The sequence below is a fragment of the Leptodactylus fuscus genome, chromosome 6 (assembly GCF_031893055.1).
Source record: "Leptodactylus fuscus isolate aLepFus1 chromosome 6, aLepFus1.hap2, whole genome shotgun sequence".
Taxonomy (NCBI): domain Eukaryota; kingdom Metazoa; phylum Chordata; class Amphibia; order Anura; family Leptodactylidae; genus Leptodactylus; species Leptodactylus fuscus.
In genome coordinates, this window is record NC_134270.1 from 116,703,501 (window position 1) to 116,772,301 (window position 68,801).

A 68,801-nucleotide genomic window follows, 5' to 3' on the forward strand; every position below is an offset into this window, starting at 1 on the left:
AGAAGAGAAATAGTGTAGCTATATGCTACGAGAAGAGTGCACTTTAAAGAAATGGACTTTTTTTTACAGGGAGAAGAGAAGCAGTGTAGTTATATGCTACAAGAAGAACGAACCATCAAGGAGTGGACTTTTTGTTACAGGGAGAAGAGAAATAGTGCAGCTATATGCTACCAGAAGAATGCATCTCCAATGGATAAAAATAGAATCGTGGTGCACTACACACCAGTTGAACTCTACAGCGATATACGTAGAATTCGGTGTACCTCACATCTGTTCATGCAAGATGCTTTATAAGTAAACTAGTTCATCTAAGATCAACACCTACAAAGGTGAGTTCCTTTTCTCTCATGTGTAACCTTAATTGTTCAATTGTTCTATGCCGTTGTCCATCATAGGGGAGGACATTTGTTCACTTATGCAGAACTGAACCTGGTATGTCTGCTTTTAGAGTCTGATGCCTTTTCTCTGGCATTTTCTCCTTAGGCCAGAAAATAAAGACATGATGCTTCTTCATTTCTTGGCCAAAGGATGACCTTATGCCACAGAAAAACTGCATTGCATTTTTTGCGTTTTAGTTTGTCAAACTTTCTGGACCATCAGATTCTTTGCTATTATTTATTTGTAGTAGATGATAGGAAATATTGTGTGCAACTGCGGAAATTCTGGAGATGGATAGGGCAGCTGACAGGGGAGGAGGAGGCTGCGTAATTAACACCATGGGTGCAGGCCCTGAGACCTGCATTTATGTTGTCAAATTGTATTCACTGTGTCTGATGATTCAGAATTTTGACCCTTTTGTTGTGCGTCAAAGTGGCAAAATTCTTTGTTGAGAATCAATACAGCGTTGATTTCCAGCTTCTTGCGCTCACTGTGGACTTTTTTTTGTTTTTTTTTACAGGGAGAAGAGAAATAGTGTAGCTATACGCTACGAGAAGAACGAACCACCAAGGAATGGCTTTTTTTGTTACAGGGAGAAGAGAAATAGTGTAGCTATATGCTACCAGAAGAACGAACCATCAAGGAATGGACGTATTTTTTTTTACAGGGAGAAGAGAAACAGTGTAGCTATACGTTACCAGAAGTACGAACCACCAAGCAATAGACTTTTTTTCTTTTTTAACAGGGAAAAGAGAAATAGTGTAGCTATACGCTACGAGACGAACGAACCACCAAGGAATGGACTTTTTTGTTACAGGGAGAAGATAATTAGTGTAGCTATACGCTACAGTAAGAACGAACCATCAAGAAATTGACTTTTTTTTCGTTTTTCTTTTTTTTGACAGGGAGAAGAGAAATAGTGTAGCTATACGCTAACAGAAAAAATCAACTCTAAGGAATGGACTTTTTTTTTGTCAGGCAGAAGCAAAATAGTGTAGCTATATGCTACGAGAAGAACAGAACTACAAGAAATGGACCCTTTTTTTTTCGAGAAGAAGCAAAATAGTGTAGCTATACGCTACGAGAAGAACGAACCACCAGGGATTGGACTTTTTTGTTACAGGGAGAAGAGAAACAGTGTAGCTATATGCTACCAGAAGAAAGAACTCAAAGGAAGGGACTCTTTTCTTTACAGGAAGAAGCCAAATAGAATATTGACCCTTTTGTGGTGAGTCAAAATGGCAAAATTCTTTTTTGAGAATCAATACAGCATTAATTTCCAGCTTCTTGCGCTCACTGTGGACTTTTTTTTTTTTTTACAGGGAGAAGAGAAATAGTGTAGCTATACGCTACAGAAGAACGAACCACCAAAGAATGGACTTTCTTTTTTTAAACAGGGAGAAGAGAAACAGTGTAGCTATATGCTACCAGAAGAAAGAACTCAAAGGAAGGGACTCTTTTCTTTACAGGAAGAAGCAAAATAGAATATTGACCCTTTTGTGATGAGTCAAAATGGCAAAATTCTATACAGTGTTGATTTCCAGCTTCTTGCGCTCACTGTGGACTTTTTATTTACAGAAGGAAGAGAAACAGTGTAGCTATAAGCTAACAGAAGAATGCAACTCCAATAAATGGACCCTTTTTTTAACAGGGAGAAGTGAAATAGTGTAGCTATACGCTACGAGAAGAGTGCACCTTAAAGAAATTGACTTTTTTTTTACAGGGAGAAGAGAAGCAGTGTAGTTATATGCTACAAGAAGAACGAACCATCAATGAGTGGACTTTTTGTTACAGGGAGAAGAGAAATAGTGTAGCTATATGCTACCAGAAGAATGCATCTCCAATGGATAAAAATAGAATCGTGGTGCGCTACACACCAGTTGAACTCTGCAGCGATATACGTAGAATTCGGTGTACCTCACATCTGTTCATGCAAGATGCTTTATAATTAAACTAGTTCATTTAAGATCAACACTTACAAAGGTGAGTTCCTTTTCTTTCACGTGTAACCTTAATTGTTCAATTGTTCTGTGCCGTTGTCCATCATAGGGGAGGACATTTGTTCACTTATGCAGAACTGAACCTGGTATGTCTGCTTTTAGAGTCTGATGCCTTTTCTATGGCATTTTCTCCTTAGGCCAGAAAATAAAGACACATGATGCTTCTTCATTTCTTGGCCAAAGGATGACCTTATGCCACAGGAAAACTGCATTGCATTTTTTGCGTTTTAGTTTGTCAAACTTTCTGGACCATCAGATTCTTTGCTATTATTTATTTGTAGTAGATGATAGGAAATATTGTGTGCAACTGCGGAAATTCTGGAGATGGATAGGGCAGCTGACAGGGGAGTAGGAGGCTGCGTAATTAACACCATGGGTGCAGGCCCTGAGACCTGCATTTATGTTGTCAAATTGTATTCACTGTGTCTGATGGTTCAGAATTTTGACCCTTTTGTTGTGCGTCAAAGTGGCAAAATTCTTTGTTGAGAATCAATACAGCGTTGATTTCCAGCTTCTTGCGCTCACTGTGGACTTTTTTTTGTTTTTTTTTACAGGGAGAAGAGAAATAGTGTAGCTATACTCTACGAGAAGAACAAACCACCAAGGAATGGCTTTTTTTGTTACAGGGAGAAGAGAAATAGTGTAGCTATATGCTACCAGAAGAACGAACCATCAAGGAATGGACGTTTTTTTTTTTTTTAACAGGGAGAAGAGAAACAGTGTAGCTATACGTTACCAGAAGTACGAACCACCAAGCAATAGACTTTTTTTCTTTTTTAACAGGGAGAAGAGAAATAGTGTAGCTATACGCTACGAGAAGAACGAACCACCAAGGAATGGACTTTTTTGTTACAGGGAGAAGAGAATCAGTGTAGCTTTACGCTACAGTAAGAATGAACCATCAAGGAATGGAATTTTTTTTTCTTTTTTCTTTTTTTTACAGGGAGAAGAGAAATAGTGTAGCTATACGCTAACAGAAAAAATCAACTCCAAGGAATGGACATTTTTTTTTGTCAGGCAGAAGCAAATTAGTGTAGCTATACGCTACAAGAAGAACAGAACTACAAGAAATGGACCTTTTTTTTTCGAGAAGAAGCAAAATAGTGTAGCTATAGGCTATGAGAAGAACGAACCACCAGGGATTGGACTTTTTTGTTACAGGGAGAAGAGAAACAGTGTAGCTATATGCTACCAGAAGAAAGAACTCAAAGGAAGGGACTCTTTTCTATACAGGAAGAAGCCAAATAGAATATTGACCCTTTTGTGGTGAGTCAAAACGGCAAAATTCTTTTTTGAGAATCAATACACCATTAATTTCCAGCTTCTTGCGCTCACTGTGGACTTTTTTTTTTTTTTTACAGGGAGAAGAGAAATAGTGTAGCTATACGCTACAGAAGAACGAACCACCAAAGAATGGACTTTCTTTGTTTAAACAGGGAGAAGAGAAACAGTGTAGCTATATGCTACCAGAAGAAAGAACTCAAAGGAAGGGACTCTTTTCTTTACAGGAAGAAGCCAAATAGAATATTGACCCTTTTGTGGTGAGTCAAAACTGCAAAATTCTTTTTTGAGAATCAATACAGCATAGATTTCCAGCTTCTTGCGCTCACTGTGGACTTTTTTTTTTTACAGGGAGAAGAGAAATAGTGTAGCTATACGCTACGGAAGAACGAACCACCAAAGAATGGACTTTCTTTTTTTAAACAGTGAGAAGAGAAACAGTGTAGCTATATGCTACCAGAAGAAAGAACTCAAAGGAAACAACTCTTTTATTTACAGGAAGAAGCAAAATAGAATATTGACCCTTTTGTGATGAGTCAAAATGGCAAAATTCTATTTTGAGATTCCATACAGTGTTGATTTCCAGCTTCTTGCGCTCACTGTGGACTTTTTATTTACAGGGAGAAGAAAAACAGTGTAGCTATAAGCTAACAGAAGAACGCAACTCCAATAAATGGACCCTTTTTTTAACAGGGAGAAGAGAAATAGTGTAGCTATACGCTACGAGAAGAGTGCACCTTAAAGAAATTGACTTTTTTTTTACAGGGAGAAGAGAAGCAGTGTAGTTATATGCTACAAGAAGAACGAACCATCAATGAGTGGACTTTTTGTTTCAGGGAGAAGAGAAATAGTGTAGCTATATGCTACCAGAAGAATGCATCTCCAATGGATAGAAATAGAATCGTGGTGCGCTACCCACCAGTTGAACTCTGCAGCGATATACGTAGAATTCGGTGTACCTCACATCTGTTCATGCAAGATGCTTTATAAGTAAACTAGTTCATTCAAGATCAACACTTACAAAGGTGAGTTACTTTTCTTTCACGTGTAACCTTAATTGTTCAATTGTTCTATGCCGTTGTCCATCATAGGGAAGGACATTTGTTCACTTATGCAGAACTGAACCTGGTATGTCTGCTTTTAGAGTCTGATGCCTTTTCTCTGGCATTTTCTCCTTAGGCCAGAAAATAAAGACACATGATGCTTCTTCATTTCTTGGCCAAAGGATGACCTTATGCCACAGGAAAACTGCATTGCATTTTTTGCGTTTTAGTTTGTCAAACTTTCTGGACCATCAGATTCTTTGCTATTATTTATTTGTAGTAGATGATAGGAAATATTGTGTGCAACTGCGGCAATTCTGGAGATGGATAGGGCAGCTGACAGGGGAGGAGGAGGCTGCGTAATTAACACCATGGGTGCAGGCCCTGAGACCTGCATTTATGTTGTCAAATTGTATTCACTGTGTCTGATGGTTCAGAATTTTGACCCTTTTGTTGTGCGTCAAAGTGGCAAAATTCTTTGTTGAGAATCAATACAGCGTTGATTTCCAGCTTCTTGCGCTCACTGTGGACTTTTTTTTGTTTTTTTTTTCAGGGAGAAGAGAAATAGTGTAGCTATACGCTACGAGAAGAACGAACCACCAAGAAATGGCTTTTTTTGTTACAGGGAGAAGAGAAATAGTGTAGCTATATGCTACCAGAAGAACGAACCATCAAGGAATGGACGTACTTTTTTTAACAGGGAGAAGAGAAACAGTGTAGCTATACGTTACCAGAAGTACGAACCACCAAGCAATAGACTTTTTTTCTTTTTTAACAGGGAGAAGAGAAATAGTGTGGCTATACGCTATGAGACGAACGAACCACCAAGGAATGGACTTTTTTGTTACAGGGAGAAGATAATTAGTGTAGCTATACGCTACAGTAAGATCGAACCATCAAGGAATGGACTTTTTTTTCTTTTTTCTTTTTTTCACAGAACAGAAACAGAAAAAAATCGAACCACCAGGGATTGGACTTTTTTGTTACAGGGAGAAGAGAAACAGTGTAGCTATATGCTACCAGAAGAAAGAACTCAAAGGAAGGGACTCTTTTCTTTACAGGAAGAAGCCAAATAGAATATTGACCCTTTTGTGGTGAGTCAAAACGGCAAAATTCTTTTTTGAGAATCAATACAGCATTGATTTCCAGCTTCTTGCGCTCACTGTGGAATTTTTTTTTTTTTTACAGGGAGAAGAGAAACAGTGTAGCTATACGCTACAGAAGAACGAACCACCAAAGAATGGACTTTCTTTTTTTTAACAGGGAGAAGAGAAACAGAGTAGCTATATGCTACCAGAAGAAAGAACTCAAAGGAAGGGACTCTTTTCTTTACAGGAAGAAGCCAAATAGAATATTGATCCTTTTGTGGTGAGTCAAAACGGCAAAATTCTTTTTTGAGAATCAATACAGCATTAATTTCCAGCTTCTTGCGCTCACTCTGGACTTTTTTTTTTTTTTACAGGGAGAAGAGAAATAGTGTAGCTATACGCTACAGAAGAACGAACCACCAAAGAATGGACTTTTTTTTTTTTAAACAGGGAGAAGAGAAACAGTGTAGCTATATGCTACCAGAAGAAAGAACTCAAAGGAAGGGACTCTTTTCTTTACAGGAAGAAGCAAAATAGAATATTGACCCTTTTGTGATGAGTCAAAACGGCAAAATTCTATTTTGAGATTCCATACAGTGTTGATTTCCAGCTTCTTGCGCTCACTGTGGACTTTTTATTTACAGGGAGAAGAGAAACAATGTAGCTATAAGCTAACAGAAGAATGGAACTCCAATAAATGGACCCTTTTTTTAACCGGTTGAATAGAAATAGTGTAGCTATATGCTACAGAAGAACGAACCATCAAGGAATGGACTTTTTTTCTTTTTTTTTTTAACAGGGAGAAGAGAAATAGTGTAGCTATACGCTACGAGAAGAACAAACCACCAAGGATTGGACTTTTTTGTTACAGGGAGAATAGAAATAGTGTAGCTATATGCTACCAGAAGAATGCTTCTCCAATGGACAAATTGTGCGCTACACACCAGTTGCACCCTGCACGACATACATAGAATTCAGTGTACCTCACATTTGTTCATGCAAGATGCTTTATAAGTAAACTACTTCATGCAAGATCAACACTTTCAAAGGTGGGTCACGTGTAACCTTAATTGTTTAATTATTCTATGCCGTTGTCCATCATAGGGGAGGACATTTTTTTAACTTATGCAGAACTAAACCCGGTATGTCTGCTTTTAGAGTCTGATGCCTTTTCTCTGGCATTTTCTCCTTAGGCCAGAATTTAAGAGGCATGATGCTTCTTCATTTATTGGCCCAAAAGGATGTGTTTTAGTTTGTTATACTTTCTGGACCATTAGATTCTTTGCTATTATTTATTTGTAGTAGATGATAGGAAATATTGTGTGCAACTGCGGCAATTCTGGAGATGGATAGGGCAGCTGACAGGGGAGGAGGAGGCTGCGTATTTAACACCATGGGTGCAGGCCCTGTGACCTGCATTTATGTTGTCAAATTGTATTCACTGTGTCTGATGGTTCAGAATATTGACCCTTTTGTTGTGCGTCAAAGCGGCAAAAAATTTTTTTGAGAATCAATACAGCGTTGATTTCCAGCTTCTTGCGCTCACTGTGGACTTTTTTTTTACAGGGAGAAAAGAAATAGTGTAGCTATACGCTACAGAAGAACGAACCACCAAGGAATGGACTTCTTTTTTTTAACAGGGAGAAGAGAAACAGAGTAGCTATATGCTACCAGAAGAAAGAACTCAAAGGAAGGGACTCTTTTCTTTACAGGAAGAAGCAAAATAGAATATTGACCCTTTTGTGGTGAGTCAAAACGGCAAAATTCTTTGTTGAGAATCAATACAGCATTGATTTCCAGCTTCTTGCGCTCACTGTGGACTTTTTTTTTTTTTTACAGGGAGAAGAGAAATAGTGTAGCTATACGCTACAGAAGAACGAACCACCAAAGAATGTACTTTCTTTTTTTAAAAAGGGAGAAGAGAAACAGTGTAGCTATATGCTACCAGAAGAAAGAACTCAAAGGAAGGGACTCTTTTCTTTACAGGAAGAAGCCAAATAGAATATTGACCCTTTTGTGGTGAGTCAAAACTGCAAAATTCTTTTTTGAGAATCAATACAGCATTGATTTCCAGCTTCTTGCGCTCACTGTGGACTTTTTTTTTACAGGGAGAAGAGAAATAGTGTAGCTATACGCTACAGAAGAACGAACCACCAAAGAATGGACTTTTTTTTTTTAAACAGGGAGAAGAGAAACAGTGTAGCTATATGCTACCAGAAGAAAGAACTCAAAGGAAGGGACTCTTTTCTTTACAGGAAGAAGCAAAATAGAATATTGACCCTTTTGTGGTGAGTCAAAACGGCAAAATTATATTTTGAGATTCCATACAGTGTTGATTTCCAGCTTCTTGCGCTCACTGTGGACATTTTATTTACAGGGAGAAGAGGAACAGTGTAGCTATAAGCTAACAGAAGAACGCAACTCCAATAAATGGACCCTTTTTTTAACAGGGAGAAGAGAAATAGTGTAGGTATACGCTACGAGAAGAGTGCACCTTAAAGAAATTGACTTTTTTTTTACAGGGAGAAGAGAAGCAGTGTAGTTACATGCTACAAGAAGAACGAACCATCAATGAGTGGACTTTTTGTTTCAGGGAGAAGAGAAATAGTGTAGCTATATGCTACCAGAAGAATGCATCTCCAATGGATAAAAATAGAATCGTGGTGCGCTACCCACCAGTTGAACTCTGCAGCGATATACGTAGAATTCGGTGTACCTCACATCTGTTCATGCAAGATGCTTTATAAGTAAATTAGTTCATGCAAGATCAACACTTACAAAGGTGAGTTCCTTTTCTCTCACGTGTAACCTTAATTGTTCAATTGTTCTATGCCGTTGTCCATCATAGGGGAGGACATTTGTTCACTTATGCAGAACTGAACCTGGTATGTCTGCTTTTAGAGTCTGATGCCTTTTCTCTGGCATTTTCTCCTTAGGCCAGAAAATAAAGACACATGATGCTTCTTCATTTCTTGGCCAAAGGATGACCTTATGCCACAGGAAAACTGCATTGCATTTTTTGCGTTTTAGTTTGTCAAACTTTCTGGACTATCAGATTCTTTGCTATTATTTATTTGTAGTAGATGATAGGAAATATTGTGTGCAACTGCGGCAATTCTGGAGATGGATAGGGCAGCTGACAGGGGAGGAGGAGGCTGCGTAATTCACACCATGGGTGCAGGCCCTGAGACCTGCATTTATGTTGTCAAATTGTATTCACTGTGTCTGATGGTTCAGAATTTTGACCCTTTTATTGTGCGTCAAAGCGGCAAAATTCTTTTTTGAGAATCAATACAACGTTGATTTCCAGCTTCTTGCACTCACTGTGGACTTTTTTTTTTACAGGGAGAAGAGAAATAGTGTAGCTATACGCTACGGGAAGAACAAACCACCAAAGAATGGACTTTCTTTTTTTTAAACAGGGAGAAAAGAAACAGTGTAGCTATATGCTACAAGAAGAAAGAACTCAAAGGAAGGGACTCTTTTCTTTACAGGAAGAAGCAAAATAGAATATTGACTCTTTTGTGGTGAGTCAAAATGGCAAAATTATTTTTTGAGAATCAATACAGCATTGATTTCCAGCTTCTTGCACTCACTCTGGACTTTTTTTTTACAGGGAGAAGAGAAATAGTGTAGCTATACGCTACAAGAAGAACGAACCACCAAGGAATGGACTTTTTTGTTACAGGGAGAGGAGAAATAGTAAAGCTGTTGTGATTCCATTAACACGAATCCAGTTCCTGGGGTTCATCATAGACTCTGTCACTATGTCGATCTCTTTGCCCACTCCTTGCAAGACAAAGATTGCTGGAGTGGCTCACCATCTCACCAGCCTTTTCACAGATTTCATTGTCATCTGGATGTGCAAAATGAAAAATTAATAGAATCACTTTTTCATGCTGGCCGGCATGCGCAGTCGGCTCTAACAGGCTCTCGCATCCAGAGCCAACTGCGCATGCATCATCCATGACGCCCAAAGAAGACGACACAGAAGGGGAGGACGTAGCTCAGGAAGAAGGCGGCGCTGGATATGGCCGTTCCGGCAGCAATGGGAACACCTCCATCGGCGTATGAACGCTGGGGCCCGCCCTCATTGCTGCCGGACACTCATTAGCATACGGAAAAAACGCTATTTCGGAGGACTGGTGCGGCGGAGACCACAGCAAAAGGTTGGAGACGAATAGCCTTTTTTAAGGCTATTCCGACGTGGTCAAGAGAAAAAAACTTCTTTTAATGGTAGAATCCCTTTAAGGAGTTTTCCAGTTCATTTATATTGATGATCTATCCTCAGAATAAATCATCAATAAGAGATAAGTGACCCACTGATCAGCTGTATGAGGGGGCCATGGTGCCTGTGTATATCACATGCTGTCTGTTTATAGTGACCGTGTGGTGTAATTACAGCCTTGTCACATAGACGCTTATAGGACGAGGCTGTAGTTACATGACATGACCACTATGAGATGTACGACACTGTGTAAATAGAGAAGGAGTCACGGCGCTTGCACAGATACCACGATTCACTCAAACAACAGGTTTAAAAACAAAAAACAAAGCAAACAACACACTCACCTGTCCCAGCACCCTGTTGTCCTCCGACTCTATCTGTTCGGTCTCTTGGCAACACCTCATTTCTGGAAATCCTGTACCCAATTCGTCTTAGCGGTCACATGAGGTGCAGGACTCCCAGCAAGAAGATGCCGGCACGAGACTGAATGGACACTGGCGGAGGACAACGGGTTGCTGAGGTCAGTCAGTCACTTATGTGGCTCACTGCATAATTCCATCTATGCATAATACTTGCTGAAGAATTTTTGTGAATTTTAATCGTATCTTCATTAAAAGTTAAATTTTATGGAAGAAGTTTTTGCTGAACTTTTTACACTTTGAATTTCTTGGACACATGTCTTCGGGCCGTGAAGATTTTCCATGCATTGGCTATCTTCAGGAACGTGAGTTGGAAACATTTTTTGTTAATATCTGCAAGTTGAACCTGAACTTCCCCTCCCCCCATCCCTCCTATACAAACAACACACTCACCTGTCCCCAGCACCCTGTTGTCCTCCGCCTCTGTCTGTTCGGTCTCATGGCAACATCTCATTTCTGGAAATCCTGTACCCAATTCGTCTTAGCGGTCACATGAGATGCAGGACTCCCAGCAAGAAGGTGCCGGTACGAGACTGACTGGCGGAAGACAATGGGTTGCTGAGGACAGGCGAGTATGCTTTTTTATTTTAAACCTCCCGCCCGGCACATGAGTTGCTCCAATTCCTGGACAACCACTTTAAAGGATTTATCCATGTTTCTAATATTGATGGCCTGTCCTTAGGATAGACCATCAATATTACATCTGTGATGATACAACAGCCAGGACCTCTGCAGATGAGTTTTTTCATTAGAGTGTGGCTACAGGCAATGGTGACAATTCTAGGAGCCACGCTGCTCTCTTGCCATACAGGATGTAGCAGTGGGTTTAGATAGTGCAGTGGTACACATCGTATGGCAGGCAAGCAGCCGGCTCCTGACATCTTATTACCTTTAGCCACCCTGTCTCTGTACAGCTCATCTACAGGGGTCCTGGCGGTGGGCCCCTAAAAACAATTCCACTAGTGGGCCCTTGACACCCCAGTCTGATCCTGCTTGGAATGGAAAGAGCGCTACTTGGCTTTTGGAGGGTGGATTTTGCTGGAATAGTTTTTGGGTGCCATGTTGCATTTGCAGACCCCCTAGAGAACGAATACAAGGGAAACCTTTAAATGTAACCCCGTTTTGGAAACTACAGCCCTCACAGAACAAATCAAGGGATATAATTAGCATTTTGACCCTACAGCTGTTTCACAGATTTTATTAACATTGGGATGTGAAAATGAAAAATTACTTTTTTTCACATAAATCATCAATTTAGTTTAAAATTTTTTATTTTTATATGAGATTAAAGGAGAAAAAGCTCCCCAAGGTTTGTTACAGAATTTCTTCTGAACACAGCAATACCCCATATGTGGTTGTAAACTGCTGTATGGGAACATGGTAGGGCTCAGAATGGAAAGAGGGCTATTTGGCTTATGGAGATTTGACTGGATTAGATTTCGTGTACCATGTTGCATTAGCAGTGCCCCTAGATGACCAATACAATGGAAACCTTCAAAAGTGACCCCATTTTGGAAATTATGCCCCTCACAGAACATATCAAGGGATGTAATGAGCAGTTTGACCCTACAGCTTTTGCATAGATTTTATTAACATTGAGACATGAAAATGAAAATTTTGTTAAACTGTCTCTCAATTTAGTCCAAATTTTTTTATTTTTACAAGAGGATAAGGGAGAAAAAGCACCCTAAAGTTAGTTACACAATTTCTCCTGAATGCCTCAATACCCTGAATGTGGTTATAATCTGCTGTATGGGAACACGGCGGGTCTTGGAATGCAAAGATATTTGGTTTTGGAGGGCAGATTTTGCTGGAATAGTTTTGAGGTGCCATGTCGCATTTGCAGAGTCCCTAAAGAACCAATACAATGGAAACCCCTCCAAAGTGACTCCATTTTAGAAACTACAGCCCTTAAGTAATGTATCAAGGGGTATTATCATTTTGAACCTAATAGTACTTCCCAAAAATTAATGTACAATGTGAAAATTTAAATTTTTAAAGAAATATGCCATTTTGGTGCCCAATACGTTGCACCCACTTTGTGGAATCAGAGACGTGCACTCTTAAAATATTTAGTGGGCTAATCCAGGTAGAAATAAGTTATATATGTAGGTGTAAACTGCTGCTTGGGCACACAGCAGGCTCAGAAGGTAAGGAGCACTGCGTTTTTTAGCGTTTGGTGTACAGATTTGGAGGGATTTCCTGACGCCATGTTGTTTTTGCAGAGCCCTGAAGGTGCCAGTAAATTCTAATTCCCCAAGAAGTGACCCCATTTTGTAGGGGAAATTTTAGATTCTCTACAAATGTGACATGGCGTCCAAAAACCAACTATCTAAATCAGCTGTCCAAAAGCACATACCGCTCCTTCACATCTGCGCCCTGCTGTGTGCCCAAGTAGCAGTTTGTGCCCACATGTATGACACTGGTGTATCCAGGATAATGTATAATATGTGGGTAGAAATGGTTTTTTGGGCACAGCCAGGCACAAAAGGGATGGAGCGCCATTTTGGTTTTTGAAGCACATGCCACTTTTGAAGAGCCCCTAAATTGGCAGTAAAGTAGAACCTGTAGACACATAACCCCACTTTGGACACTACACCCCTCAAGGGATTCATCAAGTGGCATAGTGAGAATTTTTAAACTTTGAGTGTTGCATTAATTTCATTTCCAGAAAGGAATGTGCAGCTGATAATGAAAAGTTAAAATTGCAATTTTTCCATAGAGATGCCATTTCAGTGCCCGATATGTTGTACCCAACTTGTGTCAGCAGAGACACACACTGCAAAAAGTGGTAAGTGGGTATCCCGAGCACAATAGCTTTTGGAGCATTTATCTCTGATACAAGCCAGGCACAACATATTACGCACTGAAATGACGTGTTCCTGGAAAAATTGTTATTTTAACCTCTCACAATCAGCTGCGTATTCATTTCTTGAAAATTAATTAATGCAACATTTAGGGGTTAAAAATGATCACTGTACCCCTGGATAAATCCTTCAGGGGTGTAGTTTCCAAAATGGGGTCATGTGTCAGGGAATTTCACTTTACTGGCATTTCAGGGTTCTGCAAAAGTGTCATGGTGTATAAAAACCAATCCCTTCCTGCTGCAGCCAGTTATGTTCTTATGACTTGGTGATTTTTGAGGTCTTTGTCTTCACATTGTCCAAGCTATATTTTTTTTACTCTTCTAGCGATGTGGACACACAAGGGCTTTTTGTTTGTGGTATGAGATATATTTTGTAAGAAATTTTTTTTGGTGCTTATAACTTATTGTCTAACTTTTATTAACTTTTTCTTGGTGGATTAAAAAATATCTCCATCAATTCTGGCGCTGTGTTTTACCTTTAAAAATTTTTTTACACGCAGCGTACAGCATAAGTAACCTGTTACCTTTATTCTGCGTGTTGGTACGGTGATACCTTTTTTATATTGTTTTTTTTATGTGTTACTAGTTTTGCAGAACAAAAATCCATTTGGCGTAACATTTTTATTTTTCGGTGGACAATGTTGGTTGAGGGCTTATTTTTTGCGGGACAACCTGTGCTTTTCAATGGTACTGTTTTGGGGTACTATTAAATATTATATTTACAATATTCTCTAGCAGACATGGGGTTAACACTCTTATGACATCATATACTGCTATATTCTGGGAACATGGGTGCGGTTAGAGTACACCACAGTAGAAATCTCCTTACATAGCAGCAAGATGGAAGGTAACACCCCTCTCATGAATATAAATGAGTAAGAAATACACATGTCTAGGTCTGTCTTTGAGAAGACCAGGGTGGGTGGTCCAGGCAGATGGTCATCCATGGACGCCATGACCAGCCCAAGTCCACCAACCAGATGACAAGCATGAACCAAGCTGTAACTACAGGATATCCAGATGAAGAACTTTAACTACCCTGAAGATGTAAGCTACGGTATATTGACATTGACTGATATTTCTGTTATTTTGGACATTTTTCCTGTTCCTGTGTTTTCCTTCAAGATATTAATAAACCCCTACACTGATTCATAACAAGCTGACTCCTCCTATCGTTTTAAGGCCTACAATACGTAGTCACACAAGTCTCACCCGCAACTTCAGAGATATTTAACAGGCACATATGACTTTTTGATCACTTTTTATAGCATAATTTCTAAGGTGAGATGGTGAAAAATCATTATTTGTGGCGGGTTTTTTCCATTTTTTCTTTCCCTGACGTTCACCTTGTAGGTTAAATAATGTTTTAGTTTTATTGTACACGTTGTTACTGATGCGGCGATGCCAAATATGTTTTGTTTTTATTAATATTTTGAGGTTTTTTATATAATTCATTTTATAAGAAATGGGCATTTTGGGGGCTTTATAATCATATTAACTTTTGTTTACACAATTAAAAAAAAACAAAACATTTTTTTTTTACATTTATTATTTGTGCTGTAAGGACACTAGAACCAGGGATCAGAGAGGATCGCTGGTTCTATACTAACTATAGACTTGCAATACAGTGTATTGTACTCTATAGCGGAAGTTAACCTATGCAGACAGGATCAACCAGGTACTGGGGGCTCTTAGCAGCCTGGGGTCACTGTTCAGACCCCAAGCTGCAGAAGATACTTATGGGCACCCTCTGATCTTGCCGTGGTGGGTGCCCAGAAGACAAGAGAGATCGCGGAACCCTTTGGAATGAGGCGGTGATGTTTCACCACCGCATCCAAAGGATTAAAATCTCCGCTCGGAGGTCAGCTCCGAGCGTAGGCTACGGAGCAGGGTGTTAGCTATCAGATATAGCTAACACCCGCTCCCAATGCTGCCCGCGGCCGACCTGATGCCCATTTTAGATGGGTCAGTATTTTAACGTCTGCACGGCACAGAGCCAATGCCGGGCCGACGTTAATCTACAGTGGGCGGTTGTGAAGCGGTTAAAAGAAAATCCTGTTTGAATCCTGTCTGGCTGAACGGTGGCAATGGTGATAGCTTTGGCAACATTTCTAGCAGTGCGGCAAGGTATAATAAGATGGAACAGGCCACGGGACATGTCTGGCTAAGTAGTAGCAGTGGTGAGGGTAGCTGTCTAGGAGTAGCAGCCATCATCAGCAGCATTACTATAAATGTAAGGTAATGATAAAGTAAGGCAGTGACAGCAGCAGTGGTGTAACTACCACGGTAGCAGTGGTAGCACCTGCCACAGTGCCCGACACCTTAGGGGGCCCAGGCGCCCTCACTAGTTAATATGACAAAAAAATAAATAAACAATAAATTTTACTTTTTGAGGCCACCTGAGGTGTCGGGTTCCGGGCGGTGGAGAGTCTCAGCGTGCATCCTGACAGTGGAGGAGGGGTCGAGACATCGTGCAAGAAGAAGATAGTGTCGGGATGGAGTGAGCAGAGCTGAGGACTTATGAAGAGTAAGTGCAGACTGCTCAGTTTAACCCATGTGTGCAGAGCAGACTGTCAGCACACAGTACTGTGCTGGCAGCTGCCTGTTGCCTAGGGATGAAGGGGTTATTACAGTACAATTACAGTACATAATACTGTGCTACAGGGGTCACTATAGGGTATAATACTGTGTTCAGGGGCCACTATAGGGTATAATACTGTATACAGGAGCCACTATAGGGTATAATGCTGTATACAGCAGCCACTATAAGGTATAATACTGTATACAGGAGCCACTATAGGCAGTGGCGTAACTAGGAATGGCGGGGCCCCGAGGCAAACTTTTGACATGCCCCCCCCCCCGACCGACATCGAAGACCTCGACCGATCCCCTCCTACGCATTCCTGAGTGCCCTATTATGCCCCATAGTGGCCTCTTCACACAGTATTATCCCCCATAGTGGCCCCTGCACACAGTATTATGTCTTTTAGTGGCCCCTACACACAGTATTATCCCCAATAATGGCCCCTGAACACAGTATTATCCCCCATAGTGGCCCCTGCACACAGTATTATGTCTTTTAATGGCCCTTACACACAGTATTATCCCCCATAGTGGCTCCTGTACACAGTATTATGTCCCACTGTGTTTTTTCAGACCCCAGAGTATAATAATCGGAGACCCAGGGGGAGAAAAACATAAAAAACCTCTGTTACTCACCTATGTCCCGTCTCCTACGCTGTCGGCCTCTGAAGTAGTCGATCTTTAATTACATCAAACGTCACATGACCCGGGACGCAGGCCGGGATCATGAGACGTCAGACGACTAGGCCGAAGCCTGCCCGGATCGTGGGGAGGTAAGTAACAGTGTTTTTTATGTTTCTTACCTCTCCCGGTCCACCAATCATTATACTCGGGGGTCCAGAGGCATCGTCTAATACAGGGGTGCCCAATACGTCGATCGTGATCTACCGGTCGATCGCGAAGGACGTATGGGTCGATTGCGGGATGCAGCCAGGGATCCCCGGTGTTTGCTTGATCACAACGCAGGCTGAGAATCATCTCTGGACACTGGCAGGCCGGGGCCTTGCACTCGTACGCAGTCAGGGCTGCGGCGGCCCTGCCTGCAAGTGTCCGAAGATGACTCTCAACCTGCGCTGTGAACAAGCACTCCGGACACTTGCAGGCCAGACAGCAGCAGCTCCGGGGGATGACGCGCTCCCCGCTCTTAGGGATGAAGGGAGCCGGGGTGCTGCTTGTTCACAGCGCAGACTGAGAGTCATCTCAGCCCTGACTGTGAACGAGTGCAAGGCCCCGGCCTGCCAGTGTCCAGAGATGGCCCTGTGGCAGCTGCCTCTGCTGCTATGGCGGTAGTTACACCACTGATGGGATCGCAGGTAGGTAAAGATAACATTTTTTGTTTGTTTGTTTTTTTAACATGCCGCTATCTGCTGGAGTATCCCCAGTGGGTAATGGCCTATTTATCTACCTGTCCCCGTTCCTACTCATGGACACCCCCTGCTTCCCCTTCTATAGCTATAGGATGCAGAATTGGCTGTGAGCATGCGCGTGCCACCGAACCCTAACAACTACCACTATTATTATACTTAAGGGTCTTTTCAGACCCTGGAATATAATCAGAGACTCAGGGAAGATGAAGAAACATAAAAAAAATCACTTGCTGCAAGCCGGCTGGCTGCATAAGCTAGCTGGATATTGAGCGGCCGTGTGTGCAAGGATTCTGTCCCCCCCCTTCCCCTCAGGGGGCTTACCATTCAGGGAGGGGGTGGGGCCGCCCACAGGCTTATCCAGGGCAGGGAAGTCCTCTTGGATCCCTGCCATCACCTGCCCTGGATTCAGTGTTACTCCTAGCAGGCTTCGAGCCTCTATGGTAATGTCCCATAGAGGCAGGCCAACGACGTTATGTGTTGGGACGCCGGTCTGGCCAATATGATATCAGGCCCGACATTGAAGAGGGCCAAAAGCTGTAGGGAGTGCACCGGAGCCCGGGATAGGTAAGTAACAGTGGTTTTTATGTTTTTCACCTCCCAAAATCTCCTATCATTATACTCTGGGGTCTGAAAAGACCCCAAAGTATAATAATAGCTCATGGGTGGGCCATTATAGGGCATAGTAGAGGCTCAGTCCATTCAACGGGTCTCTCTTAAGTGTCAGTTGATAAATAAAAAGAATTTTTTTGGTTTGTGAGTTGACGCTATTTAGTCTTGGGAGGACATCTTTAGTAAACATTGTGGAACTATAAGTCCCAGCATGTCTTGTCAGACTGACTTCCGCATGTAAGCTTAATGTGACAGCTGCATGGAGATGTCATCCCTATTCCCTCCCACACTCCTCCTCTTGACAACCCCTACCCCAAATCTCCTCCTGTTCCTGTTCTGTAAGCCTATCCATCTGTCAGCAGTGGAAGGTCAGTGAAGAAACCAATAATGTCCAATTGTAGGACGAGTACACACAACGTATCCTTTATAGTTTATTAAAAGGTAAGTACATGAATCAGATAGGAAACCATGCTGTGACGATGTATGTGCCTGTGTATCTACAGCAGTGATCTCCAGCTAGCTCCTGAGAGACAGACTACCTGTTATCAGTGCATGCTGGGAGTTGTAGTTTCCCATAACTGCCTGGCCGCATCACTAATCCTATCGCCGTCCACCTCCGCCACAGTAATCGTTTATTAAAGTAGTTCTGTCATTTCTGTCCGTTAACGCGCTTCTGTTCCAATGTGCAGGGGCTTCTATACTACGTTCATGTTCCATTGGGTCACACGTGTGCGCTCCAGACACTGTCGGTGGGGGCGTGCCCCTGTCGTTGATTGGCTTGCACTTTATTGGTCCCGCCTCTTGCCTGCAGCTGATTGGTCCTCCACTAGAGCGTTCTTCGTCTCCGCGGTAACGGGTGCTACTACCGGTTCCGGCATGGAAGGAAAGAGGCCGCAGTTCGGTAATCGACATCTGAAAGATCCAGCTCAGGTGTTCCAGCATAATGCCTGGTAAGAGCAGGGTGAGAAGTGCATGGCTGCCTTCCAGGAACTGCAATATAATTGTCTGTAGGTTTGTCTGATATTGTTGCTGTGCTCTATTGAAGTGAACGGGGCTGAGCTGCATTACCCCAGTCAACTCGTGGACATGTGAGGAGCAGTTTCTGGAAGAGGGCAGCAAACTGCTACTGATTCTGTACGACCCCTTTAACAGTGATCTGGTATGAGTGATGAAGTCAGTCATTTCTATATACTCATCACTCACATTGGTTACTGAAGGAGATGACTGGCTCAGGTTCATGACAATCCGAAATAAAAAAAACAAACAAAAAACAGCCTTGATGGATGAGATGCTCACTGAGGGCAACCCATGTCCTTTGCTTTTTATGAAGGAGGGCAGAGACTTGTTGGACTTCCCATCACTTGCCATAGGTGTTTTTGCTTAAGATTGTCCAGTTCGACGCAAAATCACGGCGTTTTACAGTACGGGCAAAGTGGATGGGATTCTAGTGTATACCATGCCCACTTTGCGATAAAGACCGCCGTGCAGACATGTTGCGATTTCCAAAACTAGCGCGGTTTTGGAAATCGCAGCATGTTAATTATATATCTACAGAAATGCTGGTGGTTTTCTCATAGATATAATTGTAACAGAAAGTCTGCGGAGGAAAACTTTGCTAACTTTCTGTTTAAAGCGCTGCGGGAATAACCGAGATTCGTTGCCGCCACGATTTTTCCTGCAGCGCTTTATTACTGCTGGACATCCTGTTGGGCCTTAGCCTTAGGGAGCGTTCACACTACAGTCGGTGCCAACAGGTAGTGTCCGCTCCTAGTGTCCACTCAAAATCTGGCACGGACATTAGGAGCGGACACTAGCTGTGTCCGTGACACCTGTCATTTATTTAAATCGGCACCGGGTGCGTTCTTTTGCACTCCGTGCCCTTCCTTCACTGTCCGCATGTAAAGATGTCTGACTTTTCAAGCGGACAGAAAAACCTCAGTCTCTGTATACTGGACTCAAGTGATGATATGCCATGTAGGCATGTCATTGCAGGAGACCAGTATAGCAAGAACTGCAGATGCCCAGGAAAACGATGGCATGTGTTTTTTTTTTTGTTTTTTTTTACTCCAGCATACCGTATGGACCTGGAAACCTCACTTCTCATTTGAGGCGGCTTCTGCCTCAAAATCCTCCTGCAAAAAACCCCCAAAACTCTGTGTGAACTCGACCTAAAGAGCCATTCACACGGAGGAAAATGGTGAGGAATTTGGTATGGAATTTCATTGCTGAGATAAAAGCATCCCATTGACTTCAATGGGAGGCATTTTTTTCAGCGCTGAAATTCCACACCAAATTCCAGACCATTTTCCTCCATGTGAATGGACCCTTACAGACAAATCCACATCAAAATCCAAGCAGTTTGGCCCTGATTCATCTTTTGTACTTTCCTGCAGATTCTTACTGTGTTTTGCTGGTGTAGGATAGAATAATATTTGTCTTCATCATTAATTCCCACATATTCAGTCACTCAGTAAATCGCCTGCCTACCAATTCCAGTGATTGATAAGCGATTGTCTGCCCTAACCTTAGTAATGTTACACAATCATTAGTTTGTGTTTGCTTCTTGAGACATTCTAGTATATCCTATAACTTTTGTCCCTATATATTATACAGGGACAATGTACAGTGGTCTGAGGAACAAGAATCGGCAGCTCACAAGAAAGTGCTTGAAAACAGTTCCCAACCACTTCCACCAGAGCAGCAAGGTAAGATCACTAGTACTCTTAGTTATGTAGTGTTCATGTCAGAATGTGCTTTATGTGTTTCTTTCTCCGTTCTTGGTATGGTGGGCTTTTCACGTAGACACCCAAGGCATATTTATTCCTGTACATTAATAGATTATCCATAATGAAATTTTCTAGCCAGTTCTATAGAGGGCATTAAAAGGTTTGAAAGATGTTTTTGTTCCATTGCACCTAAACTGAAAATAAAGCCTCAATAGAAAAAATCTTGATTTCAAAAGAAAATCCTACTGTTTTGTGTCTATAGCTTCTATACAGAGTTATGTGTGTCCATGGTAACAGACTACAAATAAATCATCTGTATTCTGATTGTGTAACCATACATTCTTCCATTTGTCTCATACGTTTTAGGAGTATGATTTTTGTACCCAATTAACAAGAGCTTGTTTGAAATGTGTTTTAGATATACTATCTTGGATCATATTGCTACTGGCAGCACTGTGATAGATCAGGACTGCCAGCCATTGTAAATTGGCTTGACCTGGAGGAGGTTCTGCTGAAGAACAAATTGATTTACTGCAGGTTAAAGGGATTCTACCATTAAAATCAAAATTTTTTGTTGTTGACACATAGGAATAGCCTTAAGAAATTCCATGCTTCTACCTTTAGATGTCATCTCCGCGCCGCCGTTCGGTAGAAATCCCAGTTTTCGTCGGTATGCAAATGAGTTGTCGCGCAGCACTGGGGGTAGACCCCAGCGCTCAAACAGCACTGGGGGTATCCCCAATGCTGCGAGAGAACTCTCCAGCGCCACCTCCATATTCTTCAGGAACGGCCTCTTCACATGTCGTCTTCCGGCGCAGGGGGTCAAACTTCTAGGCCTTGGGCAGAGCCGACTGTACATGCCCACAGGTCACAAGAATATGGCCGCTTACTTACTGTATAAGTGGCCATTTTTCTGCACCCCCAGTGCTGCGAGAGAGAGCTCATTTGCATACCAACAAAAAATGGGATTTCTACCAAACGGCGGCATGGAGAAGACATCTAAAGATAGAAGAATAGCCTTTATTAAGGCTATTCCTACGTGTCAACGACAAAAAACTGGATTTTAATGGTAGAATCCCTTTAAGAAGAATTTCTATAGGTATGCGCCACGTCACTGTAGATCAGCTCCTATTCACTTGAAGGGCTGCTAACCTGCAGTGATTTAAGCCTGCCCACTACACAGAGAATGGAGCTGTCTGCTTCCTTCTCTGTCCACTGCCTGCTGAGAACAGCTGATCGGCGGTGGTACCAGGATAGGTTATCTGTATATATTTATCCTTCTATTTTAACAGTGGTTTTTTTTTTCCTCTGGTTTCAGAGGAATATGAGAATAAGGCCAGCAACTTCTGGGATGACTTCTACACTATACATGAAAACAAATTCTTCAAAGACAGACAGTGGCTGTTCACAGAGTTCCCTGAACTGTCTTCCAGCTACAAAAGTCGATCAGATATAGCTGAAAAACAGACACAGGAGTCAGATGAGAATAAGGACTATCCAGGATCTTCAGCCACTTATCGCATATTAGAGGTAATGTTAGTAACCATACACTGCGCACATACTGCTTTTAGAGCTTATTCATATGACCGTACTGTGCACTCAACCAAGTACTTTTTTTCATGGGTAAGTATAAAACTTAGGGTGAGTTCACACCTGCGCCGAATTCCGTTATGCAGGTTTCCATTTTCTGCCGGCAGAAGACGGAAACCTGCATTCACTGCCCGCCGGTAAGAGCCTGTGAGTTTTTTTGTGCACTTTTTTTTTTTTTTTTTTAATTGGACACAAAGTCCTGCATGTCCGACTTTGTGTCCGGTTAAAATAAAACTGTTTCGCCGCTTAGAGCAGAAAACGCTCAAGGGCGCTCACGGACGGACACTTTTCAAATGAATGGGTTTGAAAAGTGCCTGCCGGTTTCCGTCTCCTGCCCAGTTTCTGGGGCAGAAGATGGAAACCTGCATAATGGAGTGTGAACCTGCCCTTAGGGTTACCTTTATTAATGACATGTTCTGTGTTTTTAACAGATCAGTTACATGGACTGTTAAAAAAAAAAAATGGTCGTGTGAATAGATCCTATATTTACAACCGGGGAGTCTGCTGGCCATTTAAAAGGGGAAAAAAAAACACTTAGCACAAGGCCATAAAACCCTGTTGTCAGTGTCAGTAGGCACTTACTGCTACATTTGTGTGGCGTATATATAGATACCATAGAGTTACCTGCTGTCTGTTAGTCTTGATGGGGTTAATAGAACTAACGTCTTTACACCATGTCAAGTTAATGTGGCCATACTATGCATTTAGTGGTCACATTACACAGATCACTTGGTGCTCTGTCCTTGGTGATCGTACCATCTTCTGACATGGTCTATTGAGCTGCATTAGTCTGCTGGTGCTAACAGAAAGTTGTCGTCATCTATCCTACTGATGCTTTCTAATTCCCATTACAACAGCAGTCGGTCTGTCTTAATAACATAACCTGTTCATTCTTTTTTTTTTTACTTATTTTTCTTATTCTTAGGTGGGCTGTGGTGTAGGAAATACAGTCTTTCCAATTTTGCAGACAAATAAGTAAGTAACGTTACTTTTTTTTTTTTTCCTTTTCAGATGTAGCAGTAATGGCTTTATGGCTTTATCAAAACTGACTTTGTTCTTGGTTTAGATTCCTTGCAAGGATTTAGTATCTTATTACTCCATTAAAAGTGACCTTGGAATTTCTGGGAAGAAGGGTGTAGGACAGGGGTAAGCAACCTTTGGCACTCCAGCTGTTGTAAAACTACAATTTCCAGCATGCATACTTGCTCTGCTGTTCTTGGAGCTACTATAGAATTGAATGGAGCATGTTGGGTGTTGTAATCTTTATTTTTTTTATGTAGATTGTGAGCCCCATATAACGGCTCACAATCTGCACTTACAGCAGCTGGAGTGCCGAAGCTTGCTGACCCCTGGATGTAGGACCGTATAATGTCATATGCACAAATAGGCTTACTGTTTTTTTTGTATGAGTGTATTGAATGGAACAGAGAGGAGTAGAGAGGCATCAGGATTGAACAGCTATTGGGGAGAGTTATGAAAATTCAGTTGAACATGCTGTTCACTCAGGCAGGAAAAAGTACTTTTTCACAGCCAAGCGTATATAAATGTCATTTTCTTCTATTTAACGGATCATTTTATTTAATTTAATGGACTATTTAAAAAAAAGTGTTTAGCTCCGTTAATAAAATGTCTGGCACATGGCTGACAAACCCTGATGTATGAATAAGGCGAGCCATAGACTCAAGATACCTTTTAGCCAACAGATATAATGATGGAACAAAAGCATGAGACTTATTGAAATTAAACAATCCTGTGCCGTTTACAGCACTTTGCTTGGTATTCAGTGAAGAGGTTGCAGCACTTGGGACCAAACGCTGTGGCCTGTTCAGCCATGTGATCTGTGAGGGTCCTGGGTGTCAGACCATATATTGACCTGTTCTAAGGATAAGTCATCAGTGGGTGAGTCTTGGGGGGGGAGAACCGTTTTAATGAAAGCAAAAGTGAACAGTTGCACAATTCCATGAATAAATAGCAAATGTAGGGTTTGCAACTTTTTATGTCTCCATGTGTAAGGCATCCTTTTTGGCTATTTTGCAATCATTAGATCACATGTCCCATAGATTGCAATATAAATTTATTGCAATCTTCTTGAAAATCACTGTAGTGCCACAGGCAAGTCTCAATAGTTATTATTCTCAAGACTCTTGGCTGTCTTACTGCAGCTCTTGTCCCTGTTCCGACACTGCTGATTTGGGCCAAGAACTGGGCTTCTGGATATCTGGAGCTTAAGGTATTCAATTGCCAGAAAAAGTCTCATGTACAATTAATATGCAAGAGATTTTTTTTGTCAGTGCCCAAAAATTGCTATGGCGCCAGTTCAGGAGATATTTCAATTTCTGGCTCTCACTAACAAATTTTCAAAAACCTTGCATGGTAGATGTATTTGGGTGTGATGTGGTTATTTGGGTATAATTACTGTTACTGACGTGTGTTTTTATCTACAGTGACCCTGGCCTGTTTGTGTATTGCTGTGACTTTTCTTCCACTGCAGTGGATATTGTAAAGGTATGACCCGTTGTGACTAAAGTATGCATTCAATTATATGAAATACTGGGGGCCTTGTACTTGCATACTTGCATATAGCTATATGCAAACCTACATGTACAGCCTATGATGTTAAGCTGCTGATCATGTTACTTAGCAGAATGGTAAGGGTATGTTCACATTGAATTTTTTGTGGCTTGTTTTTTTTTTATTTTTAATGTCCCGTATGGATCTGACAACTTCCCTTAAAAAAAAAACAAAACAAAAAAAAAACAACATAGTTTTTGGTGCGGTTTTTGCAAAAACTGCAACCAGAAAAATGTGCAGTGGTTTTTTTTTCCAACTGACTGAATCCGTATGAAGAGATGTTATGTCCCTTTTTTTTTCTTTTTCTCTCTAGCTAAAAAAATCAGCTAGACTGCTACTGACTCAGTTGAAATCGATGGAATGTTTCTTTTCAGTCAGATTCCACCTTAAAATCAGCCTGCACAAAACTCTGTGTGAACATACCCTTACAGGGGGTGGGCAATCTGGTTGTCTAGCCACTGGAAAGGAGCGTGGCAGGAGTGGCTTCAAGTACAATATACTTCTGGCGGGATTCTTTGTCAACAACATAATTGCAAGCCCCCTTTAACTCCAAATGTGTATTACTTTAAATATAGACATTTATAGTGAAAAAGTTTGCAATGGAACATGTGCCACTTGTGATAATCCAGTGGGTCGATGTTCTCTAAGGATAATCAGTAATTCTTGACATTTAGTGGTCTGAAATAAAACAACAACAAAAAATTTCACCTATTTTAGTCCACATTTGCACCAAAAGAGTTTGAAACCAAATGGGGTTTATTTATTGTGCAGTTTTTTTGCGTACTTGAGTATAAGCCGAATTTTTCAGCACAGTTTTTGTGCCGAAAAAGCCCCCCTCGACTTATACTCGAGTCAGCAAAAAAAAATGTGTTTTTTTTTTTTTTCCCCCTTTGGGGGGGGGGGGGCGGTCTATGACCAGCCGCAATATTACTGTATAGAATCTCCCATAAAATAGTGGCGAAAAAAAAAAAGAAGCTTTAAAAAAATTACATTTCTAAATCTCTCCTTTCCCTAGAATACATATAAAAGTAGAAAATGACTGTGAAACACATACACATTAGCTATCCCTGTGTCTGACAGTGCCTGGTCTACAGAATATAGGGTATCTGCAGTGCTCCTGTTCCCTCAGGAAGGGGTTAATAGGAGCACTGCAGATACCCTATATTCAGCCAGGCTGCATTCCACGTCTGGGAAAAAAAAACAGTGCTCAAGCTCAGGGAAGGGGCAAACGGACAACCAAAACACCCCTTCCCCAGCACCCAGCAACTACTGCACCCAAAAACTCCAACCATTTTAATTTTGGAAATTTTCCAGTAGCTGCTGCATTCCCCCCCCCCCCCCCCAGGCTTATACTCGAGTCAATAAGTTTTTTCAGTTTTTTGTGGTAAAATTATTGTCCTCGGCTTATATTTGGGTCGGCTTATACTCAAGAAATATACGGTACATCATAAATGTTGAGCAAAACTCTCCACATGAAATTGTGACTCCTGTTCTGTCTGACATAGAGGATATTTTTACGCTGTTGTACTGGAGTGCATTTGTGCACATTCTAAATCACTCCAAATAAACCACAACCCCCTTTTTCCAACATAATCTCCAAATGATGAGTGATATTGCCCAGAGAATGGGCGCAAATGAATGGTAAATCTTGAACAAATCCCCAAAAATAAAAACAAGAAAAAAGTGGTAAATATACACATAAGAGGGGCAAGTGGTTTGATAAATGTGCCTCAATTGTGAACTTTTCTGTTAACACATTGGGGCTATCTGATGCTCCACTGGGATCTTGGTTTAAATACATCCACTGTATGTATATTGGTTATTGAATGTTTGTTTTTTTTGTTTTTCTATTTTGACCAGTTTCACATTTGCATTTTGTCTTGTACAGAGTAATCCAAATTATGATCCATCCCGCTGCTTTGCCTTTGTCCACGACCTCTCAGACAAGAGTTCCTCTTATCCTATTCCAGAAGAGAGCTTGGATGTCATCGTTCTCATCTTCGTCCTTTCTGCTATCCTTCCAAGCAAGTGAGTGACCTGTAAGATATGGAGCTTATTGGAGCATAAGGACATTATATGGATTTTAATAACTGCAGTTTCAGGTTTTTTGCTGAGCTTGCTGTAGTGTGATGCTGATCACTAACTTTTGTGGCCGCGAATAAGTCATTCTTGTAAGTTTGTAATGTGCAAAAACGGTAGACAAAGTCAAAGGGTTATCTGTGCTTTCTTGTGCATCATTGCTTCTTCATTCTTGGCACAAGTGGTGCCCCCTAGATGTGGACCACACCAGTCATACATTGATGATATCTTTTTGACATGCACTCAATAATTTACATGTTTAACCCTTTCACTGCTTTTTATCATGTTCATACAGGATGCAAGATGCCATTACACGGCTCAGCAAGCTGCTAAAGCCAGGCGGTTGCATTCTCTTGCGGGACTATGGACGGTATGACATGGCTCAGCTGCGCTTTAAAAAAGGTACTTTACACATTTAGTTTTTATGAAGACTATTTGCTTTAGGTTTCTAATTTTTTTAGAGCAATTAAAAATGGTATGAAATTTGGAATGCGCTTTAGTTTATACTGTCTTTATTGGTTTATATCCACAGTTAATGTTATTTAGATTGGAGTGTTACTGTATGAGTGATGCTGACGAATGTTTAGGGTAGACTCCTCTTTTTACTGAGCTATAAATATATGGTGACTGTGCTACTTCCTATACTGCAACATAAGTGTATGGACAGGGATAATATAGGCTCATATGACACCCTTCATCAACATCTGTGATCAGAGCGACCTCTGATCCTGTCAGTATACCCCTGTGGTACCGTAATCATTCTACAATGCAGTATTACCTCTGTAGCTTATTGGTATGCAAAAGTTATTATTATTGTGAAACTAACAAATATTGTTAACTGAAGAAGGGAAAAAACATAAACTTACAAAAGTATAAGCTTCCCCCAATATTAAATTAATTATTATTTATCTGTTATAGTGGTTATGGCTGGTACTACTATTTTTGTGCATCCTGCTTCCCCAATAAATCTGAATAAAAGAACTGAAATAAAAAAAAAAATATAAAGCTATATTGAATAATACATAACATTCGTAGTCCTTTTCAATGTGGTAATCCAACTATAAAAACGTTAAAAAAAAAAAAAAAAACATTTCTAATCATTTGTATTATCTTTATCATATCAACCCACCAGTAGAATGGCGGGGTCACGTGGTGAACTTTTGACAAGGGTTCCCCCTTCCCCGGAGAACCCTGACCGACTGACCAACTCCCTCCCTTCCCACATTCCTACACACAGTATGATGCCCCATAGTGGTCCCTGCACACAGTATTATTCTCCGTAGTGGCCCCTGCACACAGTATTCTGCCCCATTGTGGACCACCCATGAACAATTATTATACTCTGGGGTCTTTTCACACCCCTGAGTATAATAATCAGAGACCCAGGGGAGGATACAAACATAAAAAAAACAGTTACTTGCCTCTCCCTGGCTCCGGCACACTCCTCACAGATATCGGCCATCTTCAATGATGAAAGAGACGTCATTTGAGCTCGGGCTTGCTTCGCGATGCATAAGGACGTAGGCCCTGGCCATGTGACGTCACCAAATAGGACCAAACGCCTGACGTAGCCAGGAGAAAGGTAGGTAGGTTCATGTTCCCTCACCTCTCCTGGCCCTCCGATCATTATACTCCCTCAAGTAAAATGATAATCTTTGTGGGTATCGCGGGCCCGTGGCCTCACTTACTGATCCCGGCTCCTGCTTACAGCCGCTTCCGCAGAAGAAGAAGCATTGGAGGCCATGAGCAAGAGTCAGGATCATTAAGTTTCTGTAGCAGGTAACGGACTATGAAAAAAATAAAAATAAAAATCTGCAGCAGTGGCGACTGCCGCCGGTCCCCTAATGTCCCGGGCCCTGTAGCAGCCACTACCACTGCTACCCTGGTAGTTACACCCCTGCAACCCACAGAATAGAGTGATGATGTTGTTTAGACTACATAATGAACACGTGAAAATCCCAAAAGATACAATGGTAGAATTGTTTTTCTTGTGTTTTTTTTGTTTGGTTTTTTTCCCCCCCAAAACGGCAGACTCTTTATGGGGTGAAAAATTTGATACGTAATTAAACTCATATCAGTTTATTGCTTTATACTTGCATGTAGTTATTGGTTCACTTGTGGAAAGATACTCTGATTAAGGGTGTTCAGGGACTTGCATATTGATATTGTTAGGATACGGCACCAATATGTGATCACTGGGGCTATAGTGCCTCTTCTCTGTGCCATTGACTTGATGTGAAGTGGTGACATGATACAGCAGTAGTAACTGAAGTGAATGGGGATGAGCTACAATAACCTAGTACGGTATGTACAGCAGTGTGTTTGGTATTCCATGAAGAGACTGCAGCACTCTTCTGAACTCTATGGACTCTTCAACCAGCTGATTGGTTGAGACCCTGGAGGTCGGACCCCCACTGATAACATATTTTTTTTCCTAAGGATAAGTCATTTATAAGTATGTCCCCAGAAACCCCTTTACTAGAATCTTACCTAGTTTTACACATTTACATAATATCAATCTACCACTCTATACAGCACATTACTGTGAACCTATATGAAGGAGTGTGATGGATGTTGCTGGGTAGATGGTGGGATAGGGTCCCAATCCGTAGTCTATGTCATAAATGATCCCACCGAGAAACAATAAATCTTTTTGCGTTATTGCGTTTTATACAATGCTTGTTGAAAATGAAAAATAAACGTTTTCGGCCTGACCGGCCTTCATCAGACTCTACAAAACAAGTATAATACAAAACAAAAGACAAAAGTGAGTATCACACCACAGCATGTGTTTTTGTACATTAGAGGTGGGTGAACAACAAATGACTATACATAATATACAAAGTCATCACTACTACGTTATGTTGGAAACAAGATAAGATTATCAAGTAGATATCACAAGACACAATCCTGGAGCGTGCAAACTGATCGTCATAAAAATACATAGAAAATATTTCGCCGTCTCATCGTGTAGGTCCTTGGTCACTTATAAGTAAGTATGAAACATAGAATAGACTGAAAGATAATATCACCGTCACACTGATAGTTAATGTAGTGATCTCTCGATTCTCTACGCACCCCTACAAGATGTAAGTAGAAATAAGAAAGTGATTACAGATAAATGTATAATAGGACATACCGTTTCAGGTTTTAGTAAGGTTAGAGATAAGGAGACTTTCCCAGAAGGGTGTGTAATCCTGTGGGTAAATGCATAATGTTATATGATACAGGATAGTTCAGAAACTTTTAATGTAGAGTTAAATTGCGCTTCCCCCACAGGTAAGGGGGTAACCTGGGGACCCTATCAATGATCCCTCTATCCCATAGGGCACACTGCACCACTAATGCTTCAGCCAGTACTGTGAGGACAAACCATACAGGTAAACCTCCTTGCTATTTTAACTATTCACATACATGGCCATAATATGGTTTTAAGGATCATCTGTATGTTTACCCGCAGCTATCATATTCTTCATCTTTGATGTTACCAGCATCCTGGACTGTGCATAACAGCCACTAACTACTTTAGACATTTACTGAGGGTAAGCTACACTTTAACCCTACGTTGTTAGCTACTTGTCCATGCTATGTAACCATACACGGTCTGATCATGGCCCTAATCATAAGCCTGTGTGTTTGCCTACAGCACTCTCACACTATATCTGTGATGACACCAATACCCTATCCTGTTAACAACATCCAGTTAACACTATAGATAATTACTGAGGGTAAGCAACAATTTAACTCTGCATTAAAAGTTTCTGAACTATCCTGTATCATATAACATTATGCATTTACCCACAGGATTACACACCCTTCTGGGAAAGTCTCCTTATCTCTAACCTTACTAAAACCTGAAACGGTATGTCCTATTATACATTTATCTGTAATCACTTTCTTATTTCTACTTACATCTTGTAGGGGTGCGTAGAGAATCGAGAGATCACTACATTAACTATCAGTGTGACGGTGATATTATCTTTCAGTCTATTCTATGTTTCATACTTACTTATAAGTGACCAAGGACCTACACGATGAGACGGCGAAATATTTTCTATGTATTTTTATGACGATCAGTTTGCACGCTCCAGGATTGTGTCTTGTGATATCTACTTGATAATCTTATCTTGTTTCCAACATAACGTAGTAGTGATGACTTTGTATATTATGTATAGTCATTTGTTGTTCACCCACCTCTAATGTACAAAAACACATGCTGTGGTGTGATACTCACTTTTGTCTTTTGTTTTGTATTATACTTGTTTTGTAGAGTCTGATGAAGGCCGGTCAGGCCGAAAACGTTTATTTTTCATTTTCAACAAGCATTGTAGAACCCTTGTGAATAAAACGCAATAACGCAAAAAGATTTATTGTTTCTCGGTGGGATCATTTATGATATTACTGTGAATCTGATCATGTAATGCAGTCACTTGCATAAATAACACTGTGACACCATGTAACACTTGACACCATACCTCAATATACACTCTATGGGTATATAATTCCCATTGGATAATGAGAACTGCAGCTGTATTATTCACTGGCCCTGTAGTCGATTTGATCTTGTTGTCCTAAATTAATGTATGCTTTATAATTTACAGGACGCTGTCTTTCTGAAAACTTTTATGTCCGAGGAGATGGAACAAGAGTATACTTCTTTACACAAGGCAAGTCTATAATGTGTAACTCCCATTTCCTTTTTTATTTTTTTGCTATTTTTTTGGAGTGGGAGCTGAACATTTTTATAATATACTTTAGTGATCTATCAAACGTCCTTTTAAGAGAAAATAGGCTGTAAAGTTCCCATTTACAATGATCTAACAAAGCATTGCCAGGGAGACTTTGTCCGTAGATATGTACTGAATGTAGTACATAGAGTTGGAGCATTTACCAAATGGGGATGGTCAATTCAAATGGCCATATCTTTGGTTTTGTACCACCTAGAAAAATGGTTCTGGTATCATAAGAAAGTTGAGCAGCTTTCATATGCTGCCAAAATTAAAGTATTAGCTGTAAAATAATTAGAGATATCACTAGTTAAAAACTAGCCCTATAAATTTATACACATATATTTAGAAAGACGTCAATGTTCTGAATTCAGTGCACTGTTGGTTTTCCCATTATGTGACCTGGGGCTGGAAATATCAGTGCCATTATAACGGCACCGATGTCTGCCCACTGTCAGAAAGGTGTTCCTGACAGTCTAGATAGGCTGTAAGGAACACCCCCCCCCCATCCCCTGACAGTACTTGTCCATAGCCCTGTACTGTCAGAGGAGGCGTTCCTCACAGCCCAACTAGACGGTCAGGAACGCCCTTTAAAAAACAGCATGTGCCTGAGGACATGGAAGGTCCTCTTGTAAAAACAAAACAATGCAACTCCCATGACCTTACACATGGAGTCCCTGCTGGATATCGGCATTGTTTACATCTGACCTTAGTACTTCTGTGACCTGTGTCTAGGCTTCCCTTGTTTATATGTACCGACTCAGATGCTAGCACAAGGAAGTGCCCGAAACCCTCCCTCTGTTTTGCTTCTCTTCCATATATAATTGTTTTTTGCCTATAGTAACTGTGCAGTGCTTTGATCCATTCTTTACAGACAGTTGACACCAGTTTCTTCTGCGGTCTGGCTTTTGTATTGGTTTCTAATCTGTGTTGTATTGGATGGACTTCGTCTGTTTGGGGCCCTGGGCAGTCCACTTTACTGCACTTATATAAAGAGGGAAGCTATGCAGTATGACATTTTATCTATTTTATACTTACATGTTTCTCAGTGGCTAATGATATTGTTGAATCTTTTGCTTTGTGACTAAATATACTGTAATAATTTTCTTAGATGAACTTGGAAATTTGTTGACCACTGCCGGCTTGGAGAAAGTGCAAAATACAGTGGATCGCAGGCTACAAGTAAACCGTGGCAAACAGCTGACAATGTATCGTGTGTGGATCCAATGTAAATATCGCAAGCCTTTTAACTCTCAAACTCAACACCAAGATAGCGCCACACCATGATACACTGCCATATGATGGAGTATATTTCTGTTTTACTAAAAAGAGCAGCTGAGACTCTTGACTGGCCTTCCATTCAGTACAGGCATATATGTGCCAAGAGTAACCCATAGGTGTAATAAAGACCAATCGCAACCCCACATATATTTATTGGAACAGACTTTCAACAGAAACTGTTCAAATTTTTATTGTAGAAACATAACTGAACAATTTGATGTTTCCAATACCCTAACACTCAAAATGATCATTTACTGCTGCTTTTTACCTGTTAGAACTTATTCATTTTGAACCAGTTCTTAATTTTATTTCAATAAAAAAATGTTTTTTTTACTTGCCGTTTGAGCTTTTTACTTATCGTTATCTGATGATAATTTTATGAAATTAAAGTAAGCTACATCTCCATCAACACACAAAAAATGAATACAATGGGGCAGATTTTTCTAATACTATTTAGTTAGACTGTGTAGACTTACAGTTTTAGAATGTCATATTTATCCCAGTGACTGGGCATCTTTGGACTTTAAACCACCGATTTGTTGGCTTAGATTACACCAGAAAAATGTGCAAATATTTTGGTGGATAATGGGCACAATTTTAGTCATGCTCCTTGACATCCAAGGTGCAAAAGGATCTAGAAAAATTAAAGAATATGGCGCTATGCAAGTATGTCGGCCATGATTTTGGCTCATTTTCATTGTTAAATCTACCCTAGAGTCCACTATTTAATATTCTACAACATTAAAGGGGTAAAAGACTCTAAATAGAGATGAGCGAACGCCGTTCGATCGAATAGGTATTCGATCGAATAGCAGGCCGTTCGAGGTATTCGATTCCAATCGAATACCACGCGGAAAACGCAGTAAAAATTCGTATCCCCTCCCACCTTCCCTGGCATTTTTTTTTGCACCAATAACTGCGCAGGGGAGGTGGGACAGGAACTACGACAACGGAGGCATTGAAAAAAAACTGAAAAAACCCATTGGCTGCCGAAAACATGTGACCTCCGATTTATAAGAATAGTCAGCGCCATCTTTGTTTCATTTTCCGGCTTTGAGACATAGGGACAGACGTGCTGCTGAGGGCTAGATAGGGACTAGCTTCAGCTAGGTAGGGAAAAACGGAAGAAAAACAACAGCTCTTTTCAGAGCTATACTGAAGGGAGAGGAGTCGAGCTTTCCACGGGGTGTCCCCCCAAAACAGGGATACAGAACAAATAGGTCCGGCTATATACACTCAACCCAGCTTTCCAGGCAGTGTCCCCCCAAAACAGGGATACAGAGCAAATAGGTCCGGCTATGTACGCTCAACCCAGCTTTCCAGGCAGTGTCCCCCCAAAACAGGGATACAGAGCATTAAAGGGGCTCTATCAGCAAAATTTTGCTGTATGAGCCCCACATATGCGTAAATAGCCTTTTAAAAAGGCTATTCAGGCACCGCTAATCTTATTTTAAACCCCAGTCCCGTTTTAAAATAAAACTATAAAAACATATATGTAAATCATACCTTTGCATGCACGGGGGGCGGTTGTGCACGATACGACGTCAACTTGTGGCACGCCTACCTCTTCTTTCTTCTTCTTTCGGCAATGCCCTCCAGTCCTGGCTCTTCCCGGCTTCATCTTTATCTTCTTCTGGCAGTTCAAATACGATTGGTTGAAATCCGGCGCGTGCGCAGTAGCACTCCCTCCGGAGCTACTGCACACACTCTGGCGCCATTTTTCTCAATGGCAGTGCCGCCGGAGTGTGCGCAGTAGCTCCGGAGGGAGCGCTACTGCGCACGCGCCGGATATCAACCAATCTGATTTGAACCGCCGGATGAAGATGAAGCCGGGGAAGAGCCAGGACCGGAGGGCATTGCCGAAAGAAGAAGAAAGAAGAGGTAGGCGTGCCAGAAGATGACGTCGTGCATATTCAGGTATGATTGTAGTCCCACTAAGTGTAGGGCGCAGAGAGATCGGAGTGGACAGGACTGTGTTCAGCCAGGTACTCCTGCAACATGCGCCTATCCTTGTCCCTCCTGGTGACACTAGGCCCCTCAGTGGCGGTAGTTTGGCCAGGGAGTACCGCTAGGCTCCTGTGTGACAATGAGATCATCTGCCACTTCGTCATCCTCCTCCTCCTCTTCCTCCATCAATATACGCTGTGAAGCAGACAGGAGTGTTCACTGAGGGGCAGACTCTTGAGCATGAACACGACTGCAGGTAGTGGCTGGCTGGTGGAAAAGCAGCTGGAAGCATTATCCGCTAGCCATTGTAACACCTGTTAAAATGGTGTTCTGGTCTGCGTTGTACCCTACTTAACGCAGCTGTCATATCAGGAATTGTGATGAGCGCATGCTAATGTTTCTTTCGGTTTAAAGTTATGTTTCTGTCCATATTAATGTAGAGGAAAGAAGTTTTCAAATTATTTATCCACTTTCATAGAGGTTCTAGTGAGTTTGTAAAGTGTCCAGTGGAAAGGATGGGATAGGATTTCACATAAGTCTGCCACCCATGGGCACTCATGGTGCAGAAACTGAGGGAGTATGTGAATCCCTATCCATATAATTATAGTTTCTTAGATCATTTAGGAAAATATAGCGATAGAAGAATAACACTATCTCCCCATAGGTTGATATGGTACTGTCTATAGCTGCCCATGTGATGCAGTGTGGAGGTATGATGGAATTAATAGAAGCTGAAAAAAAGTGACACTTGGGCTAAGGCCCCACATTGCAGAAACACAATGTTTTTTTAATGCAGATTTTGCAGTGTTTTTTTTTTAGACAAAGTCAAGAATGGAATTAACATAAATAGGAAGCTTTTTTACGGTTCCCTTCTATTTTCCATTCCTTTTGTAGCCACTCCTGACTTTGGCTAAAACAATTGCAGCAAAATCTGCAACATAAAACACTGCGTTTCTGCCACGTGGGAGCTTAGCCTTGAAGAGGACCTAGTCACCACCTCCAACAAGTCCAGCTCTTTACATCATATAATAGGAACTGATTCTGACATAGCTGTAATTTTCTTTCTAGCCCCATCGTTCCCAAGCAATCAATGCAGTTATCTTTGGTGCTTGTTATGTTACTTAGTCACTGTACTGTCAAGAGAGCGATGTCAGGCAGGAGCAGGCAAGGGGTGCGTTTCTGAGCTCTGACACTGTCTTTGATTGGAGCTCTTGAGTCACGACCCTTTGCCTGACACTGCCCATCTGACATTACATTAAATAGCACATTGGGCACCAAAATTAATGGTTGTTTCTTAGTTACGGTGGAGGATAGACGAAAAATCTCAACTGCACTGGAATCAGTAGAGCGGCACCTATTAATAGATGCTAAGAACGTGAATTGGTGGAAGTCGTGAAAGGTACTCTTTAAAACTTATAGGAACTTTTGCCTCCTCCACTAACTACACATCTTTTCATCTTATGTGACACTCCACTGATTCCAACCAAGTTAGAATTTCTCTAGTCCCTTACGTTCTTAGCAATTGGTGTTGGCAGCCAATATAATAATTAGGATTATTACTGTCAGGTGGGCAGTCCTAGACTGGAGAAGATAGACAGTAGCCAGCCGCCTGCCAGTAGAGAGTCTAATTATCATATTGGGCGTTGAAATTAACAGTATCAATTGCTCAGGAATGGTGGGGACTAAAGAAATAAATGTTAACTACACCAGGATCTGTGGAACAACACCTACTAGAGGATTCTAAGAGGTGGTGCTAAAAGGTTCTGCTGTCTGATAAGGATCAGTGTAGTATGTCATAGTCCGGGAAGAGGTGACATGTTGGAAAAAAATGTTTTGCTGGACTGCTTTATTAAATACTCAGCCACAAAAGCATGCTATAGCTGATTTAAGATCCTGTATTACAACTGAATTTACATTCATAGTATGACCACAACAGTACTGACGTAGTTCAGTTAACCTCTGGTGACCTTAAGTTTGGATAAGTTGGATTGCGGTGGGTCATAATAATCCATTTATATGGCACAACACTACATATCAGAGAATAAATATGCAATCTGCTCACAAGAACTTACAGCCTGAGATGTGATGAAAAGCTTTTATACTGATCAGAGTAACCACCTGAACCAGTCACTTAACCAGGATATTTGTATTCAGATAAGAGGAGCATTTCACATGAAAACCTCTTTAGGGCTGGATTTGCACAGCCATTTTGTTTTCGTATTATATGGGCCATATTACAGCCACAAATCCCGCTACAGGTCCAATAATGAAAGCTTACAGCATCATACGGTACATACAATGCAGCTAGTTTCAAGAAATAAAGCAGCATTTGGCAACAAAACCAATTTATAATAAAGGTTACCATAAGCACCGACCAGCACTAAAGCGGTGCAATACTTCGGTGGTTAGGCCATGGTGGATAACATCTTTAAATTGAGTCTTTCACCAGGGAACTTGATGAAACCAACCACAGTGCATGGTATAGTACGTTATGTGAGCACCATCATACCCCCACTGCATCATTTCCTTTAAAAAGCTGTATATATATATATATATATATATATATGCAAATGAAGAGCAAATGTAATGGGGTATGCTAGAGCCTCTGCCTTGCAAATCTGAGAGCCTTATTGTACAAAATCAGAAAAAGGTCACTGTATCCACCAATAGGAGACATTGGACTGACTCCATGAACATAGAATTGTCTATTGTCCTTTATGTATGGCCAGTGATTTATACAGCTTTCCTATACAGAACGGTATGCTTATGTGATCAATCCACTTTTTCTGCTGGCTTCAAGAAGTGGATATAAAAAGCTCAACATGTAAACCTACCCTTAGGCTTTATGCACACAACCATGTGTTTTGTCAGTTTGCTAGCTAGCTAGTTTTTCACAGCTGGCACACTGACACATTATATTGTAATGACCCCATACACACACTCAGGGTCGGACTGGGGTGCCTAGGGCCCACCAGTGGGATTATTTCCAGGGGCCCACCCTACTGCCATATGTAATATCGCCCGTCCAGTTTTTGCCATTATACACGTTTAAAGTGCATTTTCACGCACAATACAGTGTGCAAAACAGCTATGGCTACACTACTACTTCCTTCATGCAACCAAAGATCGCAGTGTCCCTTTGGGACTCTTTCACATTAGTGAATGGAGTCGCATTGGGTCCCTCAGGTTGCAATGTGACTCCATTCACTAACATGAGTGAAAGAATCACAGGGCGACATCTTTGGTTGTATGACAAAAGTTATAGCCTTATGCTAGGTTCACAACAGCGGCAAGCTCTCCGCCATACAGGTCCACAATGGGACCAGAATGACGGAGAGGTGGACTATCAAAATGGCGGTTACACACAGACAGTGGCAGACCTCATTAACATAATGAAGTCCGCCAGGTGTCAGCCATTTTCAGGCATTGTCAGGCAGATAAGGGTATGTTCACACATCAGTATGCCATCTGTCCGTTTGAATTCAGTTTGACACTTCAAAACGGACTGATGCACATACTGATTGTATACTGACACCTTTTTATGCTGATAGCAAACGCTCTCCGTCCCCTAGAGGACAGATTAGCAATTGTAAACAGAGGAGAGATCAGTATGTGCATCAGTCCGTTCTGAAGTGTCAAACTGAATTCAAACGGACGGATGGCATACTGATGTGTGAACATATCCTAAGTCCTCAGCGTTTCTGAAACTTGGATATTGTTATGCTGGAGCTCTAGAAAAGGGCACCAGCATAACAATAGAGTGGGACATCATCTATGGGGTGGGTGGACTACAACTCTCAACAGTTCCAGGGCATCTGGAGCTGCTGGGAGTTGTAGTAATTGAAAGATTTGGGGGCATCTTTCGATTGTCCACCTCAGACAGCGGGGGGATTGGGGGTGCTAGCAGCACCATTACAATAAATCACAACATTACAATAAATACAATGCAGTCATATTTTGTGCAGTAATACTCACAGGAGACGTCTTCCCACATTTCCCGTCTCTTCCCTTTGGACCGCCATGACCACTTCTTCCAGCTGTGACTTGACTCTGTAAAGTTTGAAACACAGACATCTTTGACTCCTCACTTCTCCACACACCCACACCCTATATATATATATATATATATATATATATATATATATATATATATATATATATATATACAGTAATATATATATATATATATATATATATATATATATATATATACAGTGATACCTCGGTTCTCGAACGCCTTAACTTTCGACCAAATCGGTATTCGAACAGGAAATTCGAGAAAATTTTGTCTTGGAATCCGAACAAATATTTGGAACTCGAACAGCCGAACGTCCGAGATTAGCCGAGTTGAGCCGAATGGCGTTCATTCGGCCCAGCGCCTTGCCTGCGTCATCATTGTGAGTCAGTGAGAGAGAGAGAGTCACATTGTGGAGAGAGCCACGCTTTGTGTGTACTGCACTGTACTGCAAATTACTGTACTGTACTGTACACTGAATTTAACCCTTAGACATGGGTCCAAAGAAAGCCAGAAGCCACATTCATTCCCTCCTGCCATAAAGGTTGGTACAGGTACAGTAAATGAAACACAATTTACTGTACTGTACAGTACATTTTATTTTTTTTGTTTTAATAAATACACTTTTATTTCTTATTTCTTGTTGAGACTCATGTTTTTCTACATATTATATACAAATTAGGCCAGTAAATAGGCATTTTCTGGGGCTTGGAACGAATTAATCCAGTTTCCATTATTTCCTATGGGTTTTTTTGTTTCGGTTCTCGAACAATTTGGTTCTCGACCGACCTCCCGGAACGAATTATGTTCGAGAACCGAGGTATCTCTGTATATCACAGCAGCCCCTGCAGCCTATATTATGCCCCACGGTGGCACAATAGACTGTGGGGCATAATAGAGGTTGCAGGGGGGCCACTGTAGGGCATAATAGAGGTTACAGGGGCCACAGTGGACCTTTCAAGCTCTATTATGCCCCACAGTTGCACACCCATGAACTATTATTATACTCGGGGGTCTTTTCAGACCCTGAGTATAATAATCGGAGCCCCAGGAGAGGTGAGAGAACATAATAAACACTGTTACTCACCTCTCCGGGATCTGATGTTACTCCTAGCAGGCTTCGGGCCTATATGGTAATGTGTCAGACGTCACGTGGTCTGGGATATTACCATATAGGCCCAAAGCCTGAGCTAGCAGTAACATATAGGCCCAAAGCCTGTGGTAGCAGTAACAGCCTGTTACCATACAGGCCCAAAGCCTGTGCTCGCAGTAACAGGCTATTGCTACTACCACAGGCTTCGGGCCTATATGTTACTGCTAGAACAGGCTTCGGGCCTATATGCTAATATTCCAGACCACGTGACGTCTGGGCATTAACATATAGCCCCGAAGCCAGCTAGGAGTAACACCGGATCCCGGAGAGGTGAGTAACACTGTTTATTATGTTCCCTCACCTCCCCTGGGGCCCCGATTATTATACTCGGGGGTCTGAAAAGACCCCTGAGTATAATATTAGCGGCAGTGGGATCGCGGCCTGGCCCGGGCCTATTCACTACCGCCCGCCGCGGCCTAAAGTACAAGGGGAAGCGGGGGCGGCAGTGAGCAGGTCCGGGTTGGTAAATAGGCCGCTGCCTGCTGGTAGATACTCCAGCAGGCAGCGGCCTATTATAAAACAAAAAAAAAAGTTATTATACTTACCGTCCGACCGCGCTCTGCCGCTCCCGCTGCTGCCGCATCCTCTTCTGTCAGACGTCTGTGTATCAGCGTAGGCGGCGTGATGACGTGATGACGCCGCCTACGCTGATACGTAGATGGCTGAACAAGCGCAAGGAGATCAGTAGCTCTCCTTGCGCTGGTTCTTAGGATTAGGGGAGGCGCCCTAAGCGCCTCCCCTAATCCTCCTCTGACATGGGCAGGGGCCCGATTGAAATCATTTTAGCATAGGCAGGGGCCCGATGGGGCCCCTGCCTATGCTAAAATGATTAGCAGTATAGTCCGGGCCCGGGGGCCCACCGGGGGATCCCCCGGTGCTCCGGCGGGCCAGTCAGACCCTGCACACACTTTCATATTATCACAAGCCCATATTTAGGGGCCATGAGCCTGGAAAGGTCTTATACCTTTTCAGCCCAGACAAAGGAAATTAATGTATCTGGGGAAGCACGAGCAGTGCATGGATATATCATCCATATGCCATGCATGCCATTCAACCATGGACCCGTGTGTGTAGCTGTGTGTTAGGCTGAAGATACACAAAATGCATAAAATCTGCAACAAAAAAGCAACAAAAATTCCAAGTGTGTCTTCAGCCTAAGAGTAAGTTCAGAGTTTTTTTGGTCAGTATTTTGAGGCCGTATCCACCTCAAAATCCTGACCAAAAAGACGGCTCCCATTGAAATCAACGGGAGCCGTTTCTTCCGTCTCCCGGAAAAAAGAAGCGAGGTACTCATTCGTCAGGCCGAGTCACCTCGCGATTCGGCCTGAAGACACTCCCTCCTCCAAATGAGGCCCATTCATTGGGCCTAATCCGGAGCAGAGTGCGTGGCTGGATGCCGATGCAGTGCACCTCCGCTTCTGGACCAAAAAGTTGCCGTGTGAACTTACCCTAAGGCTACATTCAGATAACCGAGGTGCAAAACAGCTGAGAAAATGCCATTTTTCATGGCCGCTTTACATCTGAGGGCCACCCATTTTCATAGATTCCCCCCTACATGTGAGTGTATGAAGGGAAGGGTGTATAAAGGGATCTGTGAAAATGGGCCAAAACAGTACATGACCTATATTTTGACAGTCCATTAACACGTACCATCAAAATAATGATCAAGTGAATAGCTCACATTCAGTAACACTGAATTTAATGCTGTCGTGTGACGTCCATTAAAAAATTAATGTCTGAATGTAGCTTAACACAGCTACTTATTTGCTTTTCTGGTTTTCAGAAAATATAATTGTGTACTTCAATACTACATATGATTGATGTAAGTTGTGCAGCTGCAATGGGGGGCCAGTTTCTCAGGAGGCCCTAGCACCTAGATAGCAACTTTGTAGTCTCTACTAGATTGCAGGTAAATGTCTAAGCTAATGAACTTCAAAATTCATTTTTCTTGGAGTGCTCTACCAGATGCTGTATGTGCAAAGTTTTTTTCTCTAGGGAAAAATAGTCCCATAGATGGAGCAAGAGACAGAGGATATCACAGTGGCACATGGCGCGATATGGGATCTGTGAACTGTGGTGCAGTCTCCGTACCATGTACATAAAGCATGCTTCACAAGAACGTATTCAGTATATGGGGACTCTGTGTTGGCCTGAACACTGTCAAGGGACCTGGTCTTACAACATCAAAATCATCTATGATGTTGTGTGTCACTGTCTCACCCAGAGGTGTAACTTGAAGCTCCTGAGCAAGAGCCCACAATCTGGAATGGGACCTCAACCTACCATGTGTCATTAAGTGTAGTGTTGTATTTTACGTGTCAGAGGGATATTTGGGGCCCCTGCAGTGTCCCTTGCTGGTATCAAATGCTACTGCTGCAACTGGCCAGATCGCTAGTCATGTCCTGTTCTGTAATGGTGCCTCAATATGGGACAGTAATACTGCGGTGACTTACAGCATTATAGATGGCTGAGTTCCCAGTGACTTGTCATATACCTTCTTCACGTGGTTGTATTCAGTATAAAACCTATTCCTGACCAAAGATTTTGCAAAAAAATGCAATTAGAGAACACAACACAAGTGTATTTCCTTTTACAAAGACCTTTTCATTGATGAGATCATATGCTCAAACCAACTCCATATGCTAAAATTATTTGTGTCATTGCAGCTTCCCCTATAGTATGGCTGGTTATTCCCTAGGAAATAATGGAACCGTGTATTGGGAACATCAGTACGCTGGATTACTTGCAGACCAACAGGCCCACTACTATAGACCATCATACTAGCCTGCTAACAATTTACTAATCAGGAAAAATTAGGCCTTATTTACCATTCAGCTATATTGTAGTGATAGGCATTGCCCTTATGGAAGCTGCCAAAGTGTGAGAAGACTTGGGCTGCAAAGATTCCATTTCTACTTGTTATTGCACTTGTTATGTTCTTGAACTAGCAGTGGGCCAGCTATAGAAAGCACATAGTCATCTTTAGGCTCTATTCACACTTCTGCTGTAACATCTATTTTCTTTTATACAAACTGTAGTGGATATGACAGATATAAGGGGTGTTCACAGCACTGTTGGATGACCGTTGTGCTAGGTGGGGTCCGTTAATTAAAAAAAAAAAAAAAAAAAAGAAGAAACTGACCTTAACAGATGCTAACTGATGTTAATGTCCATTTTTATACTATCCATTTTCTTGTCTTATTTTTTGTTCTGATTTTTGAATGTACACAGAAAAAAGAGAAGTAATAATGGATAGTATAATGAGCGACCGCTTCAATAGACTTCAATGTTAAAAAATAAGACACCTAACATCCGTCTTAAGTCCGTTATTTTCAACAGACCCAAAAGTCCTGCACCCGGCTTTATTATGAAAGCCAAAATAACGTACCTGTGATGGATTTGGTGAAATTAATGGGATTTTTAAAGGATTTTTGACAATCTGTTACTGTCCGTTGTTAACATTTTCTGATGCTAGTGATGGGCACTTATAATGGTAGTGTGAACGCCCTCGTAGGGAGCGTTCACACTACCGTCAGCGTCCGACAGGTAGTGTCCACTCCTAGTGTCCGTTCAAAATCTGGCACGGACATTAGGAGCGGACACTAGCTGTGTCCGTGACACTTGTCATTCATTTAAATGGCGATCGGGTGCGTTCTTTTGCACTCCGTGCGTGTCCTTCACTATCCGTTTGTAAAGATGTACGACTTTTCAAGCAGACAGCAAAAACCTACATGTCGGGTTTTTCTGTCCGCTTGAAAAGTCGGACATCTTTACATGCGGACAGTGAAGGACAGGCACGGAGTGCAAAAGAATGCACCCAATCGCCATTTAAATGAATGACAAGTGTCACGGACACAGCTAGTGTCCGCTCCTAATGTCCGTGCGAGAATTTGAACGCACACTAGGAGCGGACACTACCTGTCGTACGCTGACAGTAGTGTGAAAGCTCCCTTACTCATCATGATACATTTTCTTTTCCTCTTGATCATTTCATTGACTATTGTTTTTATCATTGGATAGAACATGCATGCTGATTTAACCATAAATGCATTGAATTGAATTTAAAGAGGCCCTTTCACCACCTCTAACAAGTCCAGCTCTTTACATCATTTAAAGGGATTTTATCATTTAAAAAAATGTTTTTAAACTAAAACCACATTTAGAAAGGCTATTCCTCTATTACCTTTATTTTGCAGGTCTGTGCTGCAGTTTTCAAATTCTTCCTCTTATGCTAATTATGCTCACAGAGGACAAGGAGTGTTCCCCTTGTGCTCAGAGCCCAGCATCATCATCAATTCCTCTGTCTTTTGTTCCTGACGTGTCTCCTCCTCTTCAGCAGACTGTGCATGTTCTGATGGCCATTTTGCAGTGGTCTCGAGTAAGAGACCACTTTGTGTAAGAGCCAATCGCAAAAAGGCCGACTGAACATGCACAGTTGGCTCTGTCGTCTGTCCAATGCAGCGAAAAGGAGGACACGTGTCAGAAACAAAAGACAAAGGCAGTGCTGGAATCTATGACAAAGAAGAAAATTAAATTTTCTTAACCCCTTCCTGCCGAAGGCATTTTTTGATTTTCGTTTTTGACTCCCCTCCTTCTAAACCCCATAACTTTTTTTATTTCTCCGCTCCCAGAGCCATATGAGGTCTTAATTTTTGCGGGACAAATTTTTCTTCATGATGCCACCATTAATTATTCTATATAATGTACTGGGAAGCAGGAAAAAAATTCAGAATGGTGTGGATTTGAAGAAAAAATGCATTTCTGCGACATTCTTACGGGCTTTGGTTTTACGGCGTTCACTGTGCAACCAAAATGACATGCCCCCTGTATTCTGTGTTTCGGTACGGTTCCAGGGATACCAAATTTATATGGTTTTATTTACATTTTGACCCCTTAAAAAAAATCCAAAACTGTGTTAAAAATTTTTTTTTCTAAAAGTCGCCATATTCCGCCGGCCATAACTTTTTTATACGTAAGTGTACGGGGATGCATAGGGCGTCTTTTTTTGCGGGGCTGGGTGTAGTTTTTAGTTCTACCATTTTTGGGAAATCTTATTGCTGTGATCACTTTTTATTCAAATTTTTATCAGAATCAAAACAGTGAAAAAACAGCGGTTTGGCACTTTTGACTATTTTTCCCGCTACGGCGTTTACCGAACAGGAAAATTATTTTTATAGATTTGTAGAGCGGGCGATTTCGGACGCGGGGCTACCTAACATGTATATGTTTCACAGTTTTTAACTACTTTTATATGTGTTCTAGGGAAAGGGGGGTGATTTGAACTTTTAATACTTTTTATATATATATTTTTTTTTTAATTTTTTTTTTTTTGCATTTATTAGACCCCCTAGGGGTGTTGAACTCTGGGGGGTCTGATCACTAATGCAATGCATTACAATGCTAATGCATTGCAAAAAATCATCCAGTCTTTTGCAGGCTGCATAGACCAGCCTGCAAAAGAGACAATTTGCAGACAAGCCTGGGAGCCTTGTACAGGCTCCCGGCTGTCATGGCAACATGACGTCGGCCCTGGAGCAGTAGACACCCTGCAGCTATGGCGGCCGCCTGGCTCCCGGGCGGTCGCCATAGTTACAGACCCGACATGCGCTGTACTATTACGGCTCATGTCGGGAAGGGGTTAAAATGGTGGTGAGGACCTGCAAAATAAAAGAAAGAGATGAATAGCCTTTCTGCTTTTAGCTTAAAAACTTTTTTAAATTTTTCCAGATTCCAGCACAGTTGGAATTTTCTTTCTAGTCTCCACCACTCCTGAGTAACAAGTGCAGTTAGTGTTGATGTCTGATGCACTATCTAATCTCTATAATGTCAGAAGGACAGTGTTAGGTAGGGGGTGTGATTCAGAGCTCCTATCAGAGACAGCCAGTCAGGATCTTATCTTGATGAAATCTTTGTTTTGCCAGTACTGGTCCTTAAGTAAGATGGCGTTTTGTGTGTTTCCTGTCTGTAGCCATCTTGGTTCCTGCCTGTTGATTATTTAAACTCCTGCACCTGATCACTCTTTGCTTGAGTTTTGTTTGAAGCCAGCTTCTGTCAGTCCTTGAGCTGAGATCGATTGTTCCTCATTGATTTTATGTTACTGCTGTGTTGCAAACCCCAGCTACTACCGCTGCACTGCAAGGTTCCAGCTACTACCTGTTGTACTACAGACCCAAGCCATTTGTCTCTGGAAACCAGGAAACAGAGTCTTGACACAGCCAGTGTCCGAGCACAGAATAACACCCCTTGCCTGCTCCTGCCTGACACTGCCCTGATGACAATAGAGCCTATATATTATATCAAACACCAAAGCTTATAGCATTGATTGCTCAGGAACGTGGAGAATGTAGAGAAAAAAAAAAATCCAACTGTGCCGGAATCAGAGACTCAAAGTGAATGGACACAAACCATTTCCATCTATTGGAGTATGACTCAGAGGCAAGTAGAAGTATACTTTAAAGGGAGTCTGCTTGCAGTACATTCCTTATAAATCTAACCACCATACCTTTTAGAGGTGCTTCTACAATTTTCAGATATGCATGTTTAAGGGCCCATTCATACAGAGTTTTTTGGTGCTTATTTTGACGCATTGCAAAAAACCCAGCATTTCTATTGCAAGCCACATAGAGCAGCCTGCAATAGAAATATACTACAGACAAGCCTGGGAGCCTTCACAAGGCTCCCGGCTATCATAGCGATGGAACACTGACCCCGATACTTACTCCAGATGCCAACGATCTGCAGAAAAATGGCATCACCCGTGCACCTCCAGTATAATGGTGCATTGGTCAGCTTTGACTGAGGTGCCAGAGAGGTTAATACCTGTGATCAGTGTGGGCATTAGCGCCAGGTCTCTGCTGTATAAAACACCAGAGACTCGGCAGCTATGGCGGCCACTCCACTCCTGAGAAGCCGCCATATTTAAACGCCTGACATCCACTGTACTATTATGGCAGATGTTTGTAAGGGAGTTAACTTAATTTAAACCCCTTCCTTGTTCTTCCAAACCCCCTATTCACACTTCAAAGTTTTACCTGTGAAACTCTGTGTGTGTGTTTAGATTTACTAGCCTGAACATCATATGAAGAGAAAGACTCCTAGCTGTACTCCTGGTAAATGTGATGCACACAGATCGAGTTGTTGCGGTAATGTAGGTTAGTGTCTATTTTTCCCATCTACCATCTTGCTCCTTTCTTCCTCCTTTTTGCTTGTCCTATTCCCTCCATGTTTATTCTACCTTCCCCCACATCTACCTTTGTTCTTCCTTCTTTTATCTTAGAGAAATTCCTTTTTGAGAAAGCATCTTGGCCTCCTGATGCAGTTTTAGGAAATTACTCAGGACTAAAATGCAATTACAGTAACAATTTGGATTTCTACGTAAGATGTTTTAACACAGTTGCTTCCACTTCTTGTCAGAAGATGACTACAATCTTTACAATGTAACAAACATCCTCTTTGGCACGCCATTTTAGGCTCTATTGAGATCACGTTTTTAACATCCATTTAACAGATGCAAAAATTAGACGTCAATTAGATTGGTCATCCATGTATAAAGCAAAAAAAAAAACAAAAATACAGTTTGTCTGGATTTTTTTTTTTTTTGACCAACACAAAAATATAGTATGTTATACTTTTGTTTCGGTCCCAAAAAACAAAACCAGAAACATTTAATCCATTTAAAAAAAAAAAACCCTAAAAAAAAACACCAGCAGTTTGCATCTATTTTTGCATCTGTAAGGATGTTAAGATTGTTTTCTTGCATCCTTTTAATGGATGCAGCAAATGGATGGCCATACTTTACTTTTACATAGACATAAATGTAAACAAAAAAAAAAACAAAACAGGTTTTCTTTTTTTTTTTTTGGATGGACAAAAACGTATGGTATACTAAGTTTTTGTTTCCTTAAAAAAAAAAAAAAAAAAAAACAGCTACGGATCCGTTTTATTTTTCACATTGATATCTATGTAGAAGGATAGCCATCCGTTTGCATCCAATTTTAGAATCTGTTAAACAGATATTCTAAACAGATATATAAACGTGATCTGAAGAGAGCCTTAGCAATATAATAACATGCCTGTGTCTGCGGCCTCCAGCTACCATTCATCTTTTGATGGAACTCTAAGGGAGCCTTCACACGGAGTAAACGCTCCGCTCATTCTGAACATAAAACTCGTTCAGAGTGAGTGGCGTTAAAACAGATCCCATTGATTTCTATGGGTGCCGGCATATGCGTGCCCCCCATTGAAATCAATGGGAGGCTTTTTTACCTATTGCTTTCAATGTGATATGTGCATATCACATTGAAAGCAATAGGTAAAAAAGCTTCCCATTGAGTTCAATGGGTGGCGCTCATATGCCAGCACCCATAGAAATCAATGGGATCTGTTTTAACGCCGCTCATTCTGAACAAGTTTACGTTCAGAATGAGCGGAGCATAAACTCCGTGTGAAGGCTCCCTAAATGAAGAGGAATTTGAGGCAGACATCTGCTGCAGATTTCTCTTCATTTTTCCCCGAACCCTATGGTGGACTATGCTGAAGAAGAGCAGCGCTTCATTATTCCACAGCTTATTAGGCCTAGTTGAATGGGCCAAATCAGTAGGATGTATTGAGCAATGGATTCATCTGCAGAATTTGCAGCAGGATCCAAGAAAATGCTCCCCCCCCCCCCCCCCCAGTGTTCTACTCCAATTTCTGTCTCCCATTGAATACAACAGGAGACAGAATCATGGTGGACTCCACCTCAACTGCAGATTACTTTGTGTGAACAGGCTCTAGAACATAATCTTTATCCACTTGCTGACATCTGCTGTACTATTATGTATGATATTGGCTTTTTAAATATGACATTGGCTCTAATGTAGAGCATGCAGCATAAATGCCGGGTATCTGCTGTGTAAAGATGTTTCTGATTGCGGGTATTTAGCCTTAGTAAATAGTCTTGCCCTTTATCTCCCATCCAAGCCCCCCCAGTGACAGCCCCCATCCTGCTGATAACTTTTATTGCTGCAGGACAGTTCCCATGTGGTGAGATTGGGCAGGTTCAAGCTACGCAGGGGGACTAAAAAATGTCAACTACATAAAGATTTGAAAAAAATATTTTAAGCAATTAGTAAAAACATAAAAATTGAAATCACCCCCCCCCCCTTTTTTTTAGATTTCATCTAAATATAAAACCAAACATTGTGCATCCCAAAATGTCTGAACTATAGTAATCTAAAAATATTTAGATCATGTGGTGAAGATCATAGTGGTAAAAAAAACCAAAAACAAAATAGCCAAACCATAGATTTTTTTTTTTTTTCTCCATTTCATGTCCCAAATAAAATTAAATACAAAGTGATCAAAATTACAAGCATTCCCCAAAATATTATAAATGAAACTACATAAATAGGTAAAAATTTTAACTATATAAATCTGGTATTGCTGTGACCATGCCAAACCAAAGAGTAAGAAAGTGAAGCAAATGCAATTTTTCCTCTAATTCCACCCCGTTCTGAATTTTTTTTTCTGGCTTTCTAGTACATCCTATAGAATATTAAATGGCACCACTATGAAGTGCAATTTGTTCCACACAACAGAAGCCCTCATAGGACTCTGAACGGAGTTATGGTAAGGATTAACAAAAATACAATTACAATATAGGAAAAAATGGCTGCATCGGGAAGCGGTTAAGCATTGCCATCATTGTACCCTATCAGAGATGCAATATGTCGATGAGAATTAATGTATATCATAGCTCAAGGATTTGCCTGAGGCTGCATACAAAATGAGAATCTGCATGACTTCACAATTCCATGAAGCTAAACTAAAATCAATTATCTAAAATGTTAATTCTCAAATTCTTTTTGGCAGAAGTAACACATAGTAAGTAATTTTTTGTTATGTTTCACTCTAAATGGAATTATTATGGGGGATCTCCATTGACTTTTGGAAGGGGGATAAATGTTTTCTGAATTAGAATACAGAATTTCTATATAAATAGTGTTACTTGAATAGGTCTCAACTGCAATATCAAACATTGTCCATAAGTAAGAGTTACTTCTAATCTTTGATAACACCTTTAACAATATAAACTATGTGAACAAAATTTTTTCCAATATTTCTAAACCCCAACTAAGCAGTAGGAGTGATCTTTGAAATATTTGGAGCTGTCTATAAGGCTGAACTTTTAGTGGGTGTTGACACACAGAATCCGCCTCAAATATCGCCTGAAATTTTCCTCCCATTCATTTCAATGGGAGTAAGTAGCTGATATCACTAGAAAATTATTTGGCTAAGCAACTTATCCTTCAGGGACTACGGATGCAGAAATTTCCCTCATTTGGCACAGATAATGATGATTTTACCTCTATATGGGAGAAAATCTGTAATGCAAAACTTTTATGGAGGTTGGCGATGGATATTGACAAAATTGAACAAAATTTGCCGAAAAGAGTATCTTTATCTGAATACGGAAAGAACTGCATGAATTATTCTCTACTTGGGAGAAGCAAATACAACAAATTAGTAATTAGTAACAAAAAAGTAAGAAATATCAGAGACCTATCTAATGCTTGGTTCACACATCAGTATGCCATCCGTCCTTTTGAATTCAGTTTGAGACTAAAAACGGACTGATGCACATACTGATTGTATACTGACACCTTTTTATGCTGATAGCAAACGCTGTGCGTCCCCTAGAGGACAAATAAGGGGATTAAAATATAAAATTGTAAACAGAGTAGAGAAAAGGACATTTATTATACGTCCTTAAAATATCATTGAACATCTGTGGGATGATTTGAAGCAGGCTGTCCATGCTCGGCGACCATCAAACTTAACTGAACTTGAATTGTTTTGTAAAGAGGAATGATCCAAAAATACCTTCATCCAGGAACTGATTAAAAGCTACAGGAAGGCTGTTATCTTTGCAAAAGGAGGATCTACTAAATATTAATGTCACTTTTCTGTTGAGGTGCTCATACTTTTGCACCAGTCAAATTTTGGTTTAATGCATATTGCACATTTTCTATTAGTACAATAAACCTCATTTCAATCTTGAAATATTACTGTGTCAATCAGTTATTAGATATATCAAACTGAAATGGCTGTTGCCACAAATCAATGCTATTGGATGTGCCAATGAAGAATTTAGAAGTCCATCCAGACAGGTAAAGGGTCTCCGCGCCTCATAAAACATATTCATAAAGTACACAATAGTAATGTAAACTGTTTAAAGTTTGCTGGAATCGAACAGGTGAATTTACCACCACGAGGTGGAGATCGGGGAAAATTGTTACTTCAGTGTGAGGCCAAATGGATCCTGCGGACTGAAGCGATGGGCCCTTTGGGTCTTAATGACAGAACAGGCATGAGTGTCTTTCTTTAAGGTTATATTAACGTACAGTATAGGCTGCGTCTTTTTGCAAAGATTTTTATAATGGAAGGTATTATTATGAATCTAATTACTTGCTGCCGTTAATCTCCTATAATAACTTGAATCATTGTTAAAGTTTCGATGTCTAACCAATTGTTAATTATTCCCTTTACTTCTGCTATTCTAATATGTCAGCAGACAAATTCTTTTGTAATTATGGATTAAAATTTTCATAACATGGTAACGGAACATATTTGTGACTGTAAATTTACAGCAAGATGCTACGGTAGTGGAGCGTTTTATATAGTACTAGTATTACCCGATAGGTTCCGATATTAATTAGTTTGAGCTTAGTCTAGCCCTTTAAATAATATTCTGTAATCAGTTAAATACGTATCAATACTCTTTGTATTGATGTATGGTTTGAATTCAAGGTCTCATTCATATGTAGGCTATTGAATGTGCTGCTTAAAACGTTAACGAGGATTGGTCGCTTTAAGTGGCGACCAGTTTTCTTTCTGGTCTGACTCAAAATTGGGGAGGTCCAGGAAAAATAGTGGAGACTTGAACTCAAACTCAAAAGCGCATGCGTGCACTGCTACTTACCGATTGGTCGCTTCTATACACACAAGTTTCCATTCAGGTCCGCTATTTAGGAAAAGAGGAGGAGTTAGAAAATGGGATGGGCAAAATGTGCCCTTCCGATTGGTCGGTAATACGATTGACCCACCATCTGTAGGTTTTTGCCTGATTATGTTGAAGCGCATTTAAACCTGAGAATCTAACCATTTGTTATTGCATTTAAGGCTTGGGAAAGCGCTCTGAAAAATGCGAAACAGCTGTTGCCTTTTTTCGCCTGTAATGTTTTTCCTCCCTCCCAAAGGTTGTTTTTAAAAGTTTACCTTAATAAAGGATGACGTTTTAGAAGAAATACAACCGGCTGGTGAGTGTCCTCCTTCTTCTTCTCTTATTCTACATATATGCTACATGCTGTTTTGTACCTTGGATGATGAGCACCACCAATACTCTAAAACTATGTACTCTTCTGTTGGCTTATATACATTTTTGAATGAATTAGTTCTCGAATTCTATTGAGAACTAGCATTGCCTTCCATTTTTTTCTCTTTGCCTGGGAATGTAGAAGTAAACTTATCATTGTAGGTTTCCAAAACAAATCTGAGTGAATTACCCCATCGTTGTCAACCAATAGTTGAACATCCAAAAAGTCAATTACACGATTGCCCCACTTTGAAGTCAGTCTAATATTCTTATCAATCCTACTGAGGAAATCCAGAAATATAGCAAGTTCACTCACTGAGCCCTGCAAAATCATGATAATTTTTTCAATGTATCTGCCCCAGTATTAGACCTTCTCAACCATTGGGGTGGGTACAGTGATGAAGGTAGACCTTTCCCACAGCCTCAGGATAAATAGATTTGCATATGAGAGTGCACAAGATGCCCCAATAATGGTACCATGGAGCTGTAAGAATATGGAATCTTTAAATAAGAAAAAATTATGGGTAAGCATGAATTCAAGTAGTGCAATCACAAACTCACCAAAATCTCTTTCCATGTCAGACATAAACTGGAATGTTTTCACTGCTTTCATGCTGTCTCCATGACTGATAGATAACAAGGTAACAAGCCACATATCTTCATCCAGGTATAATCCATCCATTTTCAATAATAGATCAGTGGTATCCTTACTATAAAAAGGAATAGCTGCTTCTACAATGGGTGTCAATTAAAAATCCATAAATTTACATATTGGTTCACAGAGGCATTCAGAGATGGACATAATAGGTCGACCAGGAGAACATATAGAGTTCTAATGCATCTTGGGTAACTTATAAAAGATTGGTATAGTTGGATAGTCCATAAATAAATATCTCAGCTGTTGATCAGTGATGATAGCATTGTCCAACGCTTGTTGCAAAATGGACATCAGCTTGGTACTAAATTTATAGAGAAGATTGTAAGTCATCTTTTTGTAACAAGATGCATTACATGGTTGTCTATGAACCTTCTTTTTGAACATAACAATGGACCATCAGACAACATTTCCTCCTTTGTCAGAAGATTTTACAATTATCTCAGGCATCTGGGACAGTTCTTTGTGACAGCGGTTATGTGACTACCCCAGGGATATTTTCTGTTTATCCGGTGACTATCCATTTCCCCGAACATCACTACTACTCCCCCCATCCATTATACTTACCTCTCTACCTTCCAGTCTTCCTTCTGCGGGTCGGCTCTTCCCTGTTTTCTGACTTACAACTCACGCAATAGTCCCAGCACTGCTCTGTAGCCGATAATCTGCCTCTACTGCGCAGCTCCCATGCCTGCAGGAGGAAGCCGGTGGAAGGAAGAGAGGGAAGTATAATGGAGTCAAGGGGTGGACTGAGTTACTTGGGAAGAACTAGTAGTGGGCAGGATAGCTAGAGAGACACCAAGGGGTTGTATGGGTGGGAGAGAGGAAGGGGGAGGAGTGAGGTGAGAGGGAGCTAGAGTGGAAGTTACAAGCAGGAAGCATGTAAACAAATGCAGAGGATGCCAGAAGCTCCAAGAAAAACCCATAAATCACTCAAAACACTGCTGAAGGTATTTGGGTGCATTTATGAACCCATTAATAGCTTTAACATAAAAAAAAAACATTATTTGCCCGTAAAATCCTTTTAATTCAAGCTGTAAAACTTCTAAATTGAGATACAGTGAGTTGTCTGTTGGAAAGGTTAATTACCTGTACGACATCTGACACGCGTGTCCCTTCTCCAGCACTGGTAGTTTTTTTTATTACTATGTGACAAAGTGGGCATCTTCTGTTTGTTTAAATTGTCTTGTGAGACGTCTCTCGGGTCCTCATGAAAGAATTTGATTTGTCTCTTGCAGAACTGAGTGATGTCACTGAAGACGAAGTCCTAGAAAACTTCCATTTGTAAACAGAGGCTTGGTTCACACATCAGTATGCCATTCGTCCGTTTGCATTCAGTTTGAGACCCTTCCGCCGCGAAACCGGATTTTTTTATCCGGACACAGAGTACTGCATGTCCGACTCTGTGTCCGGATTATAAAACCCGGTTTCGCGGCGGAGAGCGTAAAATGCTCACTGCCGCGCACGGCCGGACAGCTTTCTCACCCATTCAAATGAATGGGTGATAGTCTCCTGCAGGTTTCCGTCTCCTGCCTCTGTTTTAGGCAGGAAACGGAAACCTAAAGTACGGAGACCGGGCGCAGATGTGAACGAGCCCTTATGTGCAAAATTTCCACTTAAGCCGGTCAACAGTTCAGATAATTCTACATATCTAATGTCATTTAAACAGTTACAATTATTTATCCTAATCTTCATTCTGAAAAGCAAAACTAGCATATTTCCTGAATGTTTAATATACAATAGTCAGCCACCAGTGTAACTAAAGACTTGTAGGTCCTGGTTCAAACTTTGATCAGGGCCCCCTACCCCATCCCTACAGCATATTCTTAATATTGGCAGGGATGGGTGCTGCAGCTATGTTCAATAATGGTGTCAGCATTCATATCTGCTGCCTGGAGAGTTCAACACAGTGACTTCCACATGTAGCAGAGATGAATGCCGATCTCTGCTTCTGGAGATTGACACTTGGGATCTTTACAAGGGGGACACAGGTTGGGGAAAAAGGCTTTCCCTATCACCCCCTTCCCCCTGAAACCATGATTATTATGCCACTGTGAGCCACAATTATTGCTACTTATACAATAGATATCTTTAATATCTAACCATAACATCTAAACATAAATGTTAGTTTGTGTTAAATTGTTTGTTATATCATACGTTACCAATTGTGTCTATGGGTGGGCTAACTTCAAAAGCCTGTTTAAAGAGGACCTTTCATCAGATTGGGCACAGGCAGTTCTATATATTGCTGGAAAGCTGACAGTGCGCTGAATTCAGCACAATGCCGGCTTTCCCGATCTGTGCCCCGGGTAAAGCGCTATCTGTCCCGGTACCGTAGCGCTTTACAGTCAGAAGGGCGTTTCTGACACTTAGCCAGGGACGCCCTTCTGCCCAGCAGCGCCTATCGCACTGTACTGTGGAGCGGGGAGGAACTCCCCCCTCCCTCTCCTGATAATACTCGTCTATTGACGAGCTGTGTGAGCAGAGGGAGGGGGCGTTCCTCCCCGCTCCACAGTACAGTGTGGATAGCGCTTTACCCGGGGCACAGATCAGGAAAGCCAATAGTGCACTGAATTCAGCGCACTGTCAGCTTTCCAGCAGTATATAGAACTGCCTGTGCCCAATCTGATGAAAGGTCCTCTTTAAACAAAGCAATCATTAAGTTATGATATTTTATCGCTTACTAAAATGAGTTCTCCGGGACCTCCAAACTTAAAGGGAATGTGCTGCCAAGAAATGACTTATTGTTCAAATCACATTTTCATGATAAACATATTTCTAAGAAATTTTGTGATGTTTTTCATTTTCCACATGTTGCAGTTCCAACTTTTAAGTTAAGCCTAAAACATTCTGTGACTTCCTGTTTCCTACAGAAGGACCATAGACATAATGGTCTGGAGCAGATGCTATTCACGCCATAATGGTCTGGAGCAGACGCTATTCACTTGTGTTGGACAATTTTCTAGGCATTCTTAATGATCTGGGAAGAGGTGCTTGTGTAGAAAAGGGAGTAGATAAGCAATGAAAAAGATGTTGAATACAAACCTTGATTAAAAAATAGGCCATTTACTGGTGCTCATTTGTTTCAGTATTGTCAGGGTGCACCACTGCAACAATTCAGTTTGTGAAATTTTTTGATATTCCACCATCAACTTTTAGTGAGATTATTGAAAAATGGAAGCATTTAGGAACCAACAGTAACTCAGCCATACAGTGGTATGTCAAGAGAATAGCCTTATCAATATATGATTACTAATGCTAAGTGTAATAAAACTTTTCTAACATAGTAGTACACATAAAGCTGCAGAGCAGGGTCATGAACTGCTGAGGCACATTGTGCCTAAAAGTCACTAATGCTCTGCTGACTCAATTCAGAGCCTCCTCTGGTATTAACCTCAGCCCAAAATCTATTTTCCAGAAGCTTCATGGCATTGGTTTACACAGTGGAGCGCCAATACAGAAGACTTACATCACCAAGCACAATGTCAATCATTGGATAAAGAAATGTAAAGCTCTCTACTAGAGATGAGCGAACAGTGTTCTATCGAACTCATGTTCGATCGGATATTAGGCTGTTCGGCATGTTCGAATCGAATCGAACACCGCGTGGTAAAGTGAGCCATTACTCGATTCCCCTCCCACCTTCCCTGGCGCCTTTTTTGCTCCAATAACAGCGCAGGGTAGGTGGGACAGGAACTACAACACCGGTGACGTTGAAAAAAGTAGGAAAAACCCATTGGCTGCCGAAAACATGTGACCTCTAATTTAAAAGAACAACGCCGCCCAGGTTCGCGTCATTCTGAGCTTGCAATTCACCGGGGACGGAGGTTTCCATCCATTTAGCTAGGGCTTAGATTCTGGGTAGGCAGGGACAGGCTAGGATAGGAAGGAGAAGACAACCAACAGCTCTTGTAAGAGCTAAATTCCAGGGAGAAGCTTGTCAGTGTAACGTGGCACTGACAGGCTCAATGGCCGCAACCCAGCTTTCCCAGCATCCTGAATGGAATACACTGACAGTGTATTCCCGTATACCCCATATATACACCCCAAATCCCCATTCCAACGGTGTGCCCCCCCCCCCACCTTCACCCCAGAAATACCCTGCAAGTCCCCTAGCAATAGAATTGGGGCTATATACACCCACTATTTTTGCTACTGCCATATAGTGCCATTGTCTGACTGGGAATGCAAAGAATATATTGGGGTTACAAATACCTTCAAGTCCTGCCACTGCCATATAGTGCCAGTTTCTCACTGGGAATGCAAAGAATATATTGGGGTTACAAATACCTTCAAGTCCTGCCACTGCCATATAGTGCCATTGTCTGACTGGGAATGCAAAAAATATATTGGGGTTATAAATACCTTCAAGTCCTGCCACTGCCATATAGTGCCATTGTCTGACTGGGAATTCAAAGAATATATTGGGGTTACGTGCACCCACAATTTTTGCTACTGGTATATAGTGCCAGTTTCTGAGTGGAAATTCCCCAAATAATTTGGGGATTCATTCACCTTACATCTCAGGCTCTTGCCATATTCACCCAGGTTGTCAGTGCTGCACCAGCTCGTTCCCAGACAGCTCGGCCCGAAAAACACATTACCTATATAGAGGATTTGGACAATGAAGACAACATGTTCTAAATCTAATGTCTGCACCTTCTCCAGAATTAAAATAAAGGCAGCGTTTAACTTTCAAATAGCACTGCACAAAGGAAGATCTTATCAGCTTGTCTCATGACATGCTACTAAAAAGTGTCATTTGTGTATCTTAATGTAAATATAGTTGTATAAGCTTTTTGGGTTTTAGGCACTGCCAAGTTATTTATTACCACCCGCTCCCTTATAATGATGATGACGCCAAAGTCACTGTGGGTGTTCAGAGCTCACAGCTTTGGTTGACATTTGTCTTGCTCTCTGTCGGTACCAGCTGTCTTTTTGGATACCGTAAAGTTATGTTGACTTTATTAACAGTTATAGAAGCTTTAGCCAGGTTGTGACGGTGTGTAACCCTAACAACACTAAGTGGGATACACATTAATAGTCAGTCTATGTACGCTAAACGTATCACTGAAGTAATTTTTTTTCCCTCTCCCCTAATATAAGAAAGGAACAGACATTAGACCTAGACCGGGGTTCGAGGCTTGTAAAAATCCAGTATTATTTGTTCTTCATGATGTGAAATATGTGTTGAAAAGCAACCCAAGATGAAGTCAGCCATGTGTGCCAGTGTGTTACTTGGCATGCCTTTGCTGGCCCCAACTGTAAGGGTCACTCTCCATTTCCTCCATTTTCCACTCCCCTTCACACCATTTGTGGTGAAGCAATGGGATGCACTGAAGTGCACCCTCTAGCCTCGTGTGGGACAGGGACATCAGATGCCACTCCAACCCCCTCGTCTTCCTCCGCCAGCCAACGGTGCGAAGATGAGAGGAGTGTGCTCTGAATGTTTTCTGCCTAGCAGAGGCTAGTTCTCACTTACGAAAATGGCCCCACTTTGACCTGTATATCAGGCACAATGGTGTAGGTTTCAAAGAAACATGGCACCAACAAGTTGAAAAACGTGGGCCATGCGTGGACCGTGTTTGAGTCTGGCAAGCTCCAGATCTGCTACCAGGTTCCAGCCATTATCACAGGCGCAAAAATGCCAGGCCCCAGGTGTAGCAGGGAAAAAAAAATGCCATCTCAGCCAGGATGGCATCCCTGACCTCGGAGGCACTGTTCTGTCTGTCCCCCAAGCTGATCAGTTTCAGCACGGCCTGCTGACATCTCCCCACGCCAGTGTTACAGCGTTTGCCGCTAGTAGCTGGGGTGGAGGTTGCAGCATCATAGGGTTTCAGTCTACTCCTGCCATGAATTTTGGCCTGGGAGAGGAGATAGGCCACCCCAGTTTGCACCCGGGGACCAGACTCCACCACATTCACCCTGCCTGTCATTAAAGATACGCACTGCAGCATCCCTGACCACAGGCGCTTGTCCAAGTGTCGGTGGTCAAGTGGACCTTGCAGCAAAGCGCAGAGCTCTGGGCCCGACTGATGTTATGGGACACATGCAGGCGCAAGGCAGGGACAGCACACCAAGAGAAGTAGTAACGGCTAGGCCCAGCATAGGGAGGTGCCCCAGCTGCCATCTGCTGACGGAAGGCCTGGGTATCCAGAAGCATAAACAAACACCAACATCTCCAGGGCCAGCAGTTTATCGATGAGGCTGTTAAAGGCTTGGGCATGGGGGTGGGTTGTGTTGTACTTCTGCCTGCAATGAAAAGTTTGGGAGATGTGGAGTGGCTGGGAAGAGGCGCATGATGGTGCAGGCCAAAAGGGCGCATGAGGGTGAACTCCCCAATGTGTCAGAGATAGGTGTGTAGGTGTCCTTGCATCATATACTTGCACCATACTTGGCTTTGGAAGTTAATTTTGTGCCAAAAAGTGGTTAAGACAGCAATACCTCAGCTACTCCCGTTACACTGTCTATTGACAACTCCAGCCCTGAAATTACCACCTTTGGAAGTGGACCACCACTTCTCAGATCCCAAAGGAAGTAGGCAAGAGATGTGCAGTGCAGAAAAAAAGATGAAAAAATAAGTGTAGGCAGTAGAGCACAGAGGGATCGGAGAGGACAGAGCTGGTGTCGGCCAGGTATTCCCACAACATGTGCCTATACTTGTCCCTCCTGGTGACACTAGGCCCCTGAGTAGGGTAGAGTTTTGCATGCCTTTGCTTCTACCCACTGTTTTTGCTGCTTAGCTTCCCTCCACATCTACACTGCTTTAGCCCCTAAACATCACCCCAGTTTATGCCTTTGCTTCTACCCTGTTTTTTTGTTGAATTAGCTTCCCTCCACATCTACACTGCTTTAGCCCCTAAACATCACCCCAGTTTATGCCTTTGCTTCTACCCTGTTTTTTTGTTGAATTAGCTTCCCTCCACATCTACACTGCTTTAGCCCCTAGACATCACCCCTGTCCATGTGGGGTCGGTGGCCTCGTCATCCAGCAACTCCTCTTCCAATTGCGCACTGCCCCCTTACTGCAAACCGCACATGACCACAGCTTGCCCTGATGGCAACTGTGTATCATGATCCCCACTGAGGTCCAGACAAGTCGGTGGCGGGTCCAAAACCCCAAAATTGGAAGGAAATGGCGGATGCTGCAGTATTTCTAACACCTGTTCCTGGTGCTCGGGCCTGGTCTGTGTTGTACCCTGCACCCTGCTTAACGCAGCTGCCATATCCGGAGTTGTGCTGAGCGCATGCTAATGTTTCGTGTCCAGTGCAATGGATGGGATTTAACATAAGTCTGCCACCCATGGTTGAGCAACTGAGGGAATTGACTTTGACGAACCCGAGGGTTTTGGAGTTGGAACTACATCAAAGGTCTGTGCTGCTCACACACTCTGCTCAACACATGATATGTTTAGTGCCAGCAGTGTGGAGACGTCGCACAACAGCCGTTGTTCCAGCAGGTACAGGCGTTGTAGGAGTGCATAGAGGCTAGCAGCGGCAACTATAGACTTTAAAAACTATCCGCACAAGCGCCACACTTTCACCAGTAGCTCAGGAACATTGGGGTACCTTTTTAAAAAGATTAGCAGCAATGAGTTAAAAACGTGGCCCAGGCATGGAATATGTTGCAGGCTGCCAAGCTACAGAGCCGATCCCAGGTTACGGCCATTATCACACATGACAACATGCCTGGGCCCAGGTGCAGTGGCAAAAACCACATTGCCGTCTCATCGAGGATGGCATGACTCACTTTGTAGGCAGTGTGCTGTCTGGCCCCCAAGCTGATGAGCTTCAGCACGGCCCGCTGACGTCTCCCCACACCAGTGTTGCAGCGTTTCCAGCTCGTAGCTGGGGTCAATCTAACAGCAGAGGAGGAGGAGGGTGGTGTTTCAGCCCTCCTCCCAGGAATGTTTTGTGGGGAGACAAGTCAGGAAAATTCTTGAAACAGGGGAGAGTTTTGCATCTTTGCCCTTGCTGCCTATGGACATCCCTTTGCCTCTAGCCACCATTTTCCCTGCTTTGCTTGCCTCCACATCCACACTGCTTTTGCCCCTACACATTACCCCTATCCATGCCTGTGCCTCTAGCCATAACTCTGCCACCCATGGAAACTCATGGTGCAGAAAGTGAGGGAGCTGACTCTGAGGAACCCTTGGGTTTTGTAGCTGGTACTCCATCAAAGGTCTCTGCTGCTCACACACCCTGCTCAACATACGGTATCTAGGGTTTGAGCGTGTGGTGACCTCGCACAACAGTAGGTGCTTCAGGCAGATGTAGGCCTTGCTGGAGTGTATTGCGGCTAGCTCCAGGTACTGTAGACTTGGGAAAGTGGGTGTCCAAGTGCCCCACTTTCACCCTTATCTCTGCTAATTTAGGGTATGTTTTTAAAAATCGTTGCACCACTAGATTGAACACGTGGGCCAGGCATGGAACGTGTTGGAGGCTGGCAAGCTCCAGAGCCCTCCAACAAGACAAAAAAGCCTGGCCCCAGGGGCAGCGGGGATAAACAAATTGCCATCTCATCCAGGATGGCATCCCTGACCTCAGAGGCAGTGTGCTGTCCGTCCCCCAAGCTGATGAGCTTCAGCCCGGCCTGCTGACGTCTCCCCACACCAGTGTTGCTGCGTTTCCAGCTCGTAGCTGGGGTCAATCTAACAGCGGAGGAGGAGGGTGGTGTTTCAGCCCTCCTCCCAGGAATGTTGTGTGGGGAGACAAGTCAGTCTACCACATTTTGCGACCCGGTCCATGCCTCAAGTACATTCAACCACTGTGCCAAGATTAAAAGTTAGCGTCCCTGTCCACATGCACTTGTCCATTCATAGCTGGTCACGTGGAACTTTTGGGCAAAGCGCTGAACTTAGGGACCGCCTCATGTTTGGGGAAAAGTGCTGGTGTGGACGGCACAGTGAGGTGGCACAGTAGCCAGCAGGCCCAAAAAGGGCAGAGTGTCCACAAGCCGGGACCCCAACATCTCCTGGGCCAGAATTTTTGAGATGAGGCCGTTGAAGCCTTGGGCATGTGGGTGGGTTGTGCTGTACTTTAGCCTGGAATGAAAGGCCTGGGAGATGGGGAGTCGCATTGCAAAGTGTGTAAACCACACTCAGTTTGTCCTTGACCTATACATTTAGAAATTATCTCCCCCAGCGAGGAACGTGGCCTCGATGGGGGAATTTTTCTAAGGAAGCTAGAAAAGAGGGCATCTTGGGCCTTGCTGGCTCAGGTCTAGCTTCTGCCATGCAGCTGTCTTCTGCCTCTGGACATCCCTTTGCCTCTAGCCACCTTTTTCCCTGCTTAGCTTGCCTCCACATCCACACTGCTTTTGCCCCTAGACATCACCCCAGTCCATGCCTTAGCTTGTACCCCCAGTTTTTGCTGCTTAGCTTGCCTCCACACTGCTTTTGCCCCTAGACATCACCCCAGTCCATGCCTTAGCTTGTACCCCCAGTTTTTGCTGCTTAGCTTGCCTCCACATCCACACTGCTTTTGCCCCTAGACATCATCCCTATCCATGCCTCTGCCCCTAGCCATAACTCTGCCACCCCTGGAAACTCATGGTGCAGAAACTTTGGGAGCTGACTTTGAGGAACCCTTGGGTTTTGTAGATGGAACTCCATCAAAGGTCTGTGCAGCTAACACACCCTGCTCAAGATATGGTATTGTAGGGTTTCAGCGTGTGTGAATGACGGACAACAGCCTGTGTTTGGACAGATGTAGGCCTTGCTAGAGTGTTTTTAGGCTAGCAGCGACTCCTGTACACTTGCAAAAGTGGGCGCACAAGCGCCGCATTTTCAACAGTAGCTTCGGTACATTTGGGTATGTTTTCAAAAAACGTTGCACCACTAGGTTAGACGTGGGCCAAACATGGAACGTGTTGGAGGCTGGCAAGCTCCAGAGCCGCTACCAGGTTCCAGCCATTATCACAGGCGTAAAAATGCCAGGTCCCAGGTGTAGCAGGGAAAAAAAAATGCCATCTCAGCCAGGATGGCAACCCTGACCTCGGAGGCACTGTGCTGTCTGTCCCCCAAGCTGATGAGTTTCAGCACTGCCTGCTGACGTCTCCCCACACCAGTGTTTTAGCGTTTGCCGCTAGTAGCTGGGGTGGAGGTTGCAGCGTCGTAGGGTTTCAGTCTACTCCTGCCATGAATTTTGGCCTGGGAGAGGAGATAGGGTACCTCAGTTTGCACCCCGGGACCAGACTCCACCACATTCACCCTGCCTGTCCTTAAAGATAAGCAGCATCCCTGACCACAGGCGCTTGTCCAAGTGTCGGTGGTCAAGTGGACCTTGCAGCAAAGCGCGGAACTAAGGGCCCACCTGATGTTGAGTGACACGTGCTGGTGCAAGGCGGGGACGCCACACCGGGAGAAGTTGTGACGGCTAGGGACGGCATAGTGAGGTGCCACAGTTGCCATCAGGTCCGGGAAGGCGGGAGTTTCAACAAGCCGGAACGCCAACATCTCCTGGGCCAGCAGTTTAGCGATGTTGGCGTTCTAGGCTTGCATGGGTGGGTGGTTAGCGGTGTATTTCTGCCGGCACTCCAATATCTGAGAGATGGTGGGTTGTTGTAAAGAAGCGCCTGATGGTGCAGGAGAAGGAGATAAGACAGAAACAGGAGAGGATGAGGGAGAAGTCAACAAAGTGGCGGAGGCAGATGAAGTGATGTCCTGGCTCGTCCTCTGGAGTGCATCGCCAGCACTGTGAGCAGAGGCAGTGGCATGAACGGCGGGCGACGTTTGTCCTGCCGTTGCTGCCTGCCACTGATTCCAGTGCTTGGATTCCAAATGACGGTGCATTGAAGTGGTGGACAGGTTGCTCTTCTCAGGGCCCCTACTCGATTTCGAGAGGCAAATTGTGTAGACGACACTATATCTGTCCTCGGCGCATTCCTTGAAAAAACTCTACACCTTCGAGAAACGTGCCCTCGATGGGGGAGTTTTTCTGGGCTGGGTACAAAAGGGAACATCTTCGGACATTCCGGGTCTGGCCTGGCTTCGGCAAAGCTGTTGACCTCTGCCTCTAGCTACCCTTTTTGGTGCTGCACCTGCCTCAACATCCACACTACTTTCCCAGCTTGACATCCGCCTTGTCCAGGTGGGGTCGGTGTCCTTGTCGTCCACCACCTCCTCTTCCAACTCTTGTCTCGCCTCCTCCTCCTGCACAATGCGCATGTCAACTGGCTGCCCTGACAGCAACTGCATCTCATCGTCGTCGATGAGGGTGGGTTGCTGGTCATCCGCCACCAAATCGACCGGAGATGGAGGAGACTCTAGTGTTTGAGCATCTGGACACAGATACTCGTCTGTTAGGTCCGTGGAATCGCGAAATGGAGGGGCAGGTTGCGGTACAGTCAAAGGAAGGGAGAACAGCTCTGGGGAGCAGGGACAGTTGGGGTTATTGTTCTGGGAAGATTGGGAATTTTGGGTGGAAGGAGGACAAGACTGTTGGGTAAGAGGAGGTAGAGGCTGACTGGCTGGTGGACAATGTGCTTTAAGCGTTATCTGACAGCCATTGCAAGACCTGTTCCTGGTTCTCGGGCCTACTAAGGCTACTAAGGTTAATGTTGAACTTTTGTGCAAAGCGCAGAACTTAGGGCCCGCCTGATGTTAAGGGACACACGCTGGTACAAGGCTCAACTCACCCTAAGTGCCAAAAACACTGCTGGTGCAAAGCTCTACTCATGCCAAGGGCCTCAATCTCTGCTGGTAGCTCAGCTTAAGGTCCTGTAACTTTGTTTGTTTGGAAGGGCTCATGTTAAGGGCTAGAAAAGTGAATTTTGGAAGGTCTTACCACATCTCACACACACACACACACACACACACACACACACACTCAAAATGACAGTTAAGGGTGAGGGCTTTTGGATTTCCCATTGTCTATTCCATCCGTGGTTGTCATGGGGAACGTGATTTAAAGGGGTGGTTGTTACTGTTTGTTGAGCTTAAATTGGGGTTTGTGTCCATCCATTTGGGGAGTAAAGAAGGTTTCCAGGTATTTTCCCACTTTGTTAGAGGTTTTTTTGAATGTGTAAAGTGTGTAGTTGTTAGGCTGTGGTGTTGGGGTAATAGAGGGTCTTTGGTGTGTTAGATGCCCCCAGACATGCTTCCCCTGCTGTCCCAGTGTCATTCCAGAGGTGTTGGCATCATTTCCTGGGGTGTCATAGTGGACTTGGTGACCCTCCAGACACGGATTTGGGTTTCCCCCTTAACGAGTATATGTTCCCCATAGACTATAATGGGGTTCGAAACCCGTTCGAACACACGAACAGTGAGCGGCTGTTCGATTCGAATTTCGAACCTCGAACATTTTAGTGTTCGCTCATCTCTACTCTCTACCACTGGACTCTGGAGTAGGGAATGTGTTCTGTGCCGTGACAAATCCCACTTCTCTATCTTACACTCTGACAGAGTTTGGATAGAGTCTTATCTAACATGACCACACATGGGCAAAAAAATCAAAATAACCAAACTGATGTTTTTGTCGCTGTTTCACCTCCCATAAAAACTGAATAAAGAGCAATCAAAACAATAGACAGTCTCCAAAGTTATATTAATAAAAAAAAATACATCTGGCCCTGCAGAAAAATACGCCTAAGGGTGCATGCAGACTACGTAACGCCGGGCGTGTATGAGAGCCGTACACGCCGGCGTTACAGCAGGGCTGCCGAACACTTCCCATTCACTTCAATGGGAGCGCTCGTAAACGCCGCTGTTACGAGCGCTCCCATTGAAGTGAATGGGAAGTGTTCGGCAGTCTGCCGTAATGCCGGCGTGTACGGCTCTCATACACGCCCGGCGTTACGTAGTCTGCATGCACCCTTATGCATCCTCGTACACAGAAATATAAAAAAAAAATTAGGAGTTTCAGAATATTTTTTTTCAGTTTTGAATGTCTTTTAAGCGGTTAAAAGATTTAAAATAAATGTAATTTTGGCTGCAGTAGATGCAGAAAAAAACAAAGCCCATAAGAAAGTCATGCAAATATAGTTTTTTTTCTAATTCCACTCCAGTTTTTATTCTAGCTTCCCATTTCGCTGTATTGAATATTAACCCCATCCTGACATCCCCTGTACTAGTAGATCGCGGACATTAAGACCCCCCGCACCGCCATTTTTCCAGTGATCACTGGCCCCTGGAACGAGATCTGAGGCTAGGGTCCTGTTGTTATGACAGCTGGGAACTTATTCAACGCTTCTAGGCTTGTCTGTCATTTGTATGGCAGGCAGCTTTATGCAGCCTGTCATACAAATAATATTATTTCGCAATCCTTTGCAATGAATTAGCATTGTAATGCATTGCATTAGTGATCAAGCGCCTTGGCGTTCAGGACCACTACAGGGTCTAATATATGCAATTAAAAAAAGTATTAAAAGTTCAAGTCACCCTTCTTTCCCTATAATACATGTAAAAGTTAAATGTTACTCATTACATTCAAAACTGCTGAACCGCTGTTTTTTTTTTTTTTTTTTTGCCGTTTTGCCTGTGATAAAATTTTTTAATAAAACGTGATCAAAGCAAATAGATATTCCCCAAAATGGTATAACTACAAGGTACGCCCTGCACCACAGAAAAAGACGCTCTATGCATCTCCAAACACAAAACCAAAAAAAAGTTATGGGTGTCAGAATATGATGACCTTTAGGAAAAAATTTTAAGGGGTTAAAATGTAAATACAGGTGACAGGTCATTTTGGCTGCAGAGTGAATGGCATAAAAACGAAGCCCATAGGAAGGCACTTTTTCTCCAATTCCACCCTATTCAGAATTTTTTTTCAGTTTACCAGTATATTGTACAGAATTATAAATAGTACCGTTATGAAGAACAATTTGTCAATCTTGGCCACAGAGACAATAATTCACAAGGTGAAATCACAGTCTGATTTAGGTGACCTAACCTATTAAGGCTAAATTCACACTTGTGTTGGAGTCGACTTAAAATCATTGGCGAGAACAGGCCAGAAATATCTGTGGGTGTGGTGCTGACAGCCAGACCTTGCACTGATCAGCTGTTCGGGGGGGTGCCTGTACTATATAATGTGCAGAGATGGAAGCCAATAGCTCCATGCTCTGTATGGTGGCTGGACGTAGTTACTGCAGCTCATCTCCTATAGTTGTCATGGGATGTTCCACCAATCTGCATGTAACTAACTGGTCTCCGCAGTTACAGGTCACCGCTGAGGCCAGTGAATTACTACAGGGGGGAACTTACCAGAAATGTAGTGACAAGATGTTGTCAGCAAGGAGAGGAAAAACTGCACTGAGGCTTGATTCACATCTGTGCCTGGGTTTCCATTCAGGAGGTCTGCTTGGTAACCCCCAAACAGAAACCTAATCCGCATAAAAATGCAGTTACCTTAGGAAGCCTGCAGACTCTATAGACCTATAATGTGGTTTCCGTACGAAAAATGCGGAGAGAAAAGTGCTGCTTGCAGCGCTTTTCTCTCCGCATTTTACATGAGGAGAGGGGAACGGAATTCCCAAACGCAGATGTGAACCCGGTCTTACTGAGGACCTGGAAATGTTAACATGATTTACAGCCATTCTGTAAATTCTCATTGGAGTCAGACACCTACTTTAGGTCCCTGTTGCACACTGCTGGAACAAGATAATATTCATGGAGACAGTACAACTGTCCAGCAACATCAAGTTAAATTTCAACATGACCGTACCCCGAAATTTATGGTCTGCCAAAGTTGTCTGACAGTGGTTAAAGGGGCTCTATCATTGGGAAAAGTCATTTTTAGCTAAGCACATACTTGCATAGCCTATAGAAAGGCTATTCCACACCTACCTTTTGTATGTAAATTGCCTCAGTAGTTTTTGAATAAGTCAGTTTTTTATTCATATGCTAATTAGCCTCCACCATGCACCAGAAGAGCACTCTCTGCTATTCTCTATGTGTGTGACAGCAGGGAGGATGCTATGCTAATGACTCCTCTGTCTGCTCTCACACACATAGAGAAGAGCAGACAGTGATCACAGACACTTCCAGTGCATGGAGAAGGCTAATTAGCATATGGATAAAAACAGACTTATTCAAAATCTACTGAGGCAATTTACATACAAAAGGTACATGTGGAATAGCCTTTCTAAAAGATATGCAAGTATGTGCTTAGCTAAAAATCACTTTTCCCAATGATAGAGCCCCTTTTATCCAGGGGTGCTCACACTTTTTCAGTGTGTGAGCTACTCTATTAGCTGACCAAGGCAAAAGATCTACTAGGGCGGGGCCAGGCAGACTTGTGGGCGGGGCGTGTCTGTGGGCAGGGCTGGGCACATGGACGAGGCCAGGCGGATTGTGAGAGCAGGAGACAGCAGCGTTCTGTGGCTGCCCAGGGATCGCTGCTGTCTGCTTCTTCACAGCGCAGGCTGAGAGTCATCTCTGGACACCGGCAGGCTGGGGTTGCGGCAGCCTCGCCTGCCAGTGTCCGGAGATGACTCTCAGCCTGCACTGTGAACAAGCAGACACCGTGGATCCCTGCATCCCGCAATCGACCCATACGTACTTTGCGATCTACCAGTCGACGTATTGGGCACCTCTGCTTTAATCCTTTGGCATACTAAACCAATCCAAGAGCTTATCGATAGAACGCTATGATTTGAGTTTCCATTTTATCAGGAGAGGTTATTGTTAGAGATGAGCGAGTACTGTTCGGATCAGCCGATCCGAACAGCACGCTCGCACAGAAATGAATGGACGTAGCCGGCACGCAGGGGGTTAAGTGGCCGGTCGCCGTCAAAGCGGAAGTACCAGGTGCATCCATTCATTTCTATGGAGCATGCTGTTTGGATCGGCTGATCCGAACAGTACTCGCTCATCTCTAGTTATTGTATTCCTATGGCTT

At 42.5% G+C, this 68,801-nt stretch overlaps 1 protein-coding gene across 1 annotated transcript; it reads left to right on the plus strand.

Moving 5' to 3' along the window:
* Nucleotides 1-18,220: 18,220 nt before the first annotated feature.
* METTL2A (methyltransferase 2A, tRNA N3-cytidine) lies at nucleotides 18,221-33,126 on the plus strand. The gene is made up of 10 exons (XM_075278654.1): nucleotides 18,221-18,303; nucleotides 18,552-18,812; nucleotides 20,476-20,567; nucleotides 21,907-22,118; nucleotides 23,104-23,153; nucleotides 24,623-24,683; nucleotides 26,638-26,777; nucleotides 27,124-27,230; nucleotides 31,430-31,495; nucleotides 32,667-33,126. The coding sequence occupies exons 2-10, from the start codon at nucleotides 18,571-18,573 to the stop codon at nucleotides 32,840-32,842; spliced, it is 1,146 nt and encodes a 381-aa protein (XP_075134755.1). The 5' UTR covers nucleotides 18,221-18,303; nucleotides 18,552-18,570; the 3' UTR covers nucleotides 32,843-33,126.
* Nucleotides 33,127-68,801: the final 35,675 nt, after the last annotated feature.

Excerpts from the sequence above, each read along its gene's own strand:
- METTL2A (XM_075278654.1), top strand. The coding sequence starts at position 18,571 with ATGTTCCATTGGGTCACACGTGTGCGCTCCAGACACTGTCGGTGGGGG. Across the intron at positions 20,568-21,906 it reads ACTTCCACCAGAGCAGCAAG|AGGAATATGAGAATAAGGCC; the intron begins GTAAGATCACTA and ends CTCTGGTTTCAG. Across the intron at positions 27,231-31,429 it reads TCAGCTGCGCTTTAAAAAAG|GACGCTGTCTTTCTGAAAAC; the intron begins GTACTTTACACA and ends TATAATTTACAG.